The 72,089-nt window shown below is 38.2% G+C and overlaps 1 protein-coding gene across 2 annotated transcripts; it reads right to left on the bottom strand.

Moving 5' to 3' along the window:
- Positions 1–34,880: 34,880 nt before the first annotated feature.
- Positions 34,881–69,839, bottom strand: Plppr4 (phospholipid phosphatase related 4). Of its 2 annotated transcripts, XM_027395598.2 has the most exons (7): positions 69,618–69,839; positions 49,805–49,990; positions 44,128–44,257; positions 40,695–40,890; positions 39,111–39,168; positions 38,225–38,398; positions 34,881–36,209 (listed from the first exon to the last, which is right to left on the bottom strand). In XM_027395598.2, exons 1-7 carry the CDS (start codon positions 69,837–69,839, stop codon positions 34,881–34,883), a joined length of 2,295 nt encoding a protein of 764 aa, XP_027251399.1. The 2 variants fall into 2 exon arrangements, with proteins under 2 accessions (XP_027251399.1, XP_035307924.1); XM_035452033.1 differs by lacking the exon at positions 38,225–38,398.
- Between the last annotated feature and the right edge of the window lie 2,250 nt (positions 69,840–72,089).

Raw genomic sequence — 72,089 nt, 5'->3', positions numbered from 1 at the left:
TCCCATGTCTTCTTCCAGTGGATGCAGGTCGGGTGTCTCAATCTCCTCTTGTCTCCTGATGGTGTAGGTTGTCCAAGATTTCAGTGTCTGCAACTCTGCATGGTCTTGCCTCTCCTGGTTTTCTCCTCCCTCAACAGAGGTCAGGGCTCAGCAGAGGTCAAGGTGGAGGGGGAATCAAGAGTGAGGTGTTTCCTGACTCAGGGAGATCCTCCATGTCTGGGCAGGTCCACTCTATGCCAGACTCAGTCGCTGAGAGATCCGAGGGGTGATGGCAGGAGTTGGGACACTCACCTCAGCAGAGGTCAGGGAGGTGGAGCCCTTTCAGATCTTTTAAGGCTTACTTTACATGTAGGTGTTCTGATATCAATTGCAAATATTTTTACAACTGCTGTGTCTTCCTGAGACACAGTTTCCATCATGTAATCCCCTTTGTGTTCCTTTCTAGTTTTGTCTTACTGTTTCTTTTGTCTAAATACAATCATCTGTGAGCTCATTTAGTTTGTCAAAATATCCAGGAAAGAATCTGTAAGCACATATTTTAAATCATATAATGATAGTACAAACTTAAATAATCAAGGCAAACCAAAGAAAAAGACTCATTATCCAATTAAGTAATGTTCATCACATCTAAGGATATTGTTTAGCTTTGCTATTGGCTTTGTTGCTTCATTAATAACACAACAAAAAGCTATGAGAAGAGAAGCTGTAATAATATAGACTCAAGTAATTTAATTATTGTGACACAAAGACAATTAATCTCATGAATATTTCACTTCAAAAACAACTCAATCAGTTACATGTTCATAGGGCTGCAGACCCATGAACATCTTTTTCCTACAAGTTTCTGAGAAAGTAACAATAGCAAAAAGCTTTGTACCCAGGTTTGCACATTTAACTTCATCTTATATCCACTACTTAGTAACTAGAGGGATTTTGACCAAGACCCTAGCTCTTCTAAGTTTCTGTTTTCTCTTCTTTAAAACTCAGGCAAATATTTAGCTGGGTGTGTTGACGTAGGACTTTAATCCCAGCACTTTGGGAGGCAGAGGCAGGTAGAGCTCTATGAGTTCAAGGCAAGAGTGGTCTATAAAGTGAGTTCCAGGACAGCCAGAGCTAACTGAGAAACACTGAGAAACAAACCAACCAACCAACAACAACAACTCAGACAAATTTCTTTCCTCGAAGATTTGTAAAACAGATCTGGTAGAACTCTGCATAAGTACACCTTTAAACTGGGGAGATGTAACTAGGTTGTGCACTTCTTATGCATGTATTATATACATAAGGGCATGTAAAATCCCAGCAGATATACATAGTCTAAGTACCCTCTCATCTATGTGCTAGAACCTTTCACTTGCTTGCTAGTGGATGCCCACTGAATCTCTCTCTGGTTGTTTGTTATTTTAGAATGAAGCAGCTTCTGGGTAAAAGATGTGGGAACAAAATCTTTCTGTACTTTCCTTCCTGTTTTCCAGTTCACCTTTCCTTTGCCACACCCTAAATAATGGGTATTAAGACATAAGATTTCATGTTTAAGATTCTTGTGAGGACACTGTGAGAAGTTTAAATTAAAAGCATTTTCTATTGAAAGATCCACTATTTTCCTTTATTCCAAAGTCTCTCATTTGTGTAGATGGGTGCTCCTTGCACACCCATGTTCTGCACTCTTAACTCCCGATTATTTTACATCTTGTACCCATCAAAGGTTGGAAAATGATTTAATTTATCTCCTGACCACTGGACTTTCTGCCTTCAGATTATAATTTATATCCTTTTCAGACAGTAACAACATTATACAACATTTTCAGTAGTGTGATCATGTCGGTTTCATCCAGATTGAAACACTCCTGCCAGGAGGGGGTGAGGAGGTAAACAAACTTTACAGGTTTGGAAGAGAAAATTTTGAGATTCACTCCAGCCCCTCCACAGCTTAATAGGAAAAGAAAACAACTGCTGAGGAGGCTGGCCAATGAACTGAGCTGCCTAGAACAGAGATTTCCTAGATCCTGTGACCTAGACAAAACGTGTGCAGATAGCTGCAGCAACGTGGCCTTTCAGAGTTGTCATCCATACTAGGGTGGGTTTTTTAGAGACATAGCTGCTTTTGAGTCTTCTCTATGATGGGGATGTCCTTCTGAATGCTGTGAATATATGACTCTCTTATTGGTTGACAAATAAAGCTGTTTCAGTCAATGGCCAGGCAGGATACAGCCAGGCAGGAAGTATAGTGGGGCTTACAGACCAGAGGGTTGGATAGAGGTGTGCAGAGAGTGAATTGTGAGAGGAGATGCCTTGTAGCTGCTGGGAAGGTTGGATTCTGGGACGTCACTGGTAAGCCAAGACAAAGTGGAGGTACACAGATTAATAGGAATGGGTGAATAATTAAGAGTACTAGCCAATAAGAAGCATGAGCTTTCAACCTAACAGTTTATAACTAATATAAGCCTCTGTGTGCTCATTTGGGACTAAATGTCTGTGGACCTAGAGGGACAGAAACTTGTGTTCATAACCCTATTCCTGTAACTCTCACACATACTCTGCTAGTAACCCCAACTAAACATATTGTTTACCAAGTTGGACTTTGGTGCATTCGTTACCAACTGGGGTGAGTGGGCATTGTAACTGTCTAGGAAAAAAAAATCTCTCAAACTTGGATAATACACAGAATCAGATTAAGTGGTAGCTCAGATGAATTAAAATCAGTTATAATTTTAGAGGTTCATAGACAAAGTTACCATTCATGTTTTTCTTATTTTATACAATATGAACATAATTTCACTTCCAAACACCATCTATATGTGTGGAGTTCAATGATTTATAATTTGTACCTTTCAGTATTATATAATATTATAGAAATACTTAAATATAGATAGGGACATTAGGGTTACATCACTTCATTCCCTTTCTTGTGACATGGATCCTTCAAATACATGTAATTGGATGTAAGGAACCTCTATTAGAAACACAGGTTTTGAAATGTTGGCTTCCTAGAGCACTGACTTTTTTTCATATTTTTATGTAGCAAAGAGATTCTGTGTGCATGATCGTCAATTGTTAAACTTTTTTAAAATTTAAGGCATTGGAAAGAATAGGGGGTTCCTTTAATAGTTAGAAACATAACATTCTAGAACCAAATACAATGCACACATCCAAAAGCAAATCTAACAATGAGAGACATGTGCATAAGACATGTGCACAGATCCAAACTAGAACTTGGGATGATTCCCTGTTCAGATTTATAATGCTGTGCTTTGGGGACAAATTGGAATCTGAAAGTTTTGCTCAGCAAAGTGAGCTGAATTTGTGTTTGCAGGAGTAAACTATGTGATTTACAAACAGATTTAGAACTTCTTTTTGAGTCAAGATTTTTCTGTGTAGCTTTGGCTGTTATGGAACTGGATTTGTAGATCAAGATAGCTTGGAACTCATAAGGATCCACCTACCGCTGACTACTGAGTGCTGGGTTTAAAGGTGTGTACTACCACCATCACTGTCTTCTAAGAAAAAAATAAGGTTGGACTGATGTTGGGAGAAGGATGAAGTCGGAAGTCTCTAACACTGAAGATGATGGGTAAGTGAGATGGGAGTCTGCATTCTATAAGAATGACTCATCCTACAAATTACCTGTCAGAGTGAAGGGAAGAGGCTAGACTCATTGTCTCTCTTCTACATTGCCCACTACACATCTGAAAAATCAGTCTTTGACATTAGAGGGTGAATTCTGATGAAGAAACACAGGAAATCATCCTGGAGGGATGACAAGACAGCACCCAGAAATCTGAGGCTGAGAATGGAGTATGGATTCTAGAACTAAAGGATGGTCTTCAGAGAGGTGCTGAGATGCCATAGAGTGTAACAATTATTCACAGTAGGAATGATGTTGAGTGCTTTTCAAGACCTCCGGTTCTATTGGAAATAAATGGTTTAATATTAGACAAGTCCTTAGAGGTGCATGTGTTTACACAAATCCACCTTATTCAAGAAGTACTTAGGTATCAGAGATAGTGTTACCATTTTCACTGAGAATTGAATAATCCTGCATTTAAATTTTACAGAGACCAAAGGATGGGCCATATTCAATGGAAGTAGAGGCAATTCACAGAGTTTAGGAAGCCTATTCCTGCATAAAAGAGCATATGATAAAGAAGAGCTAATCAATGAGGTAGAATAAATCAAATGGGCGCTGTTGGACCTAGGGCTGTGCCATGCTGCACATGCAGCATCAGAGAAAACACTGGTAGAGCTAGAGCTCCAGGAAAGTCCGGTTTACACCAATGACAGGTTTTGGATTTCTACTCTCTATAACTAACCATTTCCCTTATATTAAGGATTCTTTTCTCCAGGCTCACAATCCATCCCTTTAGTAATTGCTTTTCAGATAATTTGTTCAAATGAAACACAAGTGTAGGTGGAAAACATTCCATTCTTGGTGCACATCCCCTGCTTGAACAGGCCAAGAAAGTAAAAGCATTGCTGAGAATTGATTTTTGATGTGATTCTTTTCTTTATAGTATCGATAGCAATTATGTATTTTTAAAGCATCATTAATTGAAGGTATAACAAATATAGTTGCCTGAGAAAATGATTGTATTTCTTTAGCATCAGAAATATGTACTTAATTACCAAGCTACCAAGCATCAGGAATAATAACTTCATAATACAGTGTAATTGGATTTCACTTTCGTTATCACAGAAGACATTTTGATTAGTACAAGATACAATTACTTCAGTTCTTAGGCATCTGATAAGGTCAGCTCATGCTTTTAAATGCAAAGCAGTTTAAATGTCTGGCAGGCATTAAATGCCTAATATACATTTCATTACACAGATTCCCTGGAAGAGAATGCAAAAAGGTCCCCATTAAAGGAACACAGTAGCAAGTAGAATAAAATCAACACACTCTCTTGCACAGTTTTGGGTGATTAGAAGAATTGTGAGGAAATGTCAAAAAGAGTGATTAATGTAGAGCTAAACTACTAGGAATAATTTCTATTCTAACACACTGTGGAGGATATATTCACCTCCATATCTTTTTATTTAAAGAACACAAAGAATACAATTTATTAATTTGTGTCATGAATCTGCATGGGAAGTATAATACCAATAATGGTCTCAATCACCATTTCTTTTTCCTCTGTCATTTTTTTAAATGAAAAAGAGATTCTTCGCTAATATAATTCATCCTGACCACAATTCCCCATCCCTTCACTCCTCCCAGGTCACCTCCCACTAGCCCTCTCCCCAGATCTATTTATTCTCCCTCCATTTTTCTACAGAAAAGAGCAGGCCTCCAAGAGACAACAACAAAACGTGACAGAACAAGATAAAAATAAGACAAGGCAAAAGCCTTCATATCAAGGCTGGACAAGACCACCCAATAGGAGGAAAAGAGTCCTAAGAACAGGCAAAAGAGTCTAAGACACACCCACTTCTACTGTTGGAGTCCTACAAAAACACCAAGCTAATAGCCAAAACATATACACAGAGGACCTGGTGAAAACCCATGGAGTCCCTGTGTTTTCTGCTTCAGACTCTGTGTGCCTTTGTGAGCTCTGTTTAGATGATTCAGTGGGCCATGTTCTCCTTGTATCCTCAATCCCCTTTGACTCCTAGAGTCTTTTCTCCCCCTCTATGTCAGAGTTTCTGGAGCTCCAAGTTGAGGGACCTGATGGAGACCTCCAAATTAGACTCTCTCTTTATAATGTCTGTCTGTGGGTCTCTGCCCCACTCCCATCTGCTGCTGGAGGAAGCTTCACTGATGACAATTGCTAGGCACCCAGGAGTATAGCAGAATATCATCAGGAATCATTTCATTTTAACTGATTTTTTTCTTTTGGTCAGTCCTGTATGGTTCTACTCTAGGTCTCTGGGCTACCCAGTGTCTGGTTCCTGGCCATCCAGGCAGAGGAAGGCATGGGCTCCTTGTCATAGTATGGGCCTCAAGTTAAGCTATACCATAATCAACTTTTCAAAAGAAGAGGAAAACCCAACTAATGTCAGATGATGTAGACACCTTATTTCAACTTTTATCTAGAAAAAACCTTTTTTTTTTTTTTTTTTTTTTTTTGGTTTTCCTATGTGTAAGACATTCAGAGGGAGCCCTAGTTATGCTTAAAGTGAAACAAAACAAAACAACCCCCCCAGAACCCAATACCTTTCAATTTAAATGTGCAATTGCATATGAAAAGTAGCAAGACAAGATGCCATATAAAATTAGTTACTTCCCTGTTATGACCTTGACACCCTCCTCCCTCTCTTCAACAGGATTTCTGGAACTCTGCCAGTGCTTTGCTGTGGATCTATCTATTCATCTGTTTTCATCAGTTCCTGGATGAAGGTTTTATGATGACAATCAGGATAGTTACCAGTCTGATTCTGGAAGCTCATGGACTCTGGATCAACAGCTAGGGAGTCCACATGGGACCGACTAATGACTAATGCCCTCTGCATCTGTGTGAAAGTTGTATAGCTTGGACTCTGTGTGGGTCCCTAGTAATGGGATCAGGGCCTGTTCCTGGCTCTTGAGATGGCTTGTGGGAACTTATTCCCCATGCTGAGTTGTCTCACCCAGTCTTGATGCCAGGGGATGAGTTTGGTCTCCTCCAACTTGATGTGCAGTGCTTTGTTGACACCCGCAGGAGGACTTCTCCCTTCTTAATGGAGAGGAAGAGTTGATGGAGGGGAGGTAGAGGGAGGCAGAAGGAGAGAAGAAGAGGAGAGGAAGGAGGGAAAACTTCTGTTGGGATGTAAAATAAATGAAAAAATTAATTAATACACATGTAGTTATTTCAAATTTGTGTAAGTTTTCTCAGGCCCAATGAAACAGTGAGCTTTCTCTGCTGACAAAACATGATCTGGATGGTAAGGGAAAATAAGTGGATCCACTTACTAAGAGGCTCATTGGTAAAGGGACTTGTTGCCAAGCCTGATAACCTGAATTCCATCCCCAGAAGTCACGTGGTGGAAGGAGAGAATTGATACTTGAAAGCTGTCTTTTGAACCTCTACGCACCCACTGTGGCATGTAAGTTTCCACACACATAAACATTCATGTAAACAAATATGTGTAATATTTTTAAAGTAGAAGAAATAAAATGTCTACTAGGAAAGACACAAATATCAGTATGTCTGTGGACAGCAAGACTGGGGCAGGACTACTGAGTCAGATGACAAAAAATTTAAAATAAACATGCCACTACTGATAGCAGTAAATAATGAGTTATGAGAAATATGAATTATCTTAGGCATACTTGTAAAAATCCATACACAGTTCTAGATTCTTTGAGTCACAAATAAAAGATTCCCTGTTATTGTTGAACATAAACTGAGTAGACATCCATGTTCCATGAGAAGACTAAATTCTGCTTAGATATAAATTACAAACTCAACAGTAAACCAAATGCAAGCAGTAATTGGGAGTTATGGAACTTTAAGCTGGTTTTAATGTTCTTATAGAAGAGTAATTAAACAGAACTCTAATATACTTTGGAGATATGTTAAAACATCCTTATTAACTGGTATCAGGGTAGAAATAGGAAAATAAATGGATAGGCTATAACATCCTAAATATAAGTCAGTGTTCACTTAAAAACTAATGTATGACAAGGAGGATAAGGCTAAGTGCTGATTTTCCACAAAGAGCATTTCATTAAAAATACAGGAATTAATTGTAATAGATTCAAAACATCTTATGCTTTCAAGGCCAAGGTGCACTAAAGTGGATTTAAAAAACACATGAAATTTGGTTGGGGGATAGAGGAGAAATTGGATCATGGGAACAGAGGTGGACTTGACTGAAACATGCCACATGCATGTACAGAATTCTCAAACAATAAAAATGTTAATCCCAGTTTACTGTGTTGAGTTGGCATTGTACAAAAATTAACAGCCATATTGGTCTAGGAATGTTGAACTAATTTTTTTTCCATTTGTACAGGGGTAACACACTGCATAAAATAAGTAAGGTCTTAAAAAAAAAGAAGAGATTTTGAGAGCCCATCCCTTGTGAAGGGATGCTCTCTTGACCTGGACACATGGGGAAGGGCCTAGGCCTGGCCCAGAGTGATGTGGTAGACTTTGGGGAGCCCCTTTTGAGGGCCTTACTCTGCCTGGGGAATGGAGGGGGTATGGCTAGGGGCAGGTGGGATGTTGGGGGGGAGGGAGTGGGAGAAGGGATTGACATCTGAAGCAAGATTGTTCCTAATTTGAACTAATAAAGTAAAACAAAAATGTTAATAAAACTAAATGTAGGTAAACATTTTCTAAATCTTGATGTAACAACAGCTTTTTAGGTAAAATACAGACACGGAAATCACAAGGCAAAAACTGACTCACTTAATTTTGTGAATCCAAATACTGTGAAATGGGGATGGAGAGAAGATACAATGGTTAAGAGCATTTGCTTCTCTTCCTGAGGACCTGAATTCATTTCTCAGAACCATGGTAGGGGCAATACAGCTCCAGGGGATATGATGCCTTCTTCTGGCTTCTCTTTGCATACACACACACACACACACACACACACACACACACACACACACACTTACTTTCACACAAAAATCATGATATGAAAAAGTTAAAAGACAAGGGATGGATTAGGGGTAATACATATCCCATCTCTAACTCACACATAATAGTGTCTACAAAACTGTGCCACAGGGTCCTATGAGAGCCAACAAAGAAAACAGTCTGTTAGAGTTTGTATGTAGATGATGAATGCTATTTTAGAAGACATCACATGTTTTTCAATGGAGACTAAACTTAAAGAATATCCCAACTCTGCATTTCTGATTTTAAAAGCTTCACTATTCTTTTCTCGGCACATATGCTTGCAGCCTGCATTTACATGAATTTTCAATTTTACTCTTCTATTTTTACATCCTGACAGGTATAAAATACCTGTTTCTTTAAACCTTGATTCATATGCTACTTTTTTTCTAGAAATTTTCCTCCCTATTGCAAAAGTGTGTTTAAAATTGAACTTTCATATGCCTGCTATTATAAAATATCTATTTATAGGTAGGCAACTGGCAGAGTTACCATAGAAACTAAAACAGCAATCAATTCAGAAACCATGGAAGTGTAAGAAAAGATGTATTATAAATAGAATGCAACAAAACAAAAATACCTCATAATTATTAGAAAATGAAAAACCTAGAATATTGTACAAAGTGATACTGGTAGGAAAATAGTTGGCAGTTACAGTTTATTGAGTAGTGCAAACCTGGGTGACTAATGAATTTAGGCATGCTCTCTTTCTTAGGTGCCACCACATGGTCACTTACTTTAAGAGACCTAACTAAATATAAAATTCCAGTGTGCTCTGAGAGAGGCCTATATCTGTGACTTCTCTCTAAATTCCAAATGCCAGACCTCTTTCAAATGCAGTGGACAAACTTTAATTTGCCATATTTATTGAGTCAACTCATTCCTAAAATGACACAATGACCACCACCCAGACTTGGTACTTGAGCACACTGGATAAAATGCAGAGACACTGTCAAAGTGATAGCACATATTAATCATAAAAATTAATTGTTGAAGGTGTTCTCAGCTAATTTATTTGGGGCAACAATGCTGTCATTTGTTGGAATAATCAGCGTGGTCAATTTGGAAGAATCTAGAATATCTTGGAGATCATACTCTTGGCATGTCTATGCAGAATTATCTTGATTATGTTAGTTGATTTGAGGAAATCCATATAAGTCATGAGAGGGGTCATATCCTACATAGGGCTTCCTGGACTGTGTCATATAGAGAGAGTGAGTAGAGAAATTACTTACATTCATTCCTATTTTCTGAGTGTGAATACAGTGTAGTCACCAAGCCTTCACTGCCTGTTGCTAAGTCTTCTACACATTGAGAGACTGTGCCCTCTGGAACTATAAGCCATGTCAAACCTTTCTCCCTTAAGTTGCTTTGGTCAGGGTGTTGTACCACAATGACAAGGAAGTCACTAAACATTTCTGAGTTCAGGCCTGTCACTCACCAATAGGACTGCACTAAGAGTTAAAGCTATTTCTGGTGGGAATTAAATTTAGTCTTTGCGTTTAGAAATATGCTTTAATTTATGAAAAGAAAGAGTGTTCTATTAATAAATGCCTTTATGAGTGGGTTCTCTTAATCTATGAATCTTTCATGCAGCAAAAAAGAGTTGTATAGTTGTTTGAAAGGAATGTCATCCAGTTTTGTTTCTCTAGTACAAATGTCAGCTACATTATGTCAGCTACATCTTAAATCCCAATGCAACTTGCATTTGCTCTAATATAAATCAATGAGTAGCTATATATTTTTTCACATAACAAAAGAAGTTTATAATTACTATGGAGGGCAAAGTAATTTATGTTTCTATAAATATCCTCCTGTTTAATTAAATGCTTCTTAAAAGTTGGCACGCAAGAAGCGATTACCTTCTCACATATTTGTGAAAGGAAAAGAAAATGATTAGAATACAGGAAATACAAATTTAACATGCCAGGTGTCTGCAACGGTGGGGAGAAGAAGGATTATGGCTCAATATAGATTTCTTCATCTGCAGACAGCAAAGTTCTCCCTTCCCCATAGGAAGCAGCAGAGGTAACTAGGGAGCTGCCTCCCTCACTAATGACCTTCATTAAAGAAAAAGGTGACCAGAGTGCAGGGGGATTATCTTGGGAATGCCAACAGTCTGTTCTTTTGAACACCCCATGAGAACCAACAGAAGAACACAATACAACACAAGGCAACAAGAGAGAGAACAGTGGCAAGAGCAGGCAGGAGAAGTCCAGAAAATGAAAATACTTTGACAGTGTTTTTAATTAGGTAAGTTGGACATAAGGAAAAGTATTTCTCCCGTTCTATTTGGAATCTTACTTGAAATGTTACAGTTGAATGAAGTGTGAACAAATTTTGTGTGACAGCCCAATGAATCCACTCTAAATCAACCCTCTCTTGTCAGCTGCACACAGGAGATGGAACGTTGCCAGTCTCCCACAAACTATATGTGTTGGTCGGTATCCACTGCTCAGTGATTAGGTTTCTTATTGTTACCATCTTGGAACGGTTTTGCCTAGTGATGAAACCTACGTGACTGAAAGCACACTATTACCACAGGTGCTATTTTAGGAATTGCTCCTTTCACTGCCTGCATTTGTGATACACACTCAGCTCTTGCATGTATTTGTTGTTGTTAATATTTATCATTATACTGTGCCTAATTGTGTGAATGCCACAATTTATTTTTTGATTTTGTTCCAGACATTTCATTTTGGTTCCCACAGATACTTCAATTTTAAATGATTTGGAACATGATTTCATCAATATGTAATGGTAGAGAACATGCTAAGGAAGTAGGTTGCAGAGTCATGGGGTATAAGTATGTTCAGCTTAAGCAGGTACTGGAAACCATTCAGCAGAATGGCTACACATCAGTTAAAATATCCATCAACAGCATGAGAATTCTGGTTGGTCCATATCCTTGCACTATTTGGCATTTGTTTTTTGCTTTTTTTTTATTTAGTGATGCTGGTGGGTGTGTACTGCATTCTCATTGTAATTACTCCTGAGTAATTTACAATGTAATTGAGGGCTTCATAGTTTTGCTAGGCACCTGGATGGAAATATGCTGGATGAAGTATGTCCTAGATATAGTTATTGTTTTATAAGATAAAACTGTGACATGATCTATGTTTTAATAACTGCACATTCATATATTAAATTTTAATTTTTAATAAATAAATATTGTTCTTTGACAACTTCATATATTTATATATAACTCATTTCTATTACTCTCTCTGCCTTCTCTTCCTCTTGTCCTTGGTAACCACTTCTGTTCACAACAAATATTTCCACCTTATTCATGACGTTTTGTTTTGTGACCCACTGATTTTAACTTGACTTACCCATTGAATCCTGTAGGGTTCACTGGCAGCTTTGCAAGAGGACATTGTGGACATTGTGACTACTCATCTTCTAGAATCTGTTAGTCATAGTCCTTCAGCAGCAAGTGACAAGGACCATGAGCACCTCTATCATCCATAGCTGGCTCTTGGTTCCTGGTGATGGTTATTTATGTGGCCATTGAGCAACCTTTGCTCCCTGTAGTCACCATACGAACAGGGAGTATATTGTAGGTACCATTGCATTTCTAGGGTCTGCCAATGGCTTTGTATATTTTCTTTTAAACATGGATATCTAACACAATAAATTTCCTTTTAAATATTGCCTTCCTGTAGCATGCTAGTTTGAGTGTATTGTATTTTTATTATCATTTAATAATTGCTTTATATTTTCTTTATGAATTTTTTTGTTATTATGATGGTTGTTTAAAAGAGAATGATTAGTTTTAAAATACTTGAGGGTTTCCTAGATATCTTATTGGTGTTTGAAAATGAAATATGACTGAAACATGAAAACATGTGATTATAGTCCTTCAGAATTTACCAAGACCAACAGGATGGCTCAGGAGGTCAGGGGCTTACTGTATGAGTGGAAGCTCCAGGATTCACATGGTGGAAGGAGAGAGCTGACTTCTGTAAGCTGACCTTTGTTCTCCACAGGCATGTTATGGCATACACATGCCCCACTCCTCCAAATAAATAAATGTAGAAAAAAATTAAAGTCACCATATTTGTTTTAGGACTCAATAGATCTTTCCTGGTGAGTGTTTCATCATTTACTTACAGAGAATATATATGTATTGCATATATGTATGTTAGGTAAAGAGTTGGTAGTTTCATTTAAAAATTTTATATTCAGCTATAGTACTAACATCTCCACCTAGGAGTGTGACATTGTTAATATTTAACTTTATATATTTCTAAGTGCTCTGAATAAGTGCAGATATGCATGGGATTACTATGTGTTCTCCATTCATCTATTCTTGTTAGTCTAGCTGGGCTGATATCAGAACCCTTAGTTATTTTAGATTAGTCAAATTTTATGTTAGTTCAGTTTCCTAGCATCGATGTGAAGAGTATTGAACCTCTTTGACATTGCCCGATAAGAGAAATTATTTTTCATTCTTCTTTGGAGCCCTGAGAACCTGTGCTGTGAGCACCTGGTCCCCCTGGAGAAGAATAGCAGGGAGGTCATGCAGAAGGAAGGAGAATTGACAGGATGCAGAGTTCATTAAAAATTGAAAGTGGAGAGAGAGAGAGAGAGAGAGAGAGAGAGAGAGAGAGAGAGAGAGAGAGAGGGAGAGAGAGGAGAACGAAAATTTAATTAGCTGAAGTTTAACATTTACATAAGAAGATTTATCCTCTTAAATTAGGTTTTTCTTCTTAGTTGTTAAAACACACTACAGATGAGTCTTGCCTTCTTATACTTCCTATGAGAAGTTATCAATTTTCTTTTAAATTTAATTTCCTACTAGTAATTAATCTAATAACATTGAGGTTATTGATTACTATTATTTTATTCTTTAGGTTATCTAGAATGTTTTACAGTAAGATATATTGCAGACTTATTCTTTAAGAAGGAACATTTAGTATTGCATTAATTTCTTCATGCAGCCTTCATAGTTTTGGCTGATTTTTCCTGCTTATATTCAAATTGTAACAACCCAAGTTAAAGATACCATTATATTTCTGATTCATATTTTTTTAATTTTCAGAGATCCTATAGCCCATTCAAGAGTTTAATTAATACTACCCATGTGAAGTTTTGTTTCAAGATGAGTTTGGAAAACACAATTAAATTAAGCAAATGCACTGCTTTTAACACCACTGTTGTGAATTCACCTTGCCTGGTAGCAGTACTCTAGCTTAACAGTTTTTTTGTGTGTTTTTGTTGTTGTTTTTTTCCATTGCTGCATTTGTTCCTATGGAAACTAGCCTCTTGGCACTCTTTTTTTCTCACTTTAGATACAGGTTACAAAGGCAATGTCCAGGAAGAAACATGAAATATTCATAGAGCCAGGGCTCAGCAGCTTCAATTTACAGCTGCATGCCTTCCCTTAAAGATTATGCACGCGCGCGCACACACACACACACACACACACACACACACACACACACACACACACACACACACAAATCCCACAGCACAAATTTACATATTTCCCCAAGCCTCCCTCACTGGAGCTGAAAATAAATTCTCTTCAACTCAGAAGCAATGCAGCTCAGTCGAGATGCTCTGAGTGTGTATGGAAGTGTACCAGAGAAGTTACAACAGAGGAGAATGGCAATGAGCACTCACGTGAACACTGAAGGTCTGGGGCAGGATAAATGCACATAGGTCCATCCGTGCTCCTCGAATCTGTCAGCAAAGTTACAAAAGTCAGTGTAGAGACAGCAGGGCATTACCTGGCTACTTATGGATTTTGGAAGAGGTGCTTATCTCTTTCCCACCACCGAAGTATACATCTAAAGAACTCCAAATAAATTAATGTATTTGTTTTGTTTTTCCTAAATGAAAGAAAATTATCTCTGCTTACCTTTTAAGTTCAAAACAAACTCAGAGCAAGGCCTCTGTTATGAAATAAGTTCCTTATGTGAACATGAAGACGAACAAGAGGGGTTACCTGGGAGGGCTTAGGGGGAGGAAAGGGAAGGTAAGAATGATGTAATCATATTATAGACTCAAAAATGAAATAATTATAAAATAAAAATTGGTAAAAAAGAGACACTAAAATTTTGAGAATGGAAAAATATGTTGCTATTTGGAGAAGCACTATGGCAGAGATGTTACAAATTGATAGGACATAAAACAGTCTTTGGAATCAAGAGGGAAAGAAAAACTTAGGGGCATCTGTACCTATTTCAGGTTGCTGTTAAATATGACACTACACTATGAATAGGGCTTTTAAAAAGTGAGCTGCTGGAGGATCAACAATTTTTCAGTTTTGCTTTTTACTTATTTTGCTATTGATTAGAAATTTTCCAAGATAAATTCCTTTGGTGGTAGTTTAGTGAATTAATGGATCCCTCATCTCCTCCAAACCTGGATGGCTACTCTAGGCTGGAAAATTTTACATTTCAGAGGCCAGTGCTTATCTAGAAGGGGAAAACAACCACATTTCTCTAATGCCCATCACAGATACAACTCCCAGTCAGGAACCTGGAGTTTGAAACCTGGGCAGTCTGGAAGTGGCCAGCATGAGAAAGTCCTTGCTTTTCTGTAGGTTTTCATTCACACTTTCTAAACTGAAGCAGCAATGATTACCACATTGGTGAGAGGACTTGGTCGATTTCCATGGATGACTTTGAGCTTCTTCAATGCTGAGACCCTATGGAGGACAGCAGGAATATTGCAGCAAATGGAACATAGCTCCTGTCCTCATGGTGAGGACAAAATGTTTATTTTAGCCTTTCATTTTAGACACCTGTCACCACTATTGCTTTGGGTCCATGGGAACATTGTGCACTGCCATGGAGAGACATGGCTGAGGAAGCCGGCACATCTCATGGAATGAAGGAGAGCAGAGTGGAAAGAGGAAGAGGGCTGAGTGTCCCAGCATCCTCTTGGAAGTCATGCTGTCAATGAAGTAATGCCTCTCTGCTAGGCCAAACCCCCTAAACTTTGCACTATCAAGGGATGTACACCAAGTGTTTAGGAGACATTCAAGATCCAAACTCAGCAGGTAGAAATGAACATTCTGACAAAGGAGAAAAGATTACACTGGAGGCTAGTGGTCAATCTAGGACTGGAACCTCAACCTTCTTACTTCACTTCAAGCCTTATTCATGCTAACAGATAATTACTAAGGAGAATTATGCATGGGTTAAAAAATACATCTACAAACATACTTATACCATATTCTACAAATTCCAAGTCATGATTTTGAAGAATCAAACTAGCCAAGCTATTTGAAAATGTTATGTTAAGTGAAATTAGCTATGAGAAAAATCTTCACGGTCTCTGTTATATATAAAATCTGAAGTAGTCAAACTCAACAGAAGCAAAGAATAGAATGTGATCACCAGAGAGGGAGGAATGCAAGGATGTATGATGGGGAAAAGAGAGAGAATGGTCAAAGGATACAAAGAATTCACTGAAAGTGAAAAACATTGTTATCTATTACATTGCAAGATTAACAAATTTAGTCATAAGGTAAATCATTTGTTAAAACTTCTAAAAGAATAGAACTTAAATGTGTCACTTATGAAAAATGTTAAGTAGGAGAGGTGATCAGCTAACCAGCTTGATTTAATTAATTCCATAAGGTATATTCATGTCTAAGTATGAAACTGTACCTCCTGATTATATGCAATGATATTTGCGATTTTAAAATAAAATGTCTAATGAACTGCTGTGGGGTAAGTACAGTTCTATGTGCTGAACACATGGCATGGGGGTAACATTCTTCCCTCACAATGTCTAGGAAGCTCTGGAGTGCCTGCTTCAACCAAGGAAGGAGGAAGGGAAAGAAGACATGGGACCCTAAGTATCTAAAAGACAGCAATGTTGAAGGGAATGTAGTTGTAACCAAGCCCAGAAATCAAGTAGCCCAGATTGGAGCAGGTTGGTGGAGGGTGGTGAGACAGATGTCTTTAGGAACAGGACTGACTGGCTGCATCCAAAATATTTGAGCATCTGGAAAAATGATTTCTGGAAATCTGACAGATAACAGAGCATTTGGGAAGAAGTATCAATCAGGACTTAAGTAAGCAAATAAAAGGAATATCTATAAAGCTTTGAGATGCTGTAAAATACTTCTTTTGTACACTGTGTGAATATATGCCACTATGATTGGTTTAATAAACATGTTGACTGGTAGATAGCTGAGCAGGATACAGGTAGGTGGGAAAACCAAACTGAGAATAACAGGAAGAAGGGTGGAGTCAGGAGACACCAGTCAGCCACTGAGGAAGCAGGACACGTAGAAAAGGAGGTAACAAGCCATGAGCCATGTGGCAGAGCATAAATAAGAAATATTTATGTAAGAGTTAGCTAGAAACAAGCCTGAACTATTGGCTGAGCCTTTATAATTTATATTAAGTCTCCGAGTTAGTTATTTGGGAGCAGGTGGTCAGGGCAGGAAAACACCTCATATATTGGGACAGTAAAATAAAAAGTAGATACGTACCTTCTTGAGGTCAGGATGAGCAGTATGACATTAAAAATACAAATAATATGAGCACTGACTATTGACTCAACTTCAATTTGTGTCACTGGATAGCCACTGGGGGTTTTGGTCATGGGGCTCTAAGAGGACCGGCAGGGAGAAGAGCCAGTAGGAGTAGGTCTCAGTATAAACTGAAAGGAATCGGGGGTTGGCAAAGGTATACAACCTTTCATGGAGTTCCAGCAAATATTTGTTAAAGTTTGACTAGTGCTGAGATTTTATTTATATGAGATAAAAGTAAAGATTAAGAAAAATTAAAAAATAAATTTATATGGAGGACACATTTCGTGCATACTCTTTAAATGTTAACCTAATTGAGACTCAGAAAGCAGACAAAACTCATAAGTTGTGAAAAACTGAAATTTTCAAAATTCATAAGGGCTGTACCAAGAATATAGAGCAGCAAGCAGCTGCAAGGGAGGGGAGACTCTCTGACCATAACAGAGGACAATTGTTTCACTGCAGAGATAGCCTCTATCTCCCCTTTAAAGTCACATGTGACTCCCACACCAACATGTTTATCCCTGGTTCCCATCAACTGGTAATTGTTCTCTCATGTAACCCTTACCTGATGGAGAACACTGTTATCACCTAAACTGGTTGCCTGCTGCCAAATGGTCAGCCTTGAAAACATGCATAAAGTAACATTATACAGATTGAATGGGTTGTATTTAAGAATACCATGAATGCAGTAACAATGAGTGAAAAAGAAGCCACACATTTGAAGGAGAGTTGGGAAAGGCATGTGGTAGAGTCTGAGGGGGAAGAAAGGAAAAGGAGAAATGTAATTATTTTGGAATCTCAAAAATTAACAAATAACATTATACAGGGAGGAAAAAAAATTCAGTGAGAAATATACCCTGTTTACATTTCAGTTGTATCTCATTGTATTTACACATGGCATTCTTGGCTTCTTAGTTTCTGCCTGAAGCTGGACAAAACACACCTAGGACAGTCATTAGTGAGAGAATGTAGGGTCAACAAATAAACTTAGTCTCATAGAGGAGGAAACAGAGTTGGACAGTTCCTTAGGTGAAAGCTAAGCAAGTAAATTGAAGTTTTACAACTTCATTGACTCCACAAGTAGGCAATAAAACACCATGGATCAGTACAAGCATGTTATTCACAGAGCATCAGACACTAGCACTTCTCCTACCGCAAGACTCTGGAGGAGAAATGATGGTCTGAAATGATTTTTATAGCTCTAGAAACCATGTCTCAGCACTCAGTCCATTTTCTGTCCAACAGCAAGAAAGCTCTTTCTCCTCTAGTTGGAGAAGGCACTGCAATGGTGCAGATGCTCTAGTCACCTTGAACTACTTGATACCTGTATATCAAGATTATGCAATGTTCTTTTGTTTTAAAAATGACTTTTCTCATATATTATGTCTTGACTATGGCTTTCCCTCCCTCAGCTCTTCCCAATTCCTCTCCACCTCCCCTCCCATCTGGATCCACCTCCTTTTTGTCTCTTGTTAGAAAGCAATCAGGCTTCAAAGGGATAATAATATAATAAATATAATATATAATGATGAAACAAAACACAAAGTGGAATAGGACAAAACAAAAATAATGAAGAGTCCAAGAAAAGGCACAAGAAACAGATGTAGATGCAGAGACAAACTCATTTGCACACTCAGTAATCCCATAAAAACACAAAACTGGGAGTCATAATACATACTCAAAATCTATAGGGTAAAATAAAATAAAATAAGAAAAATAAAAATGAAAAAAAAAAATCCCTGATATATTGTGAGACAAGGGACCTCCAAAGATGCCTGGTTTCAGAATATGTTATGAAGTTGTCATAATCCAATCAGCATAGCAACCAGCACAACACTGACACAACCATTGAATATCTTAATTGAATATGTTAGTAGATGAGAATATTAAGGGGTATAATATTGGGAATACTCTTTTTTGAGATTGCACTATTTTGAAATTCTCCCTTTCACACGGTAATTTGGTGGGATATGTAATTGTGAGTTAAAGTTATTTTCTTTCATTCTTTTGTATTTTCAGCCTTTGTTCTATCCCATGGCACCCAGTGTCACTGACAGAGAAGAATGGCTCCAGCAGTCTCTTTCTTCCTTGTTCTCATTGGATTTGAATTTTAGCAGGATATCTAGGAGGAATTGCTTATTTTCACTCATTTTTGCTGTTGAACAGAAATTTTCAGCTTAAGGTATTAGGTCCATCTGCTTTGGTAATTTTTAATATTATTAAATATTGTCAATCAATAATCCCTGATTATTATTGTCATATCCTTCCTCTATATCTCCCATTCCTTCCTCTTTCTCTTTTTTCTATATTGTTCTTTAATTCCCAAGAGATTTTCTTACATTAACCTTTTAAATCATCAGTGAATTAAATTTCAAAATCTTCATGAATTCCTCACTATTGTGGGGTCATATTTTTAAAAATGTATCCATCTTAGTTTACATAGTAGACACAGTGTCTTTTATGTCCTTAAATACTCTTATCTTTAAATCTTGTAGTTTTCCTGAATGAAATTTTGTTTTGCATTGTTTTACTTTTTTTAAAACATGGATGTGTTCAAAACTCACATAATGGTATTGGGCAGTTACTCATATTTATTGGGAAGCACCAAAGTACAGATTAGAAACTGTGGGAAGACAGTACATCCATTTATTTATATTGATTGATTTGTTCTTTTACTTTAATACTTATTTTTTATCCATTTTTGCATACCAACCACAGTTCCCCATTCCTCCATTTCTTCCCCTCACCCCACACCCCCAATTGCTCCCCAGAAAGGGTAAGGCTTCCCATGCAGAGTCAATAAAGCCTGGCATATTCAGTTGAGGCAGGACGAGGACGCGCCCCTCCTCAATCAAGGCTGAGCGAGGCATCCCACCATATGGGATGGGCTTCAAAATGCCAGCTCACACACTAGGGATAGATCCTGTTCCCACTGCCAGGGATTCCACAAACAGATCAGGCTACAAAACTGTTGTTCACATGCAGAGGGTCTGGTCCTGTCCCATGCAGGCTCCTCAGCTGTTGCTCTAGAGTCCATGAGCTCTCACAAGTTCAATTCAACCATCCCCGACTTCTTCACTTTTTCTAACTTTATGATTTTTGTGTTCTCCTTTTTTATTTTTTAAATAACCCACCAAGACCAGTTTGTGCTGCCCATATACTCATGGGTGTGGGGCCATACATTGGAACATGGTTAGCACATTAAAGAAAATTTACTCCTTCCCACAGAAGCCATCAATTGTCAGTAGCTTGGTTTTGGTTGGGGTTTGTGAACTCTTTCCCCTTCCATGCTAGCCAGTGTGTGGCTCTGTCATCTCTAGAAGACACTGTTTTGCTATCTTCCTTCCTGGCTTCTGTTATCACAATCCTTCTATCCCCTTTCCACAGTGGTCCCTGAGCTGTGGTGTGTGTGTGTGTGTGTACATGCTTGGGTGTGTGATATTTATTGGTGGTATATAACCCTCTAGGAAGATGAGGGAGTAAGTCATATTTTTAAGTGGGATCACCAAATGTCAGCCTTGGGAGAAATTTCTACAGAACTGTTTAGTTTTCAAGAGAAAAAGAATTGTTTCATTTTTGAGTGGGAGAGAGCATTGAGTCAACTAATTACAGCATTCTGCAATAAAAAGTTTACCATGAAACAAGAAATTTAAGGGTCATATTTATACACGCCTTTGCCTTGAGTCACATACCTAAAACTTGTGTCCCATTGTAGGTAGCATTCCTGTTCCATTTCTTCAAGGGAACACTGTCTTCTGGAGAAGGACAGAGCAGGGCTTGTGCACCAAGAGAAGTGGAGAGCAGGGTAATTACGTACACTTTCTACAAGGCAACTTGTTTCCACTGCATGACCCACAGCTGCTATAAAAATACCAACACAGGGTTTCAGGTATTTGCTTCTAGGGCCTCTCCTTTTTAGAGTTAGAGTTGTGCAAGTATCAGATTCTTTATTTTGTAAACTAATATGATTACCATTTTTAGTCTATTTTTCTTATCAAATAATTTAAAATGTAGCCATCTATTGTTACCTTTTCCCACTTTCCTTGCATATGTGTAAATACAGCTAAATAAAAAACCCTTTTCTACACTGTTTTACATTTTAGAGTTTGGGAAGGGAGGGGAGTTAAACACATGGTTGATGGGTGTGTGTTTCGCTCGATATTTTCCTATTCATTTTCAAATGAAGACATTTAAATAAGGAATAATCCGCACATGTGAATACCTGCTGTAAACTGAATGGCTAAGGATGAGCCTTAGAATTAGCCATCTGTGTTGCTATGTACTACGTGATTCATAGGTGCAAGTGTTGTCAGATGACTGTTTCTATGGTGAAGGACAGCTAGGGAGCCACACATGACATGCTCTGAGTGTTTGGAGACCAGAATAACTTTCCAATTATTTGACATTTAAACTACAGGCTATATATGCATATATCTGATTCTTCTGGGTGTCTTTTTTTTCCCCAAGACAGCATGTTTAGATGATTCCTATGACTCATAAAACAGTGAAGAGTTAAGAGATGAGCTATGATCAAATGCCAAGGAAAGCTTGAAGAAATTTATGTCTTTTAACTACTTTTGACAATATTTTAGAGTCTCCATAATATGAACAGTTACTTTAGGGAAAATGAGGAGAAGTGCTTAGTTTGGTGCAAACTTTAGAATATGTAATAAGGGTAATATTGCAATAGCTTAGGAAAAGAAATGCTATTTTAAGGTCTATAAGGAGGTACAAGCTGCACGCCTGTTATCCCAGATTTTGGGATGAAGAGGTACAAAGATCAAAGATTCAAGGCCATCTACAACATAAGGGATTTGAAGCCAGCCCAGGGCAATGTAAGACCCTGATGTCATACAATCTTCCCTCTACCAAAAAAGGACACATAATTTACAAGCAAAACATATGTTAAGTATATATTTCTATAAGAGAAATAATTTCTGATCAAACCAGTTAACATATGTTGTTGTTATGTTTTTGGTGAGAATTAGGGTTATTGCCAGAATTCTATCAAGCAATGTAATTTGTTACAAAGAGTAATAGTTCTTAACTGAATAAGTTAAAAACAGAGATATTGCCTCACTGAACCCACAGTTTCATGTATTATTCTATATCATAACATGCAGAATTTTTTATTGATTTAGTACTTTATTGTACTTAATGGTTGTTATTTAATTGTAACAATTATGTTTTACTTTTAAATAAACAAAACCAACTCTTGACTTTGTTACATTCTGTATGCTTTATGTATGTGCATTTCCTTAATACCTAAACCATTTTATCTATATCATATCATTTCTACATCATAAATATCCAAACTAAATATCTATGCTGTTTACATATGGAGGTTAAAGTCAAAATTTCTGATTTCTTCTGAAGGCTGAAAAAGAAAGCCTAGCCTTAATCTTTCTCTTTGAATTGGAGATAGCCATTTTCTTTTGTGTTTTTCAAAACATCACCCCCCTGTATAAATTTGTGTCCAAATTTTCCACAGTTATATTGCATTAGGGTTGACTCTAATTCTGTAAATTTACTATCTTTGCAAAGACTTTGTATCTACACACTGTCATATTCTGAAAGTCAGGGGTTAGGTCCTCAGCATGTAAACTTTGGAGACACAAAATTCATTTCATAAGAACTTACCAAAACAGCAAACAGCACAGCATTCCATCAGAATGCTGGGGTTAAAACAGCAAGGTTGGGACCACAGAGGTGGTTACAGCTGCGTATGAAATAGTCAAACTAAGGAAGAGAAAGGACAGAGCTCTGAGCAAAACATAGCAGGGCGTGGCAGGCTCCAGTTGCTCCTGTGTAACCCTCCCCTACTGCAAGGCAGGAGCTTGTGGGAAACGCTGTTACTCATTCCCCTAGTAAACTCTCCACTTCATGGGTTGTACCTTTATATACGTCCTTGGAGCTAATTGTAACAGGCTGAATTGTGGGTAAGATTGGATCCCAATAAAACTTTTGCCTATTACAAGAAAGAGACCATATCCAGAAAGCTTCAGAAGTTGACAAAGGGAGGAGAAATGGTGGCCCAAGACTTACAAGTCCAGATTGCAGGTGCAGTCTCTTGATGCTGCTGCAAGGCTCAGTATGCCCTCCACTCTGGGGTATGTACTTATTTTCCACATCCCCTTTCTCACCTACCAAAATGAGCTCTGACTACTGACTCACTCTACTTGTGCCTCAGTGTGATTTTCCTTCTAGAGCATCAGAGTCAAGACTTCTACAGTTGGGGTTGGAGGGATGTGAGAGGAGACATCTCTCTTTGTCAATAGCAAGCAAAGAGCAAGAAAGCCTGTTAATCTCTCTCTCAACATGGAGGCCCGGTAAATATGCTTCTCTTTATCCTTTATCATCTGGGACAACAGCCATCATTTAGCAATACTCAGGTTTGCCTTCTTTTAGGTCATAGTGATTTGCCACAGTATGGCTTCCATTGTGGTTTTCTCGGTCTTATTGACTGATAACACTGTTCACACTTCTCTAACTCTCTTTACTTAAATCCGTTAAGGGTATCATTTATATCCTGGGGACACCCTAGCTGAATACACCTATTTAAGCAAGTGCTCCTGAAATCTATTGTTCCTGATTGCAAGTTATGGGGGATATTTAAGGCATTCCCATGTCTGTTCCTCTACAAACAGCTTATTTGTATTCAGATAAAAGTTTATATTGGGTTCAGAAGTTCAAATTTGAAAATTAATTTCTGGAAAATTTCAAGGTATAGTTTAGTAAGTTGACTTTTCACTGCAATATTTGTGTATCTATAGGTATAGAATTAGCTATTTTTTATCAGTATCTATCTTAATTCCATCTTATCCAGAAATAGTGGGGATTCTGTCTTTCTGGTTGATTGAAGTCACAGGAATAGAGGATGATGCAATATATTTTTCTAAAAAAGGACCAACAAAGTTTCAGAGATAATCACATTTGTCTAACTAAATGATACAGCCTCAATTCTGTCCTTATTATGTAAAAAATAGTATCACATGCTTTTAATCTCAGCACTCAGGAGGCAGAGGTAGGCAGATTTCTGAGTTTAAAGCCAGTCTGGTCTACAGAGCAAGTTCCATGACAACCAGGGACATAGAGAAATAGTGTCAGATGAGAACCAAATTATTATTACCTTTCGGGTTGTAAGAGATAAAATTATTGTAAGAGAAGATAACCAGTCCCATTCTTTGTGTTCCAAGTGCATCTTGAGTCCACTCATACTGCATGAGTCTTTTTGCTTATCGATTCCTACTTTACCACTTCATGAGCTCCCAGATGTAAAATCACAACTTACTTATGGTTACAAACTGTCAGTATAATAGTTGGCTGAAAGCTTATGACCAAAGGAATAAAACCCAGGGCTAGGGAACATGCCTGATGAGTCTTGTCTCCTCTGTGGTGTGAATGCAATAGAATTTTCTGAATGTTTACAATAGAAATGTAGAATACAGTAAGGACAAGTGCTAGTGACCCTGTCATGGGATTTCAATAGAGAGAGTTGTGTGAGAGTTTAAAGGAATAGCAAGTTTTTCAGTGTCTTCCATATACCACAGGACTCATGCCCATATGAATTCAGAGACTGTGGGAGCATGCACAAGGCCTGCTCAGGTTCAAGCCAGATGTGGTCCCAGCAATGAGAGGGGGAAGTAGTCATGGACTCATGGCCCTAACAAAGAAGTGGTCTGCAACTAATACTTGGTGGCAAAGAAAAAATATTTTCCCCAGTCAACTCTCCCTGGGTATATTAACCACTGGGACAGGCCCTGAGCCCTGGAGTAGTTGACCAACACAAAACAAACTCAATCACATTTTTATTTCACTTTGCTTTTAGGGCATTTTTTTGTCTTATCAGTATTTGGTTGTTTTGTATTTTGACTTGTGTGTGTGTTTTTCTTATATTTATTTTTGTTTATTTGGGAGAGACAGAGATAGAGACAGAGAGAGAGAGGAACACTAAGTTGGGTGGGGAGGATCTGGGGATGAGAAAAACATGATCAAAATATAGCATATAAAAACTTAAAATCTAAAATTATAAAAGTGAAATAAAAAACTGCCAAAGCACACCCCTATATAACCAGCCCTTTCTTACTTTAGCTTCTATGGAAAGAGACTCAGGCTGAAATTGGTACCTTGAACAGTCTCACTTGTCATCTGTTGTCAAGACTGATTGCCGTCTAAATGCATTCAGTTTGCCCTGTTACCACAGCCTCTATTCAAGGCTAATTATTTTGTAGCCAAAGTAACTGAAATTAACAATTAACTATCTTGACATTTTCCTAGGGGCAATGTGCCTCAAAACCTACAAAGAACAATAATGGGAAGGAAGTTGATTCTTGCTCTGTACACATTTGCAAAGTTCAATTTGGACCTTGTATATGGATTTTGAAGAATTTAATATTAGTGACATTATGACTTAGTCGTAGATTGGAAGATGTTTAGTTTATGAGAAAGTGGGTAGCACTCGTTAGAGTCATCCTGTAAGGGGCTGTGGTTCTAACACACATAGCCTGGTTTGTCTTCTTCAGTAAAACAAGCTGAAGGCTTTGCAAGATTTCTGAATTTCATTCCTCATCACTGTGATGTTGAAAGACTTAAAACTAGGAACATATTTCAACTATGAACCTGGTGAAAGTGAATAATGTATATTTGTTAATTACTTAACCTAAATTGATTTGGGGTATTACAGGAGAAAGAGAGCATCTTTAGGATGTAGTTGAGAGCAGAGCTGAGAGGATTTGGTTGAGGATTGGATAGTAGTGGGAAGGAATGGATTAAAGGCAACTGGAGCTTTTCTTCAGCAGCTATAGTGGTCATGAGATGTTGCTATGACTATGAAGGAAAAACAAATTTGGGCATAGAAATCATATCAGGGAGTTCATTTCAAAAGTATAATATCTGAGATAATTATAGATGTTTAAGCAGAAATATAAAGCAATAAGGCAGTATTATTGAGTTCAGAAAGCTAGGGATAGGAGAAGACTAGAGATTTGAAAATCACATAAGGGAGGCTGGAGAGATCCCTAAGAGGCAGAGAGCATTTGGTGCTATTTTAGAGGACCTAAGCTCAGTTTCCAGTGACCATATGGCATTTTGCAGCTGCCCATAACTTCAGAGATCCACACCTTGTTCTCACCTCTACAGTCACAATAGATACATACATTGTACATACATACATGCAGGCAAACACCCATACATATAAAAATAAAGAAAATGAATCTAATTTTTAAAAGTCATATAAGCTTGGGACTGGGGAGATGGCTCAGTCAATACAGTGCTTGCCATATAAGCATGGGGACCTGAGTTCAAATCCTAGTACAGAGACTCCCCCCAACCCCCCCAAACCCCCCTCTCTCTCTACCTCTCTCTCTCCTCTCTCTCTCTCTCTCTCTCTCACACACACACACACACACACACACACACACACACAATTCTAAGTACAGAATGCTTTGCCTGTAATTCAAAGACTGGCACATAGGGGGAGGGAGGGAGGAGAGGAGAAGGGGAGGTGGGAGGAGAAAATTAGAGATCAGGAAGGTCGAGTTGGGGGAAGGACAGAGAGGGAGAGCAAGGAAAGAGATACCTTGATAGAGGGAGCCATTGTGGGGTTGATGAGAAACCTAGCATTAGAGAAATTTTCAGGAATCCACAAGGATGGCCCCAACTAAGAATCTAAGCAATAGTGAAGAGGAAACTTTAACTGCCCTTCCCCTATAATCAGATTGGTGACTACCTTAAATGCCATCATAGAGCTTTCTTCCAACAGCTGATGGAAGCAGAAGCAGAGATCCACAGCTAAGCACTGGGCTGAACTCCTGGAGTCCAGTTGTAGAGATGGAAGACTGATAACATGAGCAAAGGGGTCAAGACAATGCTGGGGAAACCCACGGAGACAGCTTACCTGAGCAAGTAGGAGCTTACAGACTCGAGACTGACAGCTAGAGAACATGTATAAGACTGAACTAGGCCTACAGAATGTGGGTGTCAGTTGGGGGGCAGCAGTCTGTGGGGCCTATGGCAGAGGAACCAGTGTTTATCTTTAGTGCATGAACTGGCTTTTGGAGCCCATTCACTATGGAGGGATACCTTGCTCAGCCTTGATACAGAGATGAGGTTCTTGTTCCTGCCCCAAATGATGTGACAGACTTTGATATTCTCCATGGTAGGCCTCACCCTCTCTGAGGAATGGATGTGGAGTGGGATGGGGAGTGGGAGGATGGGAGAGAGAAAGAATGGGCATTGTCATGGAAAATAAGATTGTTTAAAAAAAAAAAAACCCAGACTGGGAGGGTGGAGCCAGGAGGATCTCTGAGCCTTATGGCCAGTCTAATGGCCAGTCTAATGGAACCAGTGGCCTCTCCAGATTCAGCAAGAGACTCTGTCTCTAAAAAGGAATGTGGAAAACAATTAAGAAGGACACTGGACATCACCTCTGTTCTTTGCACTCATACATGTATTTCCACCACACATGCATGCACACACACCTGTAAACTCATGTGTACACACATACCACACATTTACATACAATATAGTGAGAGCTATGTAGCATTGTGAACATATCATCCATAGTTTCCTATTTCATTCTCATAACTTCTCTCTAAGAATTCTAAGCCATAACTGAGTGCTTTGATATTTAAGAAATATTAAAATCGGGTGTGACGTCCTAGCAGAGAAGGTGGTGTGAACCCCGTAGACACCAGACTATAGAGAAATCAGTAGGCTCCACACTTGGAGGCCTGATTTTGAGGTAAAGAATAATTTTGGATACTTGAATCCAGCAGGGTTTCTAAGTCTTCTGGGTTTGGTGTTTTCCGCAGTAGACAAGAAGGTTCTGTTGACTCTCTCTCACCTCTTCTATGAAGCTGACTGTGGAGGTGGGAACATCTGAACAAACACCTGGGGCTAAATCATGAGCACTGGAAGAAGACAGCCTGTTCCAAGAATTCTAATTTATACAAAGTAAACACCCTTTAAAACATGCTTCAGATAAGAAAAGAAAAAGAAAAAAATACAAATAGTGCAAATTCAGCTTTAAAGTTTGGAGTTGGAATTTTTAAAGTGGTGTAACTTCAGTGCTAAATCATATTGACAAACATTTATCTTTCTAACTTTTCTTTTTTTTCTTGTTTTTCAAGACAGGGTTTCTCTGTGGCTTTGGAGGCTGTCCTGGAACCAGCTCTTGTAGACCAGGCTGGTTTCGAATTCACAGAGATCCACCTGCCTCTGCCTCCCGAGTGCTGGGATTAAAGGCATGTGCTGTCACTGCCTGGCTTTAACCTTTTTTTTTATTTAATTTACATACACGTGAATTTCTCTCTGTGTGTATATGTATGAGTGTGCATGCTAGGGTGTCCATGGAGACAAAAAGATGGTGTCATACTCCCTGAACTCAGATCCTGTGCAAGTGCAACAAGTGCTCTTAGCCATTGGACCATTTCTTCCTTCTGACATTTGTTTCTGTCTGTTTCAAACCCTCTATTTACTTTAATAGATAAAATTATATCATTTACTTACACTAATGACTTCTGTATTGACAGTGTTCAAGTCAATTATTCTTCTATGGAACACTTGTGGTGGTAGAAACTGCTCATAAGGACTTTACAGTTCAGTGTGTGATAAAAGTTAAATTCATCAAAATGATTGATGACATAAACTGTGATGACATCCAACAGAGATTTTCTAGCATTCTCAAAAGGGGGTGAAGGATACATTCTTTTGAGAAGAAATGTGTTGAATATTTTTTTCAAAGATCCAGTCTAAACAAAGGACACAACTCATTGACCAAAACTCATTGTAATGGAGTGATCTAATGACCAGAGAGTCACTAAAAAGTGATCAAAGACTATGTTCTTGTCCCAAGTGTTTCCCTGATTACATGACAGTTGTGAAGATAAATAAGTTATCTCCCCACATATTTTGTTTTCTCTCATGTGGAACATGGGTGATCGTCATGTTTGTTCCCAGATGTCGAGATTTCTTAGCTCTTAGCAGCTAAGATTGAGATGTAGACTTTAAGAGTCAAGAGGATTTAAACAACCCTCAGTACCATTCTTACCTTTCACCTACTTGGAGAAGACATAGAATTTTAGTTGAGCCCAGGCATATTGGCTAAAAAAATACTACATTAGCTTCTTTTGCTGTAAGGTGATATAGTTAAAGCCCATGGGGTAGATTATGAATGATGGATGCTAATTATGTGCCATTTTGAAGCCAAAGTGGCTTTTCTTTGACATCATTCTACTGGGAATTTGCAACAATCAGAGTGATCTTGGAAGTTACATATTAAAGACTATGATTCCTTCTCTCTGAATATGGGCTTTTAAATATCAAACTTATATCATGTGATAGAAATATATACTATGTGACAGTTCTATGTTGGTTTGTCTACCTAGCTTTTAATGGTCAAGCCATCTACCTGGACCTGTCTGATTATTTTCTGCAGAAGTTCTTGGATAATCATTCAAGTTAGATACATTTTTATTTTTAAATTTCAGAATAGTATTCCACAGGATGGATGCATAATGTTTTAACTGTTCACACATAAAAGGGCACCTGGGTTGTTCCATATCATTGGTCTACTTACAATGAAGCATCTTTGAATAATTATGTGCCAGACTTTTGGTATGAAAGCACAAGTTTCCATTTCTATGTGTCAAATGGCCAAAACTGTAGTTACTGGTCCACATGGTAAGTATATGTATAGCTTAAAAAGAAATGGTCTGTGGTGATTTGAATAGTAATAGCCCAAGTAAGCTCATATATTTGAATTCCAGGTCTGCATTTAGTGGAACTATTTGAGAAGGATTAGGAGGTGTGGCCTTGCTGGAGGGGGGTGTCACTGGGGATGGGCTTTGATGTTTCAAAAGCCCATGACATTCCATTTAGCGCGCTCTCTCTCTATCTCTCTGTCTCTCTGTCTCTGTCTCTGTCTCTCTCTCTCTGTCTCTCTCTGTCTCTCTGTCTCTCTCTCTCTCTCTCTCTCTCTCTCTCTCTCTCTCTCTCTTTGCTTTATGGTTATCTCAACAGGTGAAGTTCTCAGCTACTGCTGCAGTGCCCTGCCTGCATGCCTGCCTGCCTGCCTACTGCCATGCTCCCCACCACAATGGTCATGGGCTTATCCTCCAAAATTTTAAGCAAGCCTCCAATTACTGGGAAACCAGCATAGGACTGTCCCAGACCCCTGAACATGGATGTCATTTTGGAGGTCTGGTTAATCTCCAGGGCCTCTAGTAGTGGATCAGTATTTATCCCTAGTAAATGCATGGACTTTGGGAGCCCATTTGGTGACTGCAGGGGAGGAGAGGAGGGAGAGGGAACTGGGATTGACATGTATAACAAGCTTGTTTCTAATTTAAATAAAAAAGAAAAGAAAAAATTCATTTATAAGTTGCTTTACATTTCTGACAGATTTTCTCATGGCAATGACAAGAAGATCTTTAAATAGGCAATATGATGAGATGGAATGGGCACACTCTGAGCTTGTCAAATTGGATTGGCAACATGGTTAACTCCAGTTCTCTAGCCTTTGACATCACCTATGAGGCATGGATACACACAGCTAGGATTTTGTGACTACATTTCCAGAGTACTGAAAGGGAGCCTCTCTGTATTAATGGTTCTCTTAGCTATTTTCTTTCAAGTAGATAGCATGGTTACTAAAAAGCTCCTATAACTCTATTTGATATGCCATAAACCACATACGGTTACTGGAATCTATGTTGTCTGCCAACTGGAATGTTTGATCCTAGAGCATTTTAAAGCTTCTTACCAAATGAATGCAGGACACACCTTTAGCATCCAGAGGAAGTGAAGTGCAGAGTCATAAACACACCATTCCCTGTTTAGCAGGTATGTTTCCCCATTAGACTAAAACATTTCAGTTCATTTTGCTTGCTTTAAATGATATTAACTAGATTACATTTGCAACCAAAAATGCATTTTTTTTTGTTCTTTTGCTCTGGGGTGTGGAATACAACACCATTACGGTCCTAACCTATATAAGAAAGAAATGGTATAGCTGTGACAATTGTCTTAGGTGTACAGTTCAGAAGCTTCTCACCTGAGTCCTGACAAGATGATGCTTGTTCTGGGGGGCCTAAGTACACAAATCATCTCCTTTGATGCATTATGTGGTAAAATGGTTGACATGGGCTCTCAGCATTCTAATACTCATTCATTCCTCCAAAACTTGTGGCCAAGTGTGGGTGGGGGGCAAATTAATTAGACATTTGAGCAGGTTATTTTCTGGTTCCATATTAGTAGTTTTACTTACTGGGTAAAATAGTATGATAATCCACAGAAACTCATAAAGTGTTGGATATTCTTCAGAAAGGACCAAATCATTGGTACAGTTTATTTAGAAATGAAAATTTCAAGAACCAATGGAGTTTAAAACTGCACTTAAATCACTATGAGATACACATTGTGGTCTGCATATTGTTTGTAAAACCAGAATATTTCCATAATTTCATAGTAGTCTGCGATGGCTATTGTCTTGTTAGCTGTAATGATCTCACTCCTTGGTATCCATGAAAATGATTGTTATTCAACAGTTACACAAACTTAGTGACATTTCTAGAAAATTGTCACTTTGTGCTCATAAAGCATAGTACTTAAGTCATTGGATTAAAGCATAAGCCTTGTATTAACTACTTCTGATGAGATACAGATCTGTAAAAGTCAGAGAGTGGGCACTTATGGCTCGAATGAAAACACAGTCAATTGTTAAGAAAAGCTGCAACATTTCTGCCTACAACGGTGTGAAAGGCAATAATTGAGAAGTGTACATTGACTACTTTTGTTCATTAAGACCTCTTGACTATCTTATTTCATTTTTATACATATATATTATGGTATTGAAGAGTGGAAAAGTCAGTCTAAGTACAAGAGAGCTCCCATAATAAGCATGACAAAAATTCTTTTTAAAAAGGATCTATTTTTATTTAACTGTATGTGTTTATGTGTGTGTCATATGTGTGTAGGTGATCAAAGAGGCCGGAAAAGGGAGTGTAGTTTATAGGCAGTTGTGAGCCAATTATTGTGGGTGCTGGGAACTGAACTCAGAGTCTCTGGAAGAGAAGGAAGTGTTGTTAACCACTGCACAATCTCTATAGGCTCCTGAAATAAAATTTCCAAACAAAGAAGTTTGACAAATTTTCCTTTCTTTAGCAATGCTCTTTCTTCTCATCAACTATGACTTTAGCCAAATCATATTTATACTTTTCCTTAGCTTTTTACAAGTTATTAACAATTCATATTCTATCTAAAATAAAAACCCAAATACTCTAGTTTTGATGAAGAAATCTAATCTTTATTTCTATGATGTTAGCACAATATACTCACACAATAGCTTTGATCTGTACTTAACAAAATACATTTATAGCACTTTACAAACTTTATCAGTTTGGAAAACATTGCATAACATTTTATTAAACACAATACTTCATATATATTATATATTCATAATTTTATTTACTTTAAAAAGATAAGTAACTCTCTTTATTCAATACTTGATTTTATCAATAAAGCACAGCATAACAAAAGAAGAAGTGCTCTCATTAGCAAATAAGATAAATAGAACACTAAGGAGAAATAACACCTGCTAGTCTGATTTGTTTTAAATTAAGGTACCAGTGGAATGTAAACAAATTTTTTGTAATTATTTATTTTTTATAAAAGATGCGTTATCAAATATACATGCAGAGGTCTGAATTCTAGTGTCTATCATATTTACTTAACAATGTGGTACAATTTGTTAAGTCATTAAAAACTGTAGCCTTTGGCACTTTGAGTAGAAAAAGAATATATCAATAGTATGTAAAGAACAAAAATTCAATGACTAGAGAAGTACTTTAAAATCTTTTTGTTAAGAAATAGGAAAGATTAGGAAATATCATACTGCACCTCAAATACTGCAGCTTGGTTTTTCTTCAGAGTACTAAAACCAGTCCACCCTTCCCTCTAGGAACTGGCCAGGCCAGCGGGGACATGGTGACGGTGGTGATGTAAGAAGTGGGGAAGGCAACATTTTACTCCCTCTTCCTTCTCTGAGAAGGGAATTGCCAGAAGGGTTACTGTTGAGTCTGTATTTTATTGCCAGAGTTTTCAATTCTGCTGGTTTAAGCTGATTTCCTGACACTTAGGCCCTTGCATGTGGAAGTTACTGATGGGATGAATGATCCTTCCTTGCTGGACAGCTGTTGTTCTCATTGAAGACTGCACTGAGTTCAGATCAACCAGCTCTGCTGTTTCTTTTTTATCCCCCTCTTGGCAATCATCAAGTGTACCCTATAATCCTTAAGATATGGCATAAATATGTTTAATACCAGATTCAAGGAACCAAATATTTCTCCATACTTTAAATATCTAACTTGGAAAATTACTTTGCAATATTTTGTTGGTATTCTTCTCACTACCAGTCATATGGTTTCCTTTGATTTAGGCTCAAGGCTTTTAATTTAATAGGCAGCCAAAACTTCCAATTGCACTCTAAGCACAAAAGCTGTGTCTAGTCTGATATTTTGAATATACACACTTTTAATTTATAATGTGAGACAATTTTATCAATGACATTTGCCTAGATTCTTACTCTTAGTGTCTCGTTCCAAATATGTCAGGGAAGAGAGTCAAGCTCACCCCACTGTGGCTTCAGTTTACTATAAAGATAATGCAAAAATGAAATGCACTGGAACAAAATGAAATTTTGTGATTACTTACTGACATCATAACCTATGTCATCAGGTTGGAGATATTTTGAACTTGACAGAAATGTCTGGCAATGGAACCCACAATCTCAACTTTTGGCTCAGATTTCTTGTTTATGACTTCACAGCAGTGTAGTTTGCACAAGGAATGTAAATAGCCATTTTTATTTTTTAAATAAAAGAATATATGTATAACCTCAAAACACTTAATAAACTAAGGAGTAGCCATAAAATGGAAAATATAATCACAGTAATTTCAAAATATTCTCTAAAACAATGTTTGAAGTATGCAAATGTATTCACTAAAAATACCAGAAATCAGTATTATCAATACTTAAAGAAAAAGCAGAAAAATGGTGCAGATAACTAGTTATTTCCTTTCACTGAAAACATTCCTACAGAGTTTCAGATGTTTAAAAAATGCATTTTTCAAAGAAATGCTCAGAACCTTTTTCAAAACATTTTTTTTTCAATGTGAGAGAGCCACTACAGGGAAGCCGAGGATGGCCTATTCTACCACATCTTCTGAATAAAGGAGCATTTCTCTGACGAGGGGTTGCACACCACTATTTCACAGCTAAGTAGAGTTTGAGAGTCTACAAGGTATATGCACTACAATAATCAGCACCTCCCAGACTGCGCTTCTGGTGCAGATTCAGCAACAATGAATAATATATAATACTGCATGGCCTCTGCTGTAGGGAAAGCCTGTGTGTTTGGGGTTCCCACAGCTAATTTAATGAAAAAAGAAATCAAAGTTGGCACATTCTGAAAGTTAAATACTATACATTGAAGGAAGCCACTTTGCCTTAATACTGCCCTCTGTGAAACCTCAGTGACAGGATTTTAAGAACTTTCAGGTGATGAAACTAATCCGGATCTTGCTTTGTGCTTTTCCCTTGGTGTAAAATTGCCACGATTTCTGTGTTAGTTCAGTGGGAGTTCCGGACTGATGGTGAACAATCTTGTTGGGCAAGAAGGCTTTCCCAAATCCTCCTAAACAAAACAAAACAAAACAAAAACAAACAAACCCCCGAACTAAAAAAAAAAAAAAAAAAAAAAAAAAGCACAGGTAGAATAAACGTGTGATCTTGAGGGTGGTGGTGGTCACCCATATGATGGCAGAAGGGCCATCGCTCAATCCTTATAAGCCCGCGTTGGGGAGGTTCCTTTGTAGAAGATGTTTCTGGTGTTTTCAGGGCTGTTGCTTCTTTCAGGGATCAAGATAATGTTGCCCTTCCTGCGCAGGGTGGAATCACGTGAGGAGGACACAGACAACGTCTCTGAGCCTATCTCGCTGCCCTCCACGGGGGTCACTCGAATGGTGGTGATGCCGTGGTGGTGGTGCTCGTTGCTGTCGATGTTGCTTCTCTTGCGATCTCCAGAACCAAAGCTGTCTTTGAGGGACTCACAGCTTTCCGAGTCCCTGTTGAGGTCGTTGAGCTCATAGGTTTGGCGCAGGCTACCCTTCTCTGGAGCTTTCCACTTCCAGGAGCCACTGCCTTCACCCTCGGTGGATGGGATCTGGATGATGGGCCTGTTGTTCTCGGGGTGGGCCTCCACCCGCACGATGCTGCCTGGCTCGTGGTCCGTCAGGGTTTTGTAGCGGATGGAGCCTGTGCAGGTGACCGTGCTACCCTCGGCATTCTTGGGGCTGCTCTGCAACACGCCCTGTTGTTTGGACATGGCGATGACCTGCATGATGCGTGGCTGGCTATTGCTCCGGTTACAGGCCACCGTCTTCTCTGCAGCTTTCAGCCACTTGGCCCTTGCAGAGCTACTCTTGGGAGAGGTGCTTATGTTTTCCTGGGTCTCCTCAGGGATGTGCACCAGTTGGGAGGAGCCAGGGCGGGACTGAATGGACACACGTGGCCCTCCAGGCATGCTATTGTTGCAGCCAGGGACAGTGCCAGGCTGGATCTTGAGGTACTGATTGCCTGGGACATGGTGGTCTCCATTCACTCCCACCCTCGAAGGTTCTGAGCTGGACCTCATTTCTATGGACCTGGGTGGAGACTGACCTTCGGGCTCAGTGTCCATGACCTGCAGGGACATCTTGCGACTCTCGTTCTTGCTCTTCCACTGGGTGAGGAGCTGCTTGGACCTGGCAGAGTCCATGGAGGCATGGATGCTCGCGTTTCTTCTAACGGGGTCTTCCACCGAGGGTGTGTTGGCTCTGGGCAGTGTGTTGCTGAAGGTCACCATGCTCTCCTTCCCCATGGGGCTCCGAGGAGTGATGATTTCTACGTCAGCGTTGGCCCTCTTGAGATTTGTTAAGGAGCTTGCATCCCTGTGATTTCGGTTGAGGATGCCCTCTGTGTGAGCAATTCCATCACTGCTGCTACCATTTTTAGCTGATAGAACCCTGCTGGGGTCTTGATTGAGGTCTGTCAGTGACCTGAGGGCATCTCTCTGCTGGAGCATACTGTCTTCACTAGGCAGAAAATTCCCCACAGCATACAGGCCCTGGTGTTCGAGGGAAAACAACAAACATCACACACTATAAGTCACCATTAATCACGTTTCCCTTAGAATGCCCAAGGGAGCACACAACTGAGGTAGGTACTCTGCATAAGCCCACAAACCAATAAAACAGTGAAGAAAGTGCAATTACTCCTGGGGGTAGCTTGTAACTATCTAGATCACGGAACTAATTGCTAAGAAATAGGTTTGATTCATTTCAGTCCCACCAGATGCTGTTGTCATACTCTGTGTGTTTTGAAAATAAAAGATAGACAATGAGAGAAATAAGGACATTTTTCTGCCTTCCAAAGCTATTCATTATTTATTTTTATTTTTTTTTTGGACTAGTAGCTTCTTTTTGAGTGACAGCCCAAGAGGCTTGAATGATTTATGTTCCCTTTCATTTTCAATCATACCTCCTGATGGCAAGCAGAGGAGCTGCACGAAATATAGAACAAGGGATCATTCATAAAAACACTGTGTGGGGTTTGAAAAATGAGAGCAGGGACATACATTGTTGCAAGTCACACTGCCTTCAGTCTTGCCTGTCTTCTTTAAACCTGACCCCTTCAAGTGGGAAAGTCGGATTAAATTATTGCTTTATACCAAATGTGGGGCAAATTTTATTTAATTTTGTCTTCATACTTAGTCCATCAATTTTTATTTGTTTTAGATTTTGAAAAGGTTAAATTTCAGTTTCATATCTGTTACCCTGGTTACAGATCTAATGCCTGCTGGATTTCCAGAGATCCTGAGTCTGTCTGTGAGCTAATTTCAATTGAAGGTGGCTGGGTCTACTTGTTAAGTCTAGGTAATGCAATTTCATGGTTTAAGTCTTTTATAGAATGCTTGACACTGAGGAGAAGCATGTGCTCAGGAATGACAATGTTCCAATTTCAGGGCACAAGGTGCAACTGGAATCAAATCAAATCTCTTTCCCTCTCTCCCTCCCTCCTTCCCCCCTCCCACTGCCTCTCCCTCACACCTTAAATAACTACAATGATACTTCTGTAAGTAATGCCCCTGGCTTCCAAAGTACTCGTGCCTCTTCTTTCCTTCAGACACAACTACTCAAATGCCCATTAATTCATCATGAACTCCTCAAATGCCTTTCTATCCAGCAATCTGTTAGCTTGATTATTTACATGGTCTACTAATGTGGTCACGATAAGTCCAGTCTTCCAAGTTATAAATTTGGTCATCATTTTTTATTCCAACACTTCCCCTTCCGTCCAATTGATATTCCAGATGTCTATCTCTTTGTTTGATAATCCCTTCCTCTTGAATGAGCTTTCTACTTTCTTTACCTTAAAATATTTCTAAACCATATCATATCTAGAAAGGCTTCCTGATGTTCCCTTGGCAATTTCCTATTCTCAAGGAACCACATTCTATTACCAAGCATGTTGTGACCATCTATGCTGGTGTTTGTCTTTACACTACGAGTGGGTGAAGGATTGTTTTCCTTTGCTTTATAGTGGATAACAATGAGTAGATATTGAATAATTAAGATGAATGATGAAAGGATGGATGCATGACTGAGTTCAATAGGCACTATGAGCTTCCTTATCATGCAGATACTCATCCTGAAGATATTTAACATGATTGAGAGTTTAAAAATGGTTAAAAATTCACTGTTAGTTGGAACATAGTTACATTCAGGAAAGTGCTACATTTGTGTTGTGAAAATTATAGCAACTTTCACTAAACCTTCACTATTCCTTTTACTTGCATTCACTTTCCTTATGTTCGAAATTTCAGTAAACATGGTATTTCTTTCTGTGTGCTTTCTTTAAGAATATAATATAACAATTGACAATTAACCGTGGCTCATAAGAAGAACTCATTAAATCATTTTATTGGAAGTAGAGTATAATTTGGATTAGAGTGAAGATGCAAGCTAAGATTTTCTCATGAATATAAAATACACCATGAGTAACTTATTATTGCACAAAATATTCTATACATGCCTTTCCACATTAAGCTGCACTTCACCAAGTATTAATAATGCTATTTACCAAATACAGGGCGATTCCTCCTCCTATTAAAAAGCCACAATAGACGTCGACTGGGTGGTTCTTATACTGAGTTATCCGTGTCAGCCCGCAGATGATTCCACAGATAATAAATGTGAAGACCAAGAGTGGTTTCAGGAGCTTGGATGAGTCAGTTAACGTGGAATTGAAGTACATCTTTAAAATAAAAGATGTGAGTTAAGTGTGCTTGGAAGGCCACTGTGTTTGAAAAGTCTAAGCAAGTGAGAAGCTCAACTCAAAAGCCTGGCTGATACACTTGACATACTTCCACCCATTCCCCTTGCCATGGCTAAGTTCTCAACATGCTAAGGATGGAAATGCATGGCAACATTCATAAAATAAACAGCAAAGCTCTTATTTAATCACAGGAAAGTTTGAAAAACAATGAAGGAATAGATTTAGCCTATATACCACACAATTTCAGTATGTTTGTCTCACAAAAGACTATTCAGGTGGTGTTGTCAATCAAACACAAGAACTCTTCATTGTGTAACACTTGTCAAATTGACAGCGACCTAGAACTCACTATGGTTACATAATTACTGAAAGCTGTGTCCCTGTCTCTGTTTTTGTACACTTACCTAATAAAAGCCCTTTGGTTTTGGTTTTTGTCACATTCATGCATCTCATAAATATCTTCCCACAAAGTATTGCATGAAAATGATCCAAGGTTAAGCAAGTATTATGACTCACTGGAAAAATTCTTTGATTCTACTTTTTTTTTAAAAGTAGCATCTGATAATTGCTTTAGATGCTATTGTATTAAAGAGAAGCAGAACTAAGTTATAATCTCATTAGTCATCTGGGGAAAACACTTATTCCTTGGCTTTTCTACGGGTCATAATTTAGCAAGGAGACCATTACTTACCGACACATATACGGCAGCAAAGGCAGCAAGGGTCGCGTGTTGGGACGGGAATGACTTTCTGTCAAAGGAAGACAACCAAATTATGCACTTTAGTTTAAATGGGCTGCCAGCCATCATCTAAAGAAGGCTGGGCAAGATGTTCAACTTAAGGCCACAAAGCAAGAAACCATAACCTTAATTTACATTTAGTTTACAGAGAAAGCCAGAGTGATTTACTACCCTCAGGAGCACTGCTGGTCTCCATGAATATTAGCAGGAATGTACTTTTTAGTAAAAATTAAAATGAAAGGAACTAGAAAATAAGTATGAGGTTGGCAAAGGGACGTGTGAGATGATGTCTGAAATGAGTTGGAAAACAACTATGTTTTGGTTACAATTATATCAATTCCTTGTTAAAGTTCATAAAATGTAGGGCTTTTGTGTGTGTGTGTGTGTGTGCGTGTGCGTGTGCGTGTGCGTGTGCGTGTGCGTGTGTGTGTGTGTGTGTGTGTGTGTGTGTGTGTGTGCTCCAAAAACAGTTTCATTACATTAAGTAATGAAATTATTTTCCTATACCAGGAGATCTTAATGTACTTTTAAATTCTAAGCTGTATGGAAAAGTCCTATTTTAACAAACTTTCTCTGCTTAGCCCAATTAAATGTGACTATCACTTCTTAAACAACACAACATTTTCTTAAGTTAAACAACTTAGGGAACAAGTTTCACTTGGAACACTGGTCAGTGGAACACACACAGAAAAGGGCACACAGAAAAAGGATTAGAAATTTCTTTCAATGGAATAAAAGCAAGGAAAAAAAGTCAGTTATACTATTGGTTTTCAAATTATTTAACACTTGCTATTCAACACAGGCAAGAAAATGTGGAAGTTTTGAGAAAGAATACAGGGCATAGTTCTTCAACATAGATGCAAAATTACTGAGTGGTCCATGGGAATTTGCTTTGTTGAAAAATCATCAATAATAAATCCAATTTTCATAATAATTATTTAGTGTTTTGCATCTCTCTAATTTTTTGAGCATCTCAGAAACTTTCTCTTGTCTTATGTTTATTTTACTTTGCTGACTGAAAACGACTTAATATATTAGTAGTTTCTTGTGTTTTCATGTCCTTAACTTTCTGAAATGTAAAGTCAGGAGCTGTTTAACATTTCTGTGTTCATTCAAATAAAAAAGATTCAACCACAACAAATGTTATACCTTTGCAAACTTGAGCAAAAGCAAAATTTACATAAGAGATGTAACACAGACTTTTGTATTTGACTTAAATGAGTACAATATACATATTGTCTGACTGCTATAATAAATGGATCATTAATATCCTAACCCAATTGTGATAGAATACAAAATATGGGTTCAGTAAAAGGAGACTTGCATTAAGAATGTGAAACTGAAATTTGGAGATAATAAGAGAAGTATTTTGAACAAGTCTCTATCAGATCTCTGTTTTATATCATTGAATTGATTGTTGCATTGAAAATATGAGTAAAATACAGATGACTGTGACTGAACATGGCATGTTTGGATGGTGCAATGATGCTGGACACAGGCATTGACATGGATTAGTTATAGAGTTCTGTTTTCAACCTGCCGCTGTTGATAACTGTGAGGTCAGATCCTGAACAAATATCTTCCACGATGTAGGAATTTTCTTTGCAGGATACATTCAGAGAGGTGTAGTTTGGCTTGCACACAGTCAGAAAGTATGGTGCCTGATATCCTGTGGATAGCTGTATGATATCTGTAATGAGAGCTGTGGAGCATAGCCCAAACACATGGACACCTAGAAGCAAAATGGAAAACACTGTTACAAAGTTGATGGCTAACGGTTGAGTGTACAATAGTGTCAAGCATGTTTATTGCACACTAATATGTTGAACTTATAATGTGCTGTCTTTTTCTCTAAGAGCATTTGAGAGGCAATATGGGAGATTTCTAAACATCTAAGTTGTTATTTAGGGGCAAAATAGTACAATGAGAATTTCCTGATTAGTAATATACTATAGTCACTCTTGTTAATTAGGTAAAATCTTTTATATATAAATATTTACTTTCAATTAAATGCTTCTGTGTGTAGGGCTGCACATCTGTTAGTACAGGTGCCTGCAGAGTACAGAAGAGAGTGTTGGAGTTACAGAGATGGAGTTATAGGCAGTGGTGAGTGGCCAGATGTGGGTGCTAGAAACTGAACTTAGGTCCTCTGCAAGAGCAGTGTGTATTCTTAACTTATGTGTCATACCTGCAGTGTCTAAAGTCAGTTCTTTACATGATTTACCATGGGTCAGTTGCCATCTATTTGGGGAAAGTTGATGAATGATTAGGAGGGGACAGAATATGAGAAATGTGACAGAATTAAAAATGGTCTATGTTAAAATATATGTTCAATATATTATTTGTTTTGTGATCATCTGAATTTACTCAGGGCTATCTGTGTGATCATGGATTTGAATGTGTTCATTGGAACCTGGTGGACTTGCAGCTAAGACAAAGACTGCACTCCCTCTAATCCATCGGCAGCTAAATAGTTCAGTAGTGTGGAAAACAGCTTTTAGGGAAGAGGAGGAGTTGACAGGGATGGGAAGGAGATAAAAGTGAATCAGGTGGTGAAAGTAGTCACTATGCCTTAAATGTATGCATAAAATCATCAAAGAACAATTTTAATAAAGTTACTTAAATTTGTAATAAATTGTACACAACAAAAATTTAAAAATAAGAATTTAAAAGTTCTGAGCATTTCTGAGTTGTTAGGACTCTTTTCTCACCTTGGTCTCTAATTCTAGGTGCAATTGTTAAACCCTACAGAATCCATTCTCATTCTTCATAAAGCACAGGGCTGATAAAAATGCTAACAGCAGTTACAGCCTGGGTAGCTGTGGGAGCTGCCTCATTTGGTGATGATGTTCTTATATTTCCTGCCAAATATTCAATTTTATATTCTTAAATTATGAATCCTCAGATTCTATGCTTGTTTGAAGACACTTGCTTGGCTCATCTTGTGAGCAGTTCCTTCTAAGATATAGGTGATTTAGAACTTGTCAGAGTACTTCCCAGGCTGTCTTGACTCCCTGCATTCATTCTGACTCCATTGTTTGAATACTAACTCATGAGACACCCACAAAAATCATTCTGAGAGGCATTCCTTCACTACCTCCAGTCCAAGAGGGCTGCATTGCACTAATTTTCAGTTTTCTTCTCTAGTGGTTGTCCTCTAATCCTTACAGCATCATCAGTTCCTCTTCCAATTACACTAGAGATTCATTTCAAGAGAAGCTTCTCTGCATTCCAGTTCCTAGATGCACACATAGGGTCTATTCTTTTTTAACATCTTTATGTGTAGGTTTGTGAGTATGCATATTAGTGTGACAATATCATAGGGAACAGCGGGGAGGTGTCAGATCCCTCAGAACTGGAGTTTCAGTCAGTTGTAAACTGCCTAAGGTGGGTTCTGTCTGGGAGCCAAACTCCAGTCCTTTGGAAGAGCAGCACTCTATTGAGACACCTCTCCAGCTCCCTTAGGATTCATTATTAACATGATGTAGATAGATCACAGTGTGTTGGAAACAAAGAGCAGGTAGTGTGATCTGAGATTTGTGTGGTCCAGGTAAAGATTGAATCAGAAGGGAGTCAACTTATTTTACCTTCAGAAAATGAAAATGATACTCTGTTGGCCCAGGGAAGATGAGGCTGTTGACAGCATTTCAGAGTTTACGCTTCTTCTTTGTCCATAGCATTCTATTCTATTATGGCAACATTTCTTTGAGTTCAGCTTTATTTCTTGGGGTTCTATTTCCTTGCCTCAAATGTTGTTAATGGGGCAACTGTTTTATTATAACTGTATCAATATAATGGTAAGAAGATATCTTCAGCTGGAAGGTGGTGGCACTTGGGAGGCTGAGGCAGGCATATCTCTGTGAGTTCGAGGCCATCCTGATCTACAGAGTGAGTTCCAGGACAGGCTTCAAAGCTACACAGAGAAACCCTGTCTTGAAAAGCAAAGCAAAACAATGAAGAAATCGTCAAAGAGCATGATTCAAAGGGGATGATTCAGAGCCAGTCAAGGGAGAGAAAATTTCATGTGATTATTTATGAGGTACTATCATAAGCTACCAATTCCTTTATGCTGACATGCTATACACATAAATAACATTATATTGACTTACTGGGATGAATATAAAACACTCAGGTTGCTGTCTGGTACTGTAGATGACCATTTAAATCAGTGACAAAAAGTAAAAAAGGTGTCTGTGACTCACACTACATTAAGCTAGTCCCATGCTAATTTGATTTAGGATTTAGTATGATTTGGATATTTGCTTTGTCAGACCTGTAGTTTTCTTATAGATTCATTAAAAAATGTAAAGTGAGTGTTGGGGATAAGAAATAATAACCAGCATGCAGCAGTCTAGGGTGACATTTCCATGTACAGTGATTTCTGGATGAACCCACTAAGAAACAGACTCACTTATGTGAATAAATTAATTTCTGAAGCATTTTCAATTAATAATAGCTTGTTGACATTTATTTTCCATTTAAAAAAACAAAAGAAAACAAAATGGAGTATGGTGCCACTCACCTGTTATCCTAGCACTTTGGAGGTAGAAGCAGGGGGCTTGGGAATTCAAGGCCAACCTCAGCAACATAGTTAGTTTGAGGCCAACCAGGACTACATGGAACTTGCCCTTACTCTTTCCTTCTCCCCCAGGAAAAAATAAAAACCTAAAACATACACTTTGTGTAACTACTTTAAAGTAAATTTATGCTTCAACTGGAGTTTGGCATAATGCCCTGAAATGTGTGGTGTGCTAGCTCACAAAACCAAGGCCATGACTCTAAATAACACATTTTCGACAGAGATCCTAGATTCTGTTTTTTAAAAAAACGGCTTCCTGTATAACGTAAAACTCATCACACACTGAACATATACATCTAAATTACAGCTTTAAGGGTTTAATATCTGTAATTAGACATTGTATTTCTGTGCAGAAAAGCATTTCCTTTCTTTTTGGCTCCTTACACCCACCAACAAATCTGACGGCTCTTCTGAGAAAGGAGTTGAAGTTGCAGCCCCCAGCATTGATGTTGGGTTCCAGTCCAGCTCCATTTCTTCTTTTGGAAAGGCAGCAGTATAGAATCCCTTCTCCCACCATGATCTGCAAAGGTCACATGGTGTCAGCAAGAGTGTCACTATACCTACACCTAACAAGTATAAACTATGCGCCATCCTTTCACACATTGCCAATTCAACAAAGAGAAGATGAATTTTTCTCAGCACTTCAGAAATGTAAGCAATTTATTCTGAGAATTAAATAAGCAGTGAGAAATAAGCAATGTGGCATCGTGAAGAAGTCTGGCTGTATCTTGTTTATTCCTGTGCATTGGTCAAAGGTGTGAGAATATCTCAGAATTTCAATTTGATTACAACAATCAGCCGTTGGCATTTTGAGCATGGCACCCAGTGATTCTGTTCTAACTTTGAGAATCTTGACATCAATCCTAGATACCTTAGAAGAATCAAGTAAGTATAGCATTAGGATCAGGAACATTTAACAAACAAATTTGCTTAACAAAACAATTGTTAATTTAGCAGAAGGAAAAATGTGGGGAAAGCATGTTTAGGTAGTACTATTGAATGTAGCCATTCCACAGATATTTCTGTAGGGATGGAACTATATCTTCTGTTAGTTAATATAGTAAGGGCCACTCATATGTAGCTGCTAAGTACTCAAAAATGTAGGCACTGCAAATGATTTGAGTATTTAATGTTAATTGTGCTATATTAAAGATTTTTAACTTAATTTAGACTTTAAAAAGCCCCATAATGGATGGCTATCTATTGGAGAATGCAGATGACAAGAGATTCTAGAAAAGCTGGTAGCCTTTCTGAGGGATAGTCTTTCAGAGTGCATGTTCACAGTAGATGAAGAACCACACTGAAGTAAAGGAGTATTTTAAGCTATAAATAATGGATTTTGCTGTGGGACTTTAAGAAGTACAACATTAGCAAAGGAATTCCATATTATTTAGGTGTGCTTTCATTCAAGAACTTTTTTTTCTTTTTAATTTTCTTACCCTAACATGAATTTCATCACCCTCTATAATGCTTCCTTGGTACTGTGTCTTTTCCTTTGAGTAGCTCTTTGAATTGCATAATACACATTCACTTTACAGTCTCTCCTTTGATTAGGAACTCCCAAGAGAAGAATCACTTCTTAGTCATTCTCATTTTTACATGGGATTTGTGTTGATGATTTTTACTTTGCTAACTACTGGAGAAATCTGAGTTGCTGCTTATTATATATAATACACGCAAGATTTGAATTTATGACTTTTATTTATCAAAAAGATTTCAAATATTTGAGAGTATTATCCCTAATAAATTTGTGTCATATTAGGTAGTGGTTTCATAAATGTGTGGAGTTGAGGGTTTCAAGAGATTAATAGTCCCTCAGATATAGCAGATCATATCACTGTAATGATTATGAATATACTCAGGATTGAACAATGGTTAACGTTAGATGTTTCTGGGTGAGCGTCTAAGCTCTCATTAAAATCTTTTATTTGTTTTATAAAATGCTTAAAATTATAACTCTCAGCTATATTTAGCTATACATGTGATGTTGTATGCATATAATTGTAATGACTCAATTTGTACACAAGTTTTTCATATAGTGTTCTTCAATGAACTCTGAAGATAAGGCAAACAAATATCACATTGATAACTCTTTTACAGTTACTCAGTACAGAAATAGTAGAGAGGAATTTATCTCATTTTTCAATGCTGAATGAACTATTTATGCTTTTTGACTAATGTTTTCAGACAGTGTTACTTCAAATTAGACCTGGAAATACCCCAGGCTCTCTATTCTGTGTAGCCCCTCCCCTCACACCAGGGGGCTCTAAAAACCTAGCCCAAACAAGTTAGAGCTTCTTTTCTTCCCCAGAAGATCCAAATTTTGTAATAAGTTTATTCAGCTACAAAGATGAGAAGAAAATCAGTATCTTTGATGGTCAAAGATGAGAGTCTGTTAATTTTCACTCTTAGGATATGGGAAGGATGTAGGAGTTAGGGAAGTAATTTTTGTAGTGAGGTTACAATGACTCTACATGCCATGGAATCAATGTTGAAAAGAGCTCTTATTTATGTGAAAGGCCTGAAAATTAGAAAGAACAACGTAATCAGAACAAATCCAGTAGAATTCTATATATGTGGAGAGAGAGAGGTGTCAGATACTATCATATGTCAACAATTACACAGTTCATCTCAATACTGAGTTATTTACTCAAGGCCTATGAAACCGCTGTGGAAGGAAAGAAGTCACTGATGCCTTGGAAGTCTCCAAGGGATGGTGGTCCATCCTCAAACACAAATAGTTCCTGATTTGCTTCTCTTTACATTAAGAGGCACATGGCAGGATGGAGGCCCTACAGACATGCCCCCATGGAAGGAGGTGGCCCTGGGCTCCTCTTGTCTGCTCTGTGGAAGGACAAGGTGGTATATCTCCACTGATTTCTTAGGTCTTCAAACACCAATGTCCTAGGAAGCATCCCTAACTTGTATATTGAGACTTTGTGATGTGTCCCAAGGGATTCAAAAGAAATAAGAATTCTACGATGAGGGCAAGTTCATTGTTCCCAACATATGAAACAATGTCAGGAGAGGAAGCATCATATGATAATTGTTCCTGATAGGGTACATTGAAATCAGATATTTTGCAAGTGACTGGGTGTTTATTCACTCGTAGCTTAGTGAATAAACACTTTTGTGACTATAAAATGTGAATTATTCAAATTATTGCATATAAAGAGTCTTTTTGCCAGAGTCATACCTAATAGCCAAGTAATACTTTATGCATTTTATTACAGACACATTGATTAAATCCATGTACTGTACTCTGACTAAGAAATGTTTTCTGATATGATAGGTTTAAAGCAAATATACTTTTTCTGCTATCGCCAAATGACTAAGCAAAATGGCAGGAATCTGTTACTATTTGAAGAAATGTAATATATTAAAAAGCTCTCTCTACTTCCAAGTACATCATAAATACTTCTAATTGGATACTGAATTCATTGGAACTCAAATACCATTAATTCACAAAGTGACTAAATCAGACTTCAATTATTTTATCCAAATAGTTTATTAAATGTATTTATAATATAAATAGCATGTTATTATTTACTTAGGGGTGGTACTTTGAATACAGGGTCGTGGTTACTCAAGTAAAGAGTTTAGAAAGTCTACAAAGAAGCCTTTTAAAAATTGCTGATGTACCAAAACTAAAAAGGTCAGTGCATCAGAGAGTCTTATGAAAGACCCATTTAAGTGTCCTTTTAATTTAATAACACTTGTTCACCATTCATGAGTGTAATTAAAGAGCTAGAGATGAGCAAAGGCTCCTCTGGCATAAGAAAACAATGCCACCCTGGAAACATGGTTCTTGACCTGTAGGCTAGTAATGTGGGAGCAGAAGAAACGGCAGCAGGGTTTGCTCACCTTATTTATTAAAGATTTACTTAAAACATGCTATTTGTGATGTGTAGCAACACACTAAAACAACTGTTTAGAAACTAAATACCAAGGAAATAAAACTGCCAATTGTGGTGATTCTTGCTTGTATAAATAAAGCCTTCTTTATGTCAGAGTGTTATAATAAAGTGTGTGGGGATCCTTGCTGGATTCCATGGCAGGTATGGGTGACCAAGATGGGGAACAGACATTCCAGGACATCAGAGCTTAGTGAGAAGTTTTATTAGAAAGCATGGGAGGGGGAAGGAAAGATAAAAGTGGTAAAGAGGCACAGAGACAGAGAAACTACAGAAGAGAAGAGGGAGACAAGAAAAGTCCTGTCTGCCTCAGGGGAATAGCAGGAAACTGGGCAAGAGAACAGAAGTGGGTGGAACCTTTCTTTTAAAGATCCAGGGTAAATACACCTGCCATGCACAGGTGGATGAGAGGTGTGGCCAGGTTTGCCTGGATCACAACACAGAGAATGGAGCTTGCCACTATCTAGGCCTGGCATATCTAGCTAACCATAGTCAATGAACAAGTAGGCAAATGAACTGATTAGATAATTTTCAAAAAGAGAAACATAGGTGGTTAACAACTATTTTTAAAGTGCTCGGTATTCCCAGCTATCAGAAATATGAAAATTAAAATTACCTTAAAATACTATTTTTCCTTAGTCAGAGTGGCTATCAGCAATAAATGTGACAAGAAATATTTATTAGAGAAGATGTGGAGAGAGGGAAGCCTTATTTGCTGTTGGTGGAGGCAAAAAAAAAATACAGCCATTGTGGAAGTCATTTGGCGATTTCTCATAATAAAAATTAGAACCACAATATGACTCTAATGTTTATTTCTGGGCATATATCCAGAGAAATCCATACCATACCCTAGAGATACTTGTACACTAGTATTTATTGCTGCTTTTTCACTATAATGAAAAATCAGAATCAGCTTAGTCGTCCATCAACAGGTGAATGGATATTGAAAAGTTATATGTACATAAAATGGAATATTATTCAGCTCTAAAGAAACATACATTCACAAAGTTTGTAGGTAAATAAATGAACTTAGAATTACAACATTAAGCAATGTCACACATTCTGAGAAAGTAAAACCACACGCTTTCCCTCACATGAAGAATCTAGTTAGTAACACCTGCGCATAAGTAAACAAATGTGCTTTTGGTACAGTATGTCATGCAGTAAAGAGAGCAAAGAAAGTTAAATACCAGGGGGTGAGGACTGACTGAATGCAGACAATGAAAATGCATTCATTATGAAAGAGGATATAACGATTGTTGTTTCGTTCTAACTAGAAAACAGAGTATTTCTGGGTTATGAAAACAAACAACAACAACAAAACAAGAAGAAACTCACTGAGCTGTATAGTCTTTAGTGTGTATAATTTTAGCATGAGATTTTCTTTTTGCAACATTTTTATAGTAAAGTTTAAAACTAAAAACAACTATGTTTTAATTCACTTCTGGTAGATTGGGGCATTTTTTAATGTACATGTTTTTAAAATGCACATTCCTGTTGTGAATCTGAAGGATCTCATTCTGTATGTCTATCTATCTATCCATGCGCAGACGTGTGTGTGTGTGTGTGTGTGTGTGTGTGTGTGTGTGTGTGTGTGTAGCAAGTATGCATGTATGACCAGAAGGTGAGTTTGAGCTCTTTACAGTTGGTATGCTTATATCAGCATAAAGTACTAATTTAGTAAAACTGAACCTATAAATGTTATTAAAATAATTTTTGAGGAGGGAATCTGATGCGTATATAATTGTTTATTTTCAACTTTCTGGAATTCGAATAGTAAACCAACACATGAGAACTAGATCAATTAAAAGTATACCAGCAATATAATAGTTTACATTAAGAAGAATTGTCTAATTAGAAAATCTTTTCTCATAATGATATATAAAATTAAACATCATTTTGGAAATTGTGTAAATTTTTTAAAACTTTAAATGCCAACATTTTTAAGCAATCAACTACATGATAATTTCAATATATGCAATATATTCCAAAGACAAGATTTTCCCAGTCCAATGGGTTAGAGTTCGTCTATCTGTCTATCTATCTATCTATCTATCTATCTATCTATCTATCTATCACACTTGCTAGCTACACAAACTGGATCATCTTTTGTTCTCTGGGACTAAACAATAAAATTGGGGGTCAATTCTTACCGTAATTGCAGGTCCAGCAAAAGCCAAGCTAAGCAACATGAGGAATGGGATGGCCTCCTGGGTTGGCTCAATGTACGGCATGCTAAGACTCCGGTCATAGCAGCTGAATCCAGAGTGCACAGGTTTGAAGACATCTGTGAGTTCCAGGAAATAGAGGCTAACCACAGATGATGCCAATATTGGTAACTGAGGGTGAAAGACACAGGATACAGTCTATTTTTGTAAATAGGACAAATAGAATTGGTACATCTTGAAGATAGAAACTGGTGGAATTTTCCCCTTCTGTCATGGCCCCACTGTGGGGCAGACTAAAATGCATTCATAAAGTGCTGTGGGTTTGACATTCACAGTATGCTTCCTAGTTATCTGCCATTATCTGCCTTGCCAGGCTGCTCTCCCTTGTCATTCCCCACCTTAAGCATCCTGCTGGCTGCCATTCTCACCTGAACCAAATCCAAATGTCTAACATGAACAAAATCCAATAGCTACACCATGGAATGGAACTTTCTTCAATATTTGGCCTTTGTTTCGGAGTCTGACTCTTCTGGTGCCACAGTTCTATCACTCCTCAATTTGCTGCTAAACACGCCCAGATGGTTCTTGATATTTTCCTGTGAGAGGAATTACTCCTGCCCAATGTCCTTTGCATCTGTGGCTCCTTTTCCTTTCATGTCCTTTCCATAACTCATTTCATGAAGGATATTTATCCTCAATTAGTGGAACTGTCCTGTACCTTCTAGCCATGGTTGCCTTTGATCCATCCTCAACCTTGTCATCTAGCTTGATTTTTCTTAATAGTACTTATAAACAAAATTACTTTGACAATTAACATTATGCTAGAAAAGCTAGCAATTAACTTATTTAGTTTTCATCTGCTACAAACTACCAATGTAATAAAGACTTAAGGAAGTAAAAATCTGCCAATGTCATTTATTGTTGAGTCCCTGGAGCATAAAACTATTACATGTACATGGTAATATTCAATACATCATTTAGTATTTAGTGGCCTATAACCACTTATCAGTAAGTGATTAACTGAATAAATGTGTAAACTTTAATGTATTATGGTAAGTATATTGGAGTTACAAGATTAAGCAAAAAAATGCACACTATCCAGTGAAATAAAAATTTTAGATTGCAATTACTAATTTTTATTATAAGACTATCTCACTCAATGATTGAGAAACACATTGAAAATTATTCATTGTTTATCTGAAATTTTAATTTCATTGACCATCTGTTTGGCTACCCTTAAACCAATCACAATGTAGTTTCTAACCATAAATTTTATATAATTTGTGAATTGATTCTTTCATTCAACCTATAATTCTCCAGGTTCTCACTACAGAGGTGTTAGGTAATCATGCTTGGCCATTCAGGGGGAAAAGCCTAGGGAGTGAGATACTCCCAATTCTCTAGAACACGTGAATTCTTTGCTTAATAGCAGTCCTGCCAAAACTAACAATACATACTCATGTATCATTCAAAAATGTTTAGTTTGGCATTGAGAAGTGGCTCAGTCAGTATACTGCTTTTCTGCACAGGTAAGGATCTGAGTTTGATCCCCACTATCTGTGCAATAAACTGGGAATCGGCCTACCTCAAGATCCAGCAATTCCACTCTTAGGCATATACCCAAAGAATGCACATTCATACCATAAGGACACCTGTTTAACTACATTCATAGCAGCATTATTTGTAATAGCCAGAACCTGGAAGCAACCTAGATGCCCCTCAATGGATGAAGAAAATGCTGTATATTTACACAATGGAGTTCTACTCAGCAAAAAAAAAAAAAAAAAAAAAAAAAAAAAAGAAAGAAACCTTGAAATTCTCAGGCAAATGACTGGAACTAGAAGAAACCATCCTGAGTGAGGTAACCCAGACAAAGAAAGACAAGCATGGTGTGTGCTCACTCATAAGTGGATTTTAGACATAGAGCAAAGGATTATCAGCCTACAAACCACAATCCACAACCCCAGAGAGGCTGGGAAACAAGGAGGAGCCTAAGAGAGACATGCCTGGACCCCCAGAGAATGGGAAAGGGACAAGATCTTCTGAGCTAATTGGGAGCATCGGGGGAGGGCAGATGGAGGTGGAAGGAAGGGGAAGGGGTGAGAGAACATGAGGGACCAGGAAGATAGAGTCAGGGGAAGAATAGAGAATGAGGGCAAGAAAAGAGATACCATAACAGAGGGGGCCATTAAATGTCTAAAGAGAAATCTGACACTAGGGAAATGTTCAGGGATCCATAAAGATGACCCCAACTAAGAACCTAAGCAATAGTGGAGAGGCTACCTTAAATGCCCTTCTCCTATAATGAGATTGATGACTACCTTAAATGCCATCATAGAGCCTTCATCCAGTAGCTGATGGAAGCTGAAGCAGAGATTCATAGTCAAGCACTGAGCCAAACTCTTGGAATCCAGTTGTAGAGAGGAAAGAGTGATGAGCAAAGGGGTCAAGACCATACTGGGGAAACCCACAGAAACAGCTGACCTGACCAAGTAGGAGCTCATGGACATCTGGGAAACCAGCATAGGACTGAACCAGGCCCCTGAATGTGGGTGTCAATTGGGAGGTCTGGGCAGTTTACGGGGCCTCTTGCAGTGGAACCAGTATTTATCTCTAGTGAATGAATGGGCTTTGGGAGCCCATTCCCTATGGAAGGATACTGTCTCTTAGCCTAGATATATGGCAGAGGGCCTAGGCCTTGCCCCAAATAAGGTGTCAGACTTTGATGACCCCTCATGGAAGGCCTTGCTCTCTCTAGGGGTGGGATGGAGGGGAGGTCAGTAACTAGCTTCTTGAGTTCTTTGTATATTTTGGAAATCAGCCCTTAGTCAGATGTGGGGTTGGTGAAGAGTTTATCCTATTCTGTGGGTTGCCATTTTGTCTTGTGACTGTGTCCTTTGCCCTACAGAAGCTTCTCAGTTTCAGGAGGTCCCATTTATTAATTGTTGATCTCAGTGTCTGTGCTACTGGTATTATGTTCACAAAGTAGTCTCCTGTACCAATTCATTCAAGGGTATTTCCCACTTTCTGTTCTAAGAGGTTCAGTGTGGCTGGATTTGTATTGAGGTCTTTGATCCTTTTGGACTTAAGTTTTGTGCATGGAGATAGATACAGATCTATCTGCAGTTTTCTACACGTCAGTATCCAGTTATGCTAGCACCATTTGTTGAAGATGCTTCCTTATCCCATTTTTAAATGCTTACGAACTTATAAGTGAGCAAAATTTTACCAATATAATTCATCTGAACATAAAGTTGGCCTTATTTAGCAGAGACATACTCCCCCATTGGATGTTTATGTCTGATTACATGTAGCCCATGCTCAACTGTGTTAGCAAAGACATAGCCAAAGAATGAAGGTATTTCCAATGTGTGTGCATGAGAAAAAGGGAAAGAATGCTTAGAAGTTTGCTGATGCAGTAGAAGCAGTGGAGTCGGGTGGCTTTCAAGTGACTAGGATGTTTTAGTACCAGTAGGTCCCTTTGTACCACAGATGACATTAGAAGTGCTCCTTTAATTTCAGTTTCCTTATCTATGAAATTAGCTATGCTGGGAGAACTCATTACCACTGGTCAGTTGACAAGAAGAAATTATAAACAAGATGATACAGTACCTGGGAGAGGGATTAGTACTTTGGTCCCCTTATTCACAACTTTTTATCTGTGACTTCAGTTACCTGTGATTTAAAAATATTAAGCAGAAAATCTATGGATAAAATTGAAAAAGCTTACAACAAATTTTATTACAAGAGGTGATAAATGTCCAGATTTATTATTAGAGTTACTCGTCTCTTCCTGTGCCTAATTCCTAAGTTAAACTTTATCCTAAGCCTCGGGTGTTCCTGGAATGGGATCTCTGCAGATAAGAGATGGCTGCTGTCTGAAGTTGTCCAATATAGTTGCATAATGTTAGCAATATACTGCTTATACTTCTTGATTCTCACCTTAATTACCAAGCACCTGTTTTTTACATGCTGGCTCTATTAATTATTAATTAATTAATTATCTGTAATGGATATTTAGAATTCATCTGATGATTTCCCAAACTAAAATCTTCAGGCCGTGGTGTAATAATATTTTCTATATTGCCATTAGTGGTTGCTAATATAAGAACAACTTCCAAATAGATGCACACTCATTGGTACACACAAATAATAAGTTAACATATGAATTAAAATAATTTGTATTACTAGTATCTAGGTCTTTTGTCTTTCTTACATTAGCCAATTTTTGTAGCTGTGTAATAGTTATCTGTGTTCCAGTAGAAGCCTGTCTCAATACCTTACTTCTTTTCAAAATCAGGAATAATTTTCTATCCATTTGATGCCAGTGTCTCCATTTATTACTTAAAAGGTCATTTAGTTTTTTTCCTTTTCATCAACTCTTGCCTTTTACCATGCAAGTGCAGTGGATTAAATCACATTTTTTTTCTGTAATGCTTGTCATCAGAAGTGTCTTTTCATCTTTGGATGCTTAGCAACAGAAGTTGCTTTTGAATTTAAGAAAGTTAACAGATGAGATGTGCTAATTTGGGAAAACATACATAGGATTTTATATGCACATAATAGGAAAAGTTACAGATATTTTGATAGCACTTAAAATGAGATCTTGAGGATTTAAAACTCTATACAAAGACAAGTACAGATATTTTATTCTTTAATTGTGATGTAGCTAAGAAAACAGTGTGAGTCAACCTGCTTTTTGCAGTAGTACTCAGAAGGAAAATTACCTGAACAGTAGAAAAGTGGTTTTCACAAAGAACAGATTGATTCTCATAATTACTATGTGCTAAGGAACTTGTGAGTGAGAATGATAGAGCAATTTAAAAGAAAATATAGTGGTAACTTTTGAAAAACAGGACCAAGGGAAAGGAAGTTACTTTAAAAGATCACATGTGCTGTGTAATGTTGATTTTTCTTATTTCAGTTTTAAAAATCCAAATCTTTAGTTACATATCAGCGTTAGTGACATATTTATGCAATCCACCATGGCATCTGATCTAGGACAGATAACTTGATTGTTTCTAACATGCCAATATTAATGACATGGTTACTCCCCATTGGGTAGTTTGCTCTCCAGATGGTGGAACATATCTTAGTTCCTGTGTAGGGATGATTTTATGGTCATGGTGGATTCAGAATCCAGAAGATCCTCTTGAAGCGGTGGCACCATCTCCAAAAAAAGCCACTTAATATACACAGCACAGTTGGGTGACTTGCTTACTGTTTTTCTTTAATAAATATCTATTGAGAGCCTACCTGATCACACAAGTCAGTGCTCAGGTTATGATTAAACAGAGGCCTTAATGTCACAGATATTTTCCTAGATAAGGAAGGCAGATAAAAAGAATATTTGCAAAATTACTATAAGCAAAATGTGGATCCACATATAACAGGTGCAAGACATTTTTTTAAGTGCACAGCTCAAATTAAATGGTGGAGGGAGGAACTTTCCAGTTCAAGTGACTTGAATTCCAGTGGATTCAGGGTAGACCTAGCTGTCCAGCCAAGAGAGGGGATGGCTGTTATATGGCACAGAACTAGAGCTATAGAGAGCCCACTAGTTATGGTTGTAGTTATAGAGACATGACAGGAATTCAGTGGATGGTCATTGGAGAAGAGAAAGCAATAAAGGCTGGTTTCAGGAATTTGTAATCCAAGCAGTAGGGCAAGCAGGTTCATTTCCTAGGAAGAGGAATGCTGGAAAAAAACAGTAGGGAGTGATCAAAGATTCTATTTTACAGCTATTCAAATTGAGATGTCTCTTGATTGTTTAAGCACAGTTGTCTAGTAAACAGCAATGTGTTATTTGGGAGGTAAAACTCATAAAGAAGAAGGATGAAGTTCCATGGCTGTAGGATTGTTTAAACATAAGCAGCATTCTCACTTTTGAAGAAGTACACTTGCACAAATATTTCAATGTTATCTTGGTTTTGCTATGAGTAGTCAAAGAATATAATCATGTGAGTTATTCAAAGGAACATTTTTAGATTAATAAGAAATTTAAAGTGGGAAGTCTAAAAGTCATTTTGTCAGATATCCCAAAGTCATACGCAATGGTGAATTCTGGGCTGAGGCAATAGCTCAGTCAATAAAGTGCTGAAAGTATGAGGACCTGATTTGGATCCCTAGCATCCATGTGAAAAATAACCCAATGTGGCCTTTGCTGTAATCCCAGTGCTAGGGTGGAGAGATGAGCCAGAGAGAACTGATGCCTTTTGATGAACTATCTACCTGCTAGCTCAGTGAGAGACCCTGCCTCAAAAAGTAAAGTGGAGAATCTGGGGATATTGCTCAGCAGATAGAGCACTTGCTGAGCAACCATGAGGACCACAGCTGTGAGCCTCCTTGAGTCTCATAAAACAACACAGAACCAATATAAAAGCTGACTATAGAAGCCACATCTCTAATTCCAGTGATCTGATAGAAAGATGAGAGGCAGAAACAGGGGAATCCCGGGAAGTTCTCAAGCCTGCTAGACAAGGTCCCAAACTCAAGGCTGTCCTCCAACCTTCACACAAGTGCTAAGGCTCACGTGCCCCTGCATTTACACACACACAGTCCACATACATACAAAAGAAAAAAGGAAAATAATGAAGCAGAGAATGAAGAATAAGCCTGATATACACTTCTAGCTCCCACATATATGTACACACATATTCATGAACACATGCACAAAATATGAAATCTCGCAAAGCACTACATAATTCAAATAGAAAAATATTAATAGGTCAAAATGGTTTTATTAAGGACTGACCACTGATATTGTTGTCAAGAGGTAACACATTGATGAGGACTATTTTCCCTGTTATACAAGCTTTAATCACATTCTGAGGCAGTTTTTTTTTTTGCTGTGTAGACAATATTGCCTCCAAATACTGGCAATAATAGTGTCAAAATATAGTACAAAGCTTTATGATTTCTAAAACCATTTTTTCTTTAATTATAGCATATTCAGATAAGTAAGAATGAAACTTAAGAATAGATTATGAGAACCAACATTTTTTACTCTCAATAAAAGGGCAGGTTAGAATGAATATTTAGTATACTAAGGTCCAGAAATCTGAACTTGCTTTCACACATGAAATGGGATGTGTGGATACAAATTAAAATAGGACACATATTTGGAAAGCCAGTGCTGGCCTCAGAACCTGGACAAGCCAGCTTCTTCCTTCATTGATTCTACAGTTTTGGGGATTTGAACAAGTCCTCAACCTGTTGGGGCTTTGCTCACTGCCAGTGAAATAAAGAGTTTTTCCAAAGTGCTCTGATTCTAAAATCTTCCACATGCAAAGAAATGAAGAAACATCAGCTCTCACTTCTTTCAGCTCTCACTACCCTAAATAAAAGCATCAAGATTTCCTATTATTTTTCAGTTTCTTTTCCCCTCCTCTTACAAGGGCTTATAGGATGATTTTCATAGCATTTACATCTGACCATGCAACCAGCAGCACCCTTGTAATAATGAAAAGTGTGAAAACCTTTTACAAAGACATTCATGGACTTCTGTGTATGATATTTTCTCTTTTAAAAAATGTTGACCTATGTCTATATACTAAACACTTCACAAACTCTTCTCTGGTTCCCTATAATGCTTACATCTTGAAAGTGACATATTCTACATCTTTGCATTGTGGTACATGTTTTCTTTTTCAACAAGTACTTTTTCATATATTTTTCTCTGCAATTTTTCTGCCCTCTGCTCAGAACTTAGGCCCTCACTTCCTACATTTCATATATAGCTTCATTAAAATACTTACCCATTTGTCATTGATTATAGATATTTGTATCTTGCTAGTCTTATCCTAAGCTCAGGAATCTGAAAGTTAGATCTCTATATAAATCTCTGTTTGGAATGTGTTCACTAAATAGGGGATTCAACTGAAGGAAACCAGGAAGTCACTATCAAAGGAAGTGGAAATAAAATCTTTTTATAATACTTGTATGTGGTTAGGACTTATGCACTTATGCCAGGTACTGTGCTGATCTTAATAGACTGCTATGTTGAAATTATATTTTATGTAGTCTAAGTATTTGTTGTCATCTTCAACTTAAATATGAAAAGGTGGAGTGAAGATAAGTTATATAAATTATACAATTATCATAATAAAGTCAGTGAGAGTGCCAGACTCCTACACAGGTGCTTAAGTCCAGGAAGTTGCTCTGAATTGCTTTGCTTGAGTTTTAGCTTGCCCCCCCACCTCAAGTGGAATGCAAGAATGACTACTCTTCCCAAGATGGAAACGGGCATTGTAGGAAACTTATGTGTTGCAGAATATTTGTTTAACTATACAAAGATGTGTTGCATTTGTTTAACTATGTAAATATGTGTTGTATTTATGTATGTTGCAGAATACATAACTGTAAAGATGTGTTGCATTTGTTTATGTTATGGAATATTTATTTAACTATGTAAAGATGTGTTGCTGTTGGTTTACCTTGCCTGCCTAATGCATCTGATTGTCTAATAAAAAATCTGAATGACCACCAGTGAGGGAGAAGGTACAGGCAGAACTTCAAGGCAGGGAGAATAAGTAGGAGGAAGAATTTAGGTTCAGAAGAGAAAGAAAAAGAGACACCAGGGAGATGACAGGGTCTGGCCAGCCAGACACAGAGGAAGCAGGAAAGTAGGACATATGGAATAAAGAAAAGTAAAAAGCCCAAGGCAAAATGTAGATGAATAGAAACAGGTTCAAATTAAGTTAAAAGAGCTATTGGAACAAGTCTAAGCTAAGGTCAAGCATTTGTAATCAATAATAAATTTCCATGTCTTTATTTAGGAGCTGATTGGTGGCCCAAAGAAAATTCCAGCTACACTTGTGTGCTTTGGGGAAAAAAAGACAATCCTTGTCTTTTAATTCTTAAGTACTTTATATATTCACTTCTTCCTTACATATTCATGACAAATGTTTCACTTGCTTAAATTTGTCCTTTCTAGATACCATTGTAATTTGACTTAAAACAGAGTTTATTGAACATACTCATACTTAAAGAGAGAGGTATGGATACTGATTTTATTTAGATGTTTCATTCTACTTGTCTGATTTAAATTCAGTTGCTTTCTTGGGACTCTTATGGTATTATTTTATGATAAATACTCTGCCCCAGATACGTTAAACAGTGTGCTTGATGCCTGTGTGGCAAGACCAATAATTGAATTCTGCTCTGTTAAATTCCTGGAATCCTGTGCCCCCATTATATCTTACTGCTGTTCTGTCACACGTTGCCATCTGGCACTTGTCTAATGCTTTTCAGGAAAAGTAGCCCAGGAGTCAGTGGCCATGCCAGCTCAGAGGACAGATGGTTAGTGGGAGCCATGTGTGCAAGGGGCTTGAGCAGCACCAAGAATGGGGGATGTTAGACAATTTCAAAGTGCAGTCCTTCTAATACAGTATTCCCATGTCTTAGAGGTTCTTTACGCAGTGTTTCCAAAGCCATTTTTGCTTTTATTTATTTTGGTGACATCTTAAGAGTTTTAAGTACTTAGGATTTGGACTGATTTTGTCTCCACTTTTATCTTCCTCAGTGAATTGTTTTGAATATATCAAAAACTGGGCACACCTAAGGCTCTGAAGGATTTCTGGTCTTTGGTACTTCTCCAGGATTCCTGGCTCAGGTACCCCGTGGTGTTCTGAGGCTGCCTGGACTACAGTAGTCATCATTCATTATTTGGGATAAAAATTGCTCATTTGTGGGTCTCTCCTATTTAAACAACAAGGCCTTTTAGAGCAGAGAAACTGTTCTGTTCTTATTCTATTGCTTGGTCCTCAGTGTAGGGCAAGTTAATGCCTATGGAGATGATCAGAAAGGAGATGACATATGCTTAGTCTGTTCCTGTAGTAAACACACATGCACGCACGCACGCACGCACGCATGCACGCACACTGTAGTCTTATAGTGTAGTTAAGAAAATCTCTTACTTGAAAACTTTATTTACTATCAACCATACACACCAACAGAAAGATTTCCTATTTTGAAGTTCAAATGATTTTATCAGAGTTCAAGAACATAAGAAACTTAAATTTGGTCTTCCCAATAGCAGTGCAGGTTAATAGAAAATAGTTACCAAAGCTAATATATATTTTACATTTAATGGGAAAACTCTGTTCTGTGTCTTTATGCCTGAATATAAGCTATATGTCTATAGGTCTAAGAAGACTAATGACAACCACTCAATAATTTAATAACAAAGCCTAATATAATACTAAAGGCTGCTTTATTACCTGAATATTGATTGTAGCATTCGGCTTGGGGGCTAGGCTTTGTGAACATTGGCCTTAACCCCTGTCACTGAAGATTGTTTTCTCATACATAATTAGACACTGAAGTATGTGCATTGTCTTGGAATGAATTTTGTTCTTGAAACCAAATTAGAGATGAAGACCTGAGGCTAGGGACCATTATTTCATGTTTTGAAAGTAATTGCTTTATAAATGCATTCTTATGGGCACAATTTCTCTTTCCCTGTAACATAGAGCTGACTTTCAAAAATACAGTACTAACAGCAATTTAATGCTCCTGATATTTGACAGGTACTATTTAAAGGACTTTGTATGTTTGAGTTTGGGTAATCTCCAATATTCTTTTTTTTTTGGAAGATGCTACTAATATGTGTATCTTATGGATACAAGAACACAGCATGGAAAAATTACATGATTTTTTTTGTAATGTTTTTCAGCTTGGAATCTGGATTACCAACTCAAGGCATCTTGCCCCGGAGCTCATGTTTGGAAAGGTCATATATATTTTCCTTCTTAGAAACATCTACCCTTTTATAGAATAACTGAGGAATTTAAAAATTAAATATGTCAACATTTTTTCCTTTATATACCATCTGCTGAGTGGTGTTGAACAAATGTTTCTTGATATCTTTTAAAGAAAAATCAGGTGAGCACATACTTGATAGAGTGGCATTTTCTAAGTATTGATTTCATTTCAAAAGAGAAACCATGCAGACCTTTGCCAGATTTTCTTGTTTTCTTTCTGTCTTAAACAAACAGCCCATAGTATTTTCCATTAAATTATAAAACAGGTCCAAGGAGAATTTTAAAATGAGTGGTCATGTGGACCACAGACACTGACATTAATCTCTGGCCTTTCAATAATCTAGAAGATAGGGCAAAGTTTCTGATAAAGCATTCACTATCATTTACTTTTAGTTAAAAATGTCTACACAAGTTAAATGTGACAGTTACAAAAAAATCTACTGATTAGAAATGTAGTTTTGTGGTAGAGTTTTTGCATAGATGTACACAAGACCATGGGTTTGATCTCAGTACTAGGAAAAAGTGAAATGAAGAGCAAAATTTTCTATCAGCCTTTTTAAAATTTCATATATTCACTAACCCTGCCTCGTAGGAAATGCACCATCAATATTTAGATATTGTTTCCAGCCAACTAACAAAGAGACACTTTGTAAGCAATTGGTAAATAACTTATTTAATAGTTAAATAGATGGTCATGAAAGTATAAAATTAATCAACCCCAGAATACCATTTTAACATCTCTTATTTGACAGAGTATAATTGGTCCCACCGGGACTCTGTGTGAGGAACCAGGGTCTGAATGTAGGACCTTCTGAGATGGTGGTTCACCTGTCACCAGTCTGGAAGAACAGGCTTTTGATGCCTTATTAAATTGCTGACAACCTGTTCTTGTGTGTTTCTGTTGTTCCCATTTTCAACAATATTTGTCTGTTAAGTATATTGTTATTTTTTTTTGCTTTTACCAAAATTACATTTGTTTTAATCACACATATTTCTTCTCTATAATATGGCCTAATGGATTGGTCAGCTTTAGAATAGTCAGAAACAATTTTGTTATAACAAACAAGTAATTATCCTTCCTTATGTTGATTGACATTGTTTTCTGATTTGAAAACAACCAAGCAAACAGTAATGGACCTTAGGGTCTAATTACTCACAGAAAAACACCTCAGCATCAATTATGCAATAATTAGCATTTTATCCTTGGCATTCAACATTTCAAAACCCACTTGATCACAAAGAAATTATTTCATTGCATAATTATCTGGAATTTCAGTTTCAACCTATTTAGAAGGTATCTTAGAAAGCTGAGAGATGCTCATGGCCCTCATAATGAAGCCAGTTCATAGTTTAAATATAAACTTTATATTTCCTTATTACAAGATGAGAGAACATCATGGGTTGATTTTTTCTTTCTTTTTCCTGTGTGTGTGTGTGTGTGTGTGTGTGTGTGTGTGTGTGTGTGTGTGTGTGTGTGTGTGTGATACATGTATGCATGCCCATGTGTGTGGATGAACAGGTGTATAGGTGTGTTTGAATGTGAGAGCCAGAGGTTGCTGTTGAGAATCTCTTCCACTGTTCTTGCACCTTATTCACTGAGACAGGATGTCTCAAGCAAAATCAGAGCTCACCGATATGGAAAGTCTTGCTAGCCAGCTTGCTCTAGGGAATTCCCTGTACATTGGCCACCATTGCCACCTGACATTTATTTGGACCTCTGAGGATCCAACTCTGGTCTTCACACTTGCTGCCAAAATGTTTCAACTTCTGAGTCATCTCTTCAGATCCTAATAGTTGGGTTTTAAGCAAGGTCCTAGACTTCCTAGTGCTAGTTACATAACTAGTAATTAAGAGTTAATATTTGCTCTTAATTGTGTTCGAAAATTAGATGAGATGACAATATATGCAAAAATTACATTAAAGCATAATGGGAAATTCAGCTATTTTATAAATATTGTTGTAAATCACATTCTTATTTCTTCCAATGTTTTCTGTTTTCTTTCCTCTCTGTAAGAGACTTCATTCTTAAGTGAAGAAACTGTGAAATTATATTTGAGCAGTATAACAATAGGTTGGGAAAATATAATTTTAATAACTTTCAAGTCAACAATGCCCCATCACAAAAGGGTAACAATTTAGAAAAGCAGCAGATTCAGTGCTGACTGCTGTAATACGCTATTTAGCATGCTGCCATGAAAGGCACCAAGAAACTGGTATGAACCAGAGGCACAGTTCATCTGTGGCCTGAATTATAATGAACTGCATGAACTATTATTCAGACCAGAAATTCTCTTATAAAGATTGGGAGCATGGTGGAAGAAGAATCAGGAAGAGTGTATGAACCAGAAGTCCGGGACGACTACTGAGAAAGTGTCTTCTAGACATTACAGGGCCACTCAATCATGAGCTCCCACAGCTGTGGTTATCTGCACAAGATCAAGCCAACCAAAATCCCAGCATGGCTGTAGGAGGAGCTCACTAGGTCCTAGCAGAGAGAGTAGTGATTATAGATGGCCACTGAGGGAAGGTTAGTCAGTTTTCTTTAAGGTTGTGTTTATAATCTTTATTAGAAAAACTAACTCACTTTGTTATTTTTTTTTTTAAAAAGAGAGAATATGAAGTTGGGAAGAGGATGGCTAGGAGGAATTGGAGTAGGGAGTGGGGGGTGGACATGATCAAAGCACATTATATTATATTAATATATGAAATAAGATATAAATTATTATATATTTATTTATAATAATTCTAGCAATCATAATAACTAGGAAAGAGAATTACAACAGAAGTCAGAATAACTGGTTGTATTCATCTGATATTAATTATACATATCATTAGTTAACTCTAACTTTTTAGAACAGTTTTCTTCTACCTGACAGTATACAGTCAGACCAGATGTTCTTGGACTACAGAGTTAATTCTATAATAAGAATTCCTAATTTTGTATCTCATACAAGAGTGTCTGCTTGAGAGAAAGCCTAGGCTTTTACATATTGTACTACATACTCATGCCAAGAGACCACTTTTCCTGTAAATGACATTTGTGACACATTTCCAGAATAAAAAACCAACCATTGTGCCCCAGATGTATGTCATCTTAGACAGTTCCAGTCTCCAAAAAGGTCTCCAAGTTTTGTTCACACAGTAGGTCTGTTGCTCTTCATTCCTAGATTTGTAATACTTATCTTGTTGAGCTACAGATTTCTAGTTTAAAAAGCAAAGATAATAATGCCTTGCTTAAGGCCAGGCATAATTCCAGAACTTGGGAGGCTAAGGCCAGAGGATCCAAGTTTGAGGCAAGCCTGGGTCTTGAGACTCTGTCACAAAATGAAACAAAAACAACACAGAAAGAACAAACTACCTACTTGGTGCAGTGGTTCTGAGGACCAGTGGTAATGCATCCAGAGTTTCTGCCACAGAAAGAGCACTTGACATTCACTATACTTTATTACCACTATCACTAAGTTCATTGTCACCACCATCATCAACAACACTACCATTACAAATCTCTGAACTAATTTCTTTCTTGATTTAAAAATGGAGGAGTGATTTACTCATGGAGAAAGAGTTTGTGCCTCAGAGAGGAGGAGGAGTTACTAACAGGTTATGTGCTCCATACATGGTGTTGCAGAAGTGTCCTAGTTTAACCCTGTCTCTATGACTAGAAATCTATTCCCTTCTCTTTTGATGTTTCCTTTACATCAATTTGTGAATCATAACTAACTTGGGAGGGCAGATTTGCTAGCTCATCTCACTTGGCATGTTTTAGAGCAGTTTTGGAGGAGACTATCTCTATCCAATCCAGAAGAGGAGGGGAATTTCACAGTTACTATTTTGGGACATGGAAATGCAGAAATGTTATTTTTCTTGCTGATATTAATGTTCATATAAAACCCTTATATTTCATGGAAAGATGGATTAAGCTATATAAACTTGAAAACAGATGATGGGGAACACAGAAATGTTGTGGATTTGTGGTAAAGTTAAGATATGAATTTCTTGAAAATAAACTTAACAGAAATAATTTAATTTCTTTTTAGGTTAAAATACTGTGGTTACATAATATTTCTGGTTCTGTTTTATATGCCAAGTGGAAAAATATGATTTTCTTACACCTTCAGTGTTTATATGCATCTGTGTGCAGAGTTTTGAGCATGTATATGTATTTACATGAAACAAAATATTTCAAGCATGTGAATATACAATTTCTTCCACTTCCACAGGGAAACATTATCTCAGAGACTGGAAAGTATGCTACAAAGTTGAACAACATTTAAATAAAAAGAAATCAGTGACCCAATTATTTCACTTTCGGGATTTCCATTTGGCAGACATCACAAATCATTTATCATGTGTTTACATTACAGATTGAATGATCTTTGAGCAGTGTGACTAACGAGAAAAAATATGAGTCTGAGCACAGGGGGATTGCTATAGTGCTTAGCATAAAGGGAATGTAACCAGTCTACAAGTGTCATTGAATGAATGTAACTCTGGGTGATTAAGCCCCCAAAGACTTTGGCTAATAATACCTATGCTCGAAGCTGCAATTACCAACATAGACCTATCAGTTGGAGAGGGCTTTGCCAATGAAAATTAAAGGAAATTTTGGCCTATGATTGGTTTAAAATAAGGCTGCCTTGGATATATGCTTGTGTGTGAGTCTCTCCACAGCTGACCTTTTTTCTCAGACTGAACACAAAAAAACTGAATTATCCAACTTACCCACAAAGTAGGGTGCTATTCTAGAAGCCATGTTGTTTTGCAAGATACTACTGTCAACCATGAACTTCTTTCTCCACTAAACCAAAGATAAAAGAGGACACATTCTGCCCATTGACTCACTGTTCACTATGGTGATAAACAAGGACAGCATTACTTGTACTTAGAAGCAGAAAGCTGTGGCTTATGTCCACAGCATTATAAAGGTACTTTGCCAGAGTAAGTGGGCTGGGGCATTCCTGCTCCTTGTCTATTCTGGGGACACTAGCTGCTGCCTAGTGACAGAGAGTGGGGATTGGCCTCTGTCTGCTAAGCCTTTTGCTGAGTGTCTTCCAGCTGAGGACTACTGAGCTCAGGAAGCATGTCTTCCTCCAGAGAGATCTTTCCTTCTGACAATCTCTTCCCACATCTTCCTGTTTTGCTGCTGCTTGTTTATCTGCTGTTTTCCTTCTAAGCCAGAGTCTTAAAAATGTTGCTTAGTCTGGCTTCAGACTCCTGAACCCAAGTGATCATGCCACCCTAGCCTCCCAAGTGCCTTATTGGTGCTAATAGAGAGGAAGCAGAGGGAGTAACTGTGTCTATATGCGTATTTTTTCAGTAAGTGGAGCGCTCCAGTGTTGGTGAAGGTGAAATAAAGTCTTAATTGGTACCCACTGTGCCTCAACCTTTGCTTTGTAAACTTGATTATGTTATTTTTTCTATTTCTTTTAAAAAATCTAGATAACAATGATCTCTTTCATTTAAAATTAATTTATTAATTTTGTGTGTATGTATGTATGAAGTATGTATACATGGCACATATTATGTTATAGAGATTAAAGGGCAACATGTGAGAATGAGCCTATCCTCTCCTTCTAACCATTCTACCATGTGGGTGCCAGGGATTGAAGTCAGGTCACTGGGCTTGAGCCATGGCACTGGCTCATTGGCTTCTTTCTAAAACAAAACCACTGAAGACTGACCAAGAAGGTGCAACCTTTTCTAAAGGCTTTATAAATAATGATCATATTTCCCATACAAAATTGAGCACTCCACTGCCCCTATCCATGACCAATACTGCAGATTGATTCCAGAGAACTCATGAAACTCAAACCTCTTCTAGAAACTTGGGAAAAGATGGCTTTTGGGGAACAGTGTGAACTAATGAATTAGATCTTGTCTAGCCTTTCAGTGAGAGAAAGGCCAAGGGCAATCATCAGAGAGTAAATGAATCAGGACAATGTACCCACCTTAACACAGGCCTGATGCTTTAACCAGAGTATACTGTGTAGCTAAGAAATAAGTATCTTATTTTCTATTATAAGTGAATATATGTGTACTAATATTGCATCTACATGGTTTTTATCACATTAAAAGAAATGTGGAATGAGAGAGCAAACATAGTCAAAGTTATCCACTACATAACACCAGTGATGTTTGAACCAGGTCAATCTATCTTTAAGGTCCACTTTGTTCCCAATCAACCAAAATGTTGCTATTTTCATGCCAGAATTGCATCTAAGTTGATTTTAACACTCTCTGATCCAAGCCAAAAATTTCCCAACTAAGTTATTTTGTATTTTGTATCCCATGGGTATTGTAATCTAAAGTGGTCAAATGTCTTGAAGAATGGCAGCTTTGTCCCCACCATCACACGACTCTCATACTTCCTCTACCCCAAATACTGACCCTTTCATACACGTTTTGTTACTTCAATTATGATATCTAGGCTCTGGGCCTGATATGTGATGGGAGGAGATTTACTTGTATTTTGCCAATCTATCTTAATCCCTGGGATCCTGGGAAACTATGCTCCAAGGCCAAGTGCCATTCTCCTAGTGGTTTTTATTGACATGTTAATTCAGGCTCTGTTTATTCATCTCACAACAAGGGGACTCATCTTGCAAAGATTCATCCCACTAGTTTCAAAATTAGTCATTTCTAAGGAGCTGGGCAGTGCTTCTTGCCAACTCCTAAATAGTTGGAAGACTGATGCTTTTTCCCATCTTCTGCAGTCTCTTTGGAGGTTCATCATGCATTTAAGGTTAAGGGAGATAATTGCAATGCAAATTTGTAGCTCTCCATTAGAAGTCTATTATTCCCAAATATAGTGCTATAGATGCTCAATTAAACTCCATGAGGCAAGCACAGTGGTACATGCCAGTATGTGGAAGTAGAGAGACAGAAGGGTCAGGAATTCAAGACCCATCTTGCTACTAGTTAGTTTGAAACCAGCTTGGGCTCCATGGAATCCCATTTCAAAACACAAAAAGCAAAACAAGAAAATGGATACAAAAAGTAAATTCAACAACTGTCTTCAAGTGATCTTTCCATAACTTGTCCAGCTAAGGAATTCATGGAGGGTGTCAAGATAAGTTAAAGTGAAAGTAATGATTTCTACTCCTGGAAAATACATAATATTTGTAAGATAGTTGTTCTCAGAGACACTATTCCCACGAATTATATGTATTCCTTAAAAGTTTCCTCAAAAGTCTGTATTTCTATTATTTAAGGGGAACAAATAAGGTTTTTTTTGGCTTGTACCCTCATTCAGAAAGTGTTGCTGAAAGCCATACATCTATGTTCTAGTGTAGTCAGTTTCCAGGGCCTCTTAAGTGAGTGTCTCCTAGAGACAGACCCAACAATTAACTAATTTCTTCCCAATAAATATAATAAATTTAGACATGATTAAAAGCTCTTTAGCAAGAAACACCACTAAATGGGTTAGCAATGCCACAAGAAGTCTAGCCACTGGTCTGGAAGGCAGGTAGCCTGGTTTCCTACTCCTTTATTCTGTTCATGGAATCTTCTGGGCCCACAGTTTTCAATCACCCAAGTAATAGCTTCAAGATTCCTTGTAAAAAGAAGGACAATAAATCAAACAATGATTTTAAGCAAACAGGGCTCTCTCTCTCTCTCTCTCTCTCTCTCTCTCTCTCTCTCTCTCTCTCTCTCTCTGTCCCTTTCTCTGCTTCTTTTCCATAGGTCCTAGACAAAGGGGTCGCAGGTCATTTCTCTGAAACTTATGCAGGACACATACACCTCTCTTAACACTGGAATCTTCAAAAAATATGACACATAAAAGAAACTTCCAGATATATAGTTATCCCTAAGGACAGGCTTCATACAATATTTCTTCTCCAAGTTTCAAGACAGTGGCTCTTGCCCAATCAGACAAGCCTCTCAGTCATCAAATACAGAGTCTGTTATCTGTACTTAGAAATGGGAACCTCCATGTTAGGCTGAAAAGACAACAGAGGAAGACTGTTTATAATGCAGCAATAGTTTCAAAATTCTCTATTCAGCCTGAGATGTAATTACAAGGAGCACAGTTTTACCCTTAAAACTATTAGATTTTTCCTAAATGTATGCAGTACATCCCCTTCTCCACTTGTAATTTAATAACTCCCTTGCTTAAAAATGTCTTCCGAATGCAATGGATCACAGTACATGGAATCCTGTACCTGTCAATCTTTACACCCCTCCCATAACTGTTCCTCCCTCAAATGCTGCATTAGGTAAGTCAGAGAGGTTCATTTTGAGTACAACCCCACGTTAATTTCTTAGCTGTAATAGTGCTCAGGTCAGAGTAAAAGCACAGATACAAATCTGATCTGTGAACTCAGATGATGTCATACATTTAAAACACATATTCACACGTTTTTGTATGCATATATACTGTGTTGTATAAATATATACGAATATATGTCCATGCACACACACACCCACACAACCCATGGCAAAAGGCCAGTAAATTGATGATTGACATCTAGAAATGACCCAATTTTAGAAACAGCAACCATAGTAGGAGAAGGGTTTGGCAGGGTTAATAGATACCACCAGTAATCCTAAAACCACATAAACATCTCTGGTCCTTCAGTCCAAGCAAAGCTGTATGTATTTGAATCCCCACCAAAAGCTTAAAGAGTTCTAGATACTATCTAGATACCATATTGATACCATCAACAAATTGAAAATCACTAATTCCAAAATATAGGCATCATGGCCCTTGTGCAGCACTTATGGACGCTGTGCACACTGGGGCTACAGGGCCAAAACTAGACCTATACTCTCACAGGTATCCCTTTCTTAAGGCCACCCAGCAAGCCATCCCTAGTAATAACCAGCTGGTGCTGGCAGGTGTCCACAGGCAGACTCAGGGGAGGTCTGGAGAGAAACCTGTAGGGGGAAAAGGAGAGGGTCCAGCATTTGGGGATAGCAGCAGAATACGTTCTGGTGCTCCCTCCGGTGTGCTCACCAATCTTACCCAGGACCCAAAATCTCTCCGGAGCTGTACGGAAAGATCTGCATTATGCCAGGGCCCTGCACCAACTCACCTCCACGAAATAAAAACAGGGCAGGAGGGTGACGCTGTCCTTGATCACTTTGCCCTTTGGCCTCTCCTTCGCCGACATCCCGGCCGCCTGCCCGGCTCTGCGTCCTCCCCCGGGCGAGGTGTGCACCGCGCGGCCAAGGCGAGCTGCCTGCTCCAGCCGCAAGCGCCCGGCCCCGCTGATGTCACATTCCCCGCGGGCACCGCTGGAGCCAGCGCACTGCATGCAGCGCCCCCGCCTTCTCCCCGCCTCTCTTTGCAGTAACCCCGCGGTTCCCTGAGCCCGCAGGTCTCCTTCTTCGCCCAGGTTGTGCTGGCAAGGGATAGTTACTTCCCTCCTCTAAGCTGTTGCTGCTATGGCTTCCCCTCCCTACTCTCCCTGCGCTCTTCACCGCCCAGGCAAAAGGCTCTTCTGCTGTCTGTCGGAGCTTGACGTCAAGAATAGAGGGGTGGGGGTGGGGGTGGGACCGGGAAGCACTCCTGGTTTCTGCTGAAGCAAGGCTGAGAAGCCAGGGCACCTGGTGTCAGATGGTCTCCTATCTGGTGTTCCTCTTGGCTTCCTGGAGAGCAGAAACCTGCACAGCACCAAGACCCACAGCAAAGAAAACTACCTCAACCTGTGCAGAATTAAAACTCGAACTTCATACTGACAAGTAGGCCATGGAGGAAATTCGCTGGGAGCTTGCTGCTACCCAAGCAAGACATCCCAGGCTGCAGATTTCGAGGGAGGTGACTCCCAGGGAAGCTGGAGAAAAGCTTGGATAAGTTGGGGGAACTGCATCCAAAGAGACCAGGTGAAGGGACATCATCAGAAGTCCCAAAGGCTAGGAGAGGGTTTAACCACACTCATTTTTGTTTTGTTTTGTTTTTGTTTTTTGAGACAGGGTTTCTCTGTGTAGCTTTGGAGCCTATCCTGGCACTTGCTCTGGAGACCAGGCTGGCCTCGAACTCACAGAGATCAGCCTGCCTCTGCCTCCCAAATGCTGGGACTAAAAGCGTGCGCCACCAGCGCCTGGCCACACTCATTTTTTTTTAATTAAATTTATTCATTTATTTTACTTTGCCATAGCAGTTTCCCCTCTTCCTTCTTCCATCTCCTCTCCCATCTCCCTCCTACCCCCCCCCCAATCTCATTCTCAGTCCCTCGCGCAGTGTGGGAATCACAGCTATATCCATGGAAGCATGACTCCAAACACTGAAGTCTAAGTGAAGCTTTTTACTTGATTGGCAGTGTCCAAGGTTGGTCTCAACTGTGTGATTCATTTGGCAACCACTAGGATCAGTGATAGAGAAGAAACACTGAATGAACACAAAGTAACATGTTATGCAGATGATCACCCTCTTGGGTGACTATTCTAGGTCTTTCTAACACTTCCAAAGTCTCTTTATCAAGTACATGACTTTGAATCCCCAGCCCACTATTCAGCTGACTTTTCTCATTGCTGCTGGGGGAGCGGGGGTTGACTAGTTAGGGGCCACATTCACTAACAATCATGCTTCACTACCCATGCAGTGTTGTGCCCCCACTCATTCTGCCAGGATTAGGGTTCAGAATCCTGCCGTGGAATTGTTCATTTCCTATCCCAATGCACCATACTCACTGACACTCTATCTTCAGGTAAACCAGATGTCTGTCTCAACAGCGACCTGCAGCAGAATAAAAATATAACGAGATCTTGACTTCAATGAAACTTGGGACCATAACTTTAAGCCTTCTCACCCCACAATCTTAGTGTTTCCTTCTTAGTTGGTCATGGTTCCATTCACTGGACATGGTTCCATCTTCTAACTTATCAAAGGCCAACATAGTCCACTGACTTTAATTTACTCAGAAAATACAAGCTATAGAAAAAAGACTATATTATCTTTCAAAGTGGATTACTCGCCCACCTTCCACAGCCACTACCATGTCTTGCTTTGATTGGCAGAAAAAAAAAATCATTCCCTACAATCATCAAGCCATTTCTTACCCCTCACACAGCAACCAAAATCGACTTTCTAAAAAGAAACTACTCATTTCATTTCCCTGATTAACGTTCTAGAAGCTTCCCAACCATGTGAAGAAACCCACAAACTATTTTTATCTTGAAATCTTGATGGCCATCCTGTTTGTTCTTTTAGAAGAAGTTAATCAATTCTCATATAGTCTATAGTCTTTTCAAATACTGTGGCGTAGGCTCCTGCCTTGGAAATATTTATAATTAAAAATGAAATAAACCTTATGACCTTATAGGTAAATGCCACACAAATACCCCAATGAGAATATTTATTAAGAAAGGGAAAGTGTTTTGTGATGGTGTATGTCCTTCTGTATTCTGTGAATATATGTTTCTCTTATTGGTTGATGAATAAGTGCTGATTGGCCAATATCCAGGCAGGAAGTATAGGTGGGGCTACCAGACTAGGAGAATGCTGGGAAAAGGAAGGTAGAGAGGAGCTGCCAGAGAGATGCCATGTAGCTGCCAAGGGAGCTGGT

The sequence above is a fragment of the Cricetulus griseus genome (assembly GCF_003668045.3).
Source record: "Cricetulus griseus strain 17A/GY chromosome 1 unlocalized genomic scaffold, alternate assembly CriGri-PICRH-1.0 chr1_0, whole genome shotgun sequence".
NCBI lineage: Eukaryota > Metazoa > Chordata > Mammalia > Rodentia > Cricetidae > Cricetulus > Cricetulus griseus.
The sequence above is the reverse complement of the archived record's forward strand: the minus strand, read 5'-3'. Positions and strand labels throughout refer to the sequence as shown.

Bases quoted from the DNA above. Each gene is read 5' to 3' on its own strand.
- Plppr4 (XM_027395598.2), bottom strand. From the start codon at position 69,839: ATGCAGTGCGCTGGCTCCAGCGGTGCCCGCGGGGAATGTGACATCAGC. The intron at 44,258-49,804 runs GTAAGAATTGAC...TGACCTTTGCAG, and splicing joins TTGCTGGACCTGCAATTACG to ATCATGGTGGGAGAAGGGAT. The intron at 36,210-38,224 runs GTAAATAGCATT...CTCGAACACCAG, and splicing joins GAGGAATCGCCCTGTATTTG to GGCCTGTATGCTGTGGGGAA.